Source organism: Schistocerca americana, chromosome X (genome assembly GCF_021461395.2).
Source record: "Schistocerca americana isolate TAMUIC-IGC-003095 chromosome X, iqSchAmer2.1, whole genome shotgun sequence".
Taxonomy (NCBI): Eukaryota; Metazoa; Arthropoda; class Insecta; order Orthoptera; family Acrididae; genus Schistocerca; species Schistocerca americana.
Genome location: NC_060130.1, coordinates 772,623,670 through 772,695,758, shown reverse-complemented (window position 1 = coordinate 772,695,758; position 72,089 = coordinate 772,623,670).

The window sequence follows — 72,089 nt, the reverse complement described above, 5'->3', positions numbered from 1 at the left end:
CATATTCTGCTAATAGTCATTGGATCTCGACCAACGCGAGCAGCAATGTCGCGATATGATAAACCGCAATCGCTACAATCCGACCTTTATCGAAGTCGGAAACGTGATGGTACGCATTTCTCCTCCTTACACGAGGCATCACAACAACGTTTCACCGGGCAACGCTGGTCAACTGCTGTTTGTGTATGAGAAATCGTTTGGAAACTTTCCTCATGTCAGCACGTTGTAGGTGTCGCCACCGGCGCCAACCTTGTGTGAATGCTGTGAAAAGCTAATCATTTGCATATCACAGCATCTTCTTCCTGTCGGCTAATTTTCGCGTCTGTAGCGCATCATCTTCGTGGTGTAGCAACTTTAATGGCCGGTAGTGTATACCTTCCACTGCTAGTGCTGCCACCTGCCCTCTGTGAGTAGTTATTCCACGTCGACGTCGAAGACAGGCGGTGGTGCCGTTAACGTGACTGGACTGTGTAGCTTAGTTGTCAACAGACGATGTGATACAGTGTCAAATCTAGAATGACAGGGGCTCCGTTCTCACACCCGTCTACAGTTTACGAGATACCGTGTGTGCAAAAGGTGAAATGGTTTTCGCACGTGGTGTTCTTGCTGAATTTGTGCTCCTTCCACGAATGTGATAACGGCTGAGCTTGGAATATGCTGTAGGATACTACAACAGACGGTTTTAATGATATTGGCCTGTAATTCTGTGCATCCAGTTCTTTCTATGTCTGATCTTTTCCTGTCATAAACGCTGCGAGAGAGATTTTCGATAAATATGACCTGGGGAAGGAGTTATTCCGAGCGTACTCAAAAGCTAGTAGAAATTCCATCAGTGCTTAGCTACGTAAGTGCTTTGAGTAGTTTAGTCGTTTTGCAGTCCCGAAATCACTCATTTCAGTATCATGCATTTATGAAGTTCCGTGCCCGTGAAACCTTGCCACGATAATAGGCCCACACACAATAGGACAGTGTAAGTATTTTACTGTGTCTGTATAGTTCGATGCTATGTGTCTTCGGACACGCGTGCAATCGCAGATTTTCCAACGATGAAGACATTCACTCAGTGGTTCTCAACTGGCTCCGTGACCAAGGAGCGGATTTCTGTGGTTGAAGAACTGTGCGATTGGTAGAACGTTCGGGCTGTTGTTTAGAGACTTCGTGACTGCGTTGAAAAATAGTGTCACGTATTTTGTAATTTTGAAGTGTAGTTCAGCTTCAAAAGAAGTTACTTGGCCTGCCATTATGGTGTGTAACTTACTGTCTCAAGTCCTCTCGTATTAGCTGTAACGTGAGAACGAGTTTGCTGCAATGCTTTCGTAGCTTCAAATAAACTGATAATCTTACTCTTTATATTTTATGTCTGGTCCGCCTTAACAACCAATTTCAGGGACGGCAAATTGTCGTCTGGAAATCTCTGAATACTGTATTAAAAAGTAATAATAATAAAAAATTAAACTACAAAAATAGGAACAACATGGACAGATGAATGATAAATTTAATACGGAAAGAAGCGAGAGATGTGCTAGAAAGAAAGGAAACAATAAGGACAGTACAGGATATTCCGGGAATAAGTCAGATTTTTTTATGACTGAGGACACTGTACTGAACAACATTACTACAGTATTTACTTCATTTGCAGACTAATAATTGTAGCTGTTAGTACTAGTATATTTTTAGATTGGTTAGTACCTTGCAAGAGCAAGCCATTAATGATTATTTCCCCCAGTGGCAGCAGGCCAGGTGTTGAAGTGTGGATGCGTGGACACAAAACGGCTAAAGAAACAATTAAAACACTGAAGTAGGTACATATTAAGGTGCCAATAATCACAACATTTGCACTTGTACCCCTAACACCCTGTGTATATAATAAATAAGTAAAAATACATTAGCGACCTGGTTGGATTTGATATCAAAGGACACCGATCAGTCTTCGGAATGAAGCTGCAAATCGACTGCTGTGCTGAGGCTCTAAAGCGATAAACTTCTTCACCACTTCCGCCTTTCTCCGGAAGTAAATGAGATTAGTCCTAGATTTCAAGTGACATACGTTATTAGAGCCGACGTTTAACATGATCTGCAGTTGACAGTATTTTCGACTGCCCATGGGATGGCCTCCTCTCCCATGAATCATACTTCCTACGGTACAGTCTGTTTCTTCCTCCTGCCGAAGCACTATTTTCGTAATAGAGTAAACCACACGCTTCACGTTCAAGAGAAGGAAGGAAGATTAGGGTATGACGCCCAAGTCATCAGAGGTGGGAGACAAGCTTGATTTTGGGAGGGATAGCAAAATAATTCGGTGATGTTCTTTTCAAAGGAACCATCCCGACATTTGCCTTAAGTGATTTAGGGATACCGTACCAAATTTGAATATCAGTCACCGGAATGAGAAAGAGTCTAACCAGTGTCTCACCACTGCTCCACATCTTTTGGTCTCACGTTCCAGCTCCATTCAGTTAGCAACTTCTATTTGTTTTAATTTAATTATGCATGTGGCAGAGAGAGCTTGAATGTGTGGTACTGTGTGTGTGTGTATGTGTTAAATAAAGTGTTCTCCTTGTTTTCATAGATCAAACACGGCTGTGTTATTGGGAATATCAGAGTCAAGGAGACTGAAAAAAGTTGCAACCCCTTCTGCACTTTTAGGAACTCTTAGCTTTCCTTGTGTTTCTGCTGCCATATAAGCTCCGCTATTTTCATGACTTGGCAAATTTATTGAATTTTAACTTTGTGGTCGGATGTCCATCCTGTCGCCACAGTCGTTGCCTAACCTAATGATGTATAAACCTTGTTCTGTGTATTGTCGTCCGTTAACTATTTATATATATTATTTTTTGGGCCGAAGATTGGGAACCAGCTTATTATTTGCCTAAAAGGCACACTCAGGCTGCTCGGGTTACTAGGCAGTAAAAATAAAATAAAATAAAATAAAAATGTGCTCTTCATGAGTAGGGAAAAAGAAAAGCGTTAAATTTCGTTTACACGATACATAACGCAAATGTAAAGGCTCTCTATCCAACTAAATACATTGGGATTACAATTACGAAAAACTTAAACTGAAACCATCACGAAGAAAACGCGGGGAAGGTGAAACAAGGACTGCGTTTATTGCCACAAGATGCAAAAAAGTCAACTGTGCGACTGGATTTGTGTTATCTTGTCAGTAACTGACGGAAAATCATCGAGAAAAACAGATGTGATATTTGCTGCTCCCTCTGCTGTTCATGATCTATATAAATGGTTTAGGAGACAATTTGTGCAGCCATCTTAGACTGTTTGCAGATGCTGCTGTCATTTACCGTCTAGTAAAGTCATCAGAGGATCAAAACTATTTTCAAAAAGATTTAGACAAAATATCTGTATGGCGCGAAAAGCTGCAATAAATCCTAAAAAATGGAAAATGAGAGGTACCCACGTGAGTACTTAAAGGAATGTGTTAAATTTCGATTACATGATAAATCACACAAACCCATAGGCCGTCAACTCAACTAAATACATAGGGATAACAATTAAGAACTACTTAAATTGGAAATATCACATAGACAATTTTGTGCGTAAGTCGAAGCTTAGACTGCGTTTTATTGGCAGAGCACTTAGAAGATTCAACAGATCCACGAAAGAGACTGCCTACACTAGCTTGTCCGCCCTCTGGGATCCTTACCAGATAGGATTGACAAAAGACATCTGTATTGGAGCACGTCTCTATTATAGTGAAGTGGGGGCAGAGTGTCACAAATATGATAAGTGTGTTGGGGTTGCAATCATTAGAACAAAGGCGTTATTCGCCCCGGTGCGATGTTTTCATGTAATTTCAATCACCACCTTTCCTCTGCGAATAATAAAACATTTTGTTGACTCTGACGTACGTAGGGAGAAATGATCATCGTAAGAAAATAAGAGAAATCGCTGCTTACACGGAAAGATACAGGTGTTGACTTTCCCCGCATGCCATTTGAGAGTGGAACGCTCGAGAAGTAGTCTGAAAGTGGTTCTATGCATCCTCTGCCAAACATGTAAGTGTGAACTGCAGAGTAGTCATGTTAATGTAGGTCAAAGTTTGGTTAATCCGCCGCATGGCTTCGACCTTGGAATGGTTCACCTCCCAGTCTCACAAGATAGCTCACTGTTTAGCCTGTACGTGCAGGTTCTGCATTCCCACTGTATTCCCTAATTTAAGAAAATTGTACGCAGAAACTAAATCACATTGCTGAACAGTTAGTTGTAAAGCTCATATTCTACTTGGTGGCAAGGATGACATGGATGTCAGTTGTGCAGGAAACCATAAAAAACGATTGTCTCATATCCCGTCTGTCAAAGAAGTTTTCAGGCTGCATTTTTAAAAACAGAGAAAATTTAAGACTGGTTTTGATGCTTCAGCACATCTCAAACAAAATAATCTACTACAAAAGATATGTTGGTGATACAATCTTACTTTTTGATGGTACAAACAATGAAATTGATACATTAGCAGCAGATCTAAGCAAAATGCACAGAAATATTAAATTCACAGTTGAACATGAAACTAACAAAAGCATTAACTTTCTTGACCTGAAGATTTGCAATAGTAACCCTAAAACATCAATTTAGTATTTACAGCTAACCTACCACCACAGATGTAAGTATTGACAACTCATCTTGCCAACCCCACATATTTCAGAGCCATGGTACACCGAATTAAAAAAGCACCAATGAGTGACAGACCAACAAAATGAAATCAATATAATTAAAACAGTTGCTCATAATAATGGATATAAATCCATAATAATAGAACAACTCCACAACAAAATGCAAACAAAAACCACAGATCCACTTAACAACAATCCACACAACATGCACTCCAAACCAAATAGTGTGCCACAGAAGCCAAACCTAAATCTTCAGCTGCTCTCCCATACATAGGCCCACTATCATACCAAATAGCAAACTTATTTACAAAGAAAAATATCACAATCAGCTTTTCCACAAATAATAAACTACAACAAAAAATAATCCATGATGTAAATACCTCCAAGAGTCTCTACAGTTAATCAGGAATATACAAACTAAAATGTGATACATGACAAAATTGTACATTGGACAGACAGGCAGAAGTTTTGAAGTTAGATACAAAGAACACACTGATGCTTTAAGGCTTGACAACGTGAACAAATCTGAATTTGCAGTCCCTATTAATGAAGAAAACCATTCAGTGAGAAACATTGAGAACAACTTTAAAATTTTACATCTAGCAGGAAAAGGAGCCACTATGAATATATTAGAAGAAATAGAAACACACACACACACACACACACACACACACACACACAAACAGCACCCCAGACTATATCCTTAATGAACAAACCGAGTTAGCTAACACCCCTTTCCTGAAAAATTTCCGAAAATTATTTTCTACCATCCAAAGCAAATAATATTCCTACACCCACCTGCAGATCAAGCAGCAAGTTTATATGTTACTACAATTCTCATAATGCTAAATGTAAATAAGTAATGTACTGTCTTACCTATGCGGCACTTACAAAAAAAATATATCTTTGACATGTAACATCTTTATTATCAATGTAACAGTATTTGCTCTAAAACTTGCAAAATCAATGTCTCTCTGTACTAGTGTAAAAGGCGTTTCAGTTGCATAAGTGAATATTTGATCTTTTTCCAAACATGGGACATCTTGATAATGTTACGATATATCATAGCATCTTTGACACTCGTATGTTTGTAAACACTTTGTATCTATCAAAACATGTGGTGCATGTTAGAAATCTATTCTGTGACAAATCTAAAGTGTTCAGTGAGAAAAATTTACATGTGCAACGATAAGAATGTAGTGGGAATGTATTCACATCTCTTGGACGAAAACTATGAAAACAAACACTCCAAATCGACATTTCACGTAAGTCACATCCAACGCAAATCTGACACACAACCATCTGCGTGGCGTGCTTATAATTATGTGTTATTCATATTTTAGGACAATTAATCCGTAAAAAACGCACCACATGTTCTAATGAAAGCATGAAAACCGTCTGAAGATGAATCGTAATGATTCGAAACCGGTAGCGGTACCTTTTGAATAAAGGAACTGAAAATAAATTTTTGGCTGGTTGCTGTCTCAACACCATCAACATTTGTCTTCAAATAACAGCCACGGTCTCCAACCATGTTATTATATGACAAAATTGCATTCTACATAGTATCCCTCCATTTGAGTACAATGCACGTCGTATTCAAACAAACATATACAACTGTCAGAAGAGTCCTTTGGGATGTTGCTCAACTTGTGTGTCACATTCGCACCTTCTTCGGTGATGGAGAAACATTAGAGACCCAATCCGCACGTTGTCTTTATATTGTAGCTTTGTATTGATAACACCACGTCCCGTCACCTGTGATGATTTTTTCCGGGAAAAAATTGTCCGCAGTTTTCATTTGCCGGCCTGGGTGGCCGAGGGGTTCTAGGCGCTACAATCTCGAACCGCGCGACCGCTACGGTCGCAGGTTCAAATCCTGCCTCGGGCATGGGTGTGTGTGATGTCCTTAGGTTAGTTAAGTTTAAGTAGTTCTAAATTCTAGGGGACTGATGACCTCAGAAGTTAAGTCCCATAGTACTCAGATCAATTTGAACCATTTTTTTTTTATCATTTCAGTCAAGACATGGCAGGCGTCCACGTGCCATAGTTTTTGTTTAGGAGTCCAGGAGTGTGGGACAATCAGTGCACATACTTTTCTCTTCTTCAAAATAGTTTATAGAATCTCTTGAACACTTGATTTAGGCATATTGCTCCATTACACTTTGTGACACAACAACGCCGACACAGTATGGTCGAACGACCACTTTGTAACACTGTCTGATCGCAGCTAACTGGCTGAATGCACATCTGTTGTTTACAGTTGGTAGTTCAAGCTGCCACCGCAGTTAATGCGCTGTCGTCACTTATATGTTAGGAACGAAACCTGTCTCGGAGTTTTTGGACGGACAGCGTATATAGCACTAAGGACGGGAAATTGCTCAAGAATGATAGCTTGTATCGAGTTCTGTTCAAAATTTGTTTGTTCACTACGGGGTCAAGAGCGAGCTATTCAGGTGCATTTTGCGTTTTGCCAGGAGGGAGCGGCGGCAAAACGCACATCTCAGCAGTGGCAGCAGTGCGAGGCTCACACGTAATGACGGCCCCTTTGTTCGCTAGGTTTTTGCTCGCGTGGCCGCCTGCGGGCGCCAAATTGTGCGCGTCATTAACGCCGAGAGGAAACAAAGCGCGCACCGATACCGGTGCTAATTCCTAGGTAACGCGCCGGCGCTGCGGAAATGTCGTTCGAGTTGATCAACGTGCGCGTCGCAATTATTAACGGAACGCAGACTTAAGTTTCCGACGTATTTGCAATCACAAAATGTTAACAGCGAGGATCTGGGATTAACGAGCGCGCAGCTAATGGACGTTATTAAATTCGGGCCGGCGGGCCGCTGGCGGCCAGATCAATAGCGAGTAATGCAGCCTCAAAAAGCGGGACCGATTTATCGCCACCTAGCTGCGCAAACACGACGGCGCGCCAGCCTGCCCTTCGCGCCAGCGGCAACGCCGCCAAATTTTACAACAAACTCTCCGCGCTGCCCAAACACTGTGGCGATTCTCTTTGTGCGGGTAGTGTCACGGTATGCTTTTAATTCAGTCTAGAAAGACGTACATTACATGTAGTTTGGTGCAACTTTTCAAACCTCGCTTCTACTGTGCTAATGTTAAGACCAGAAATAACGTAATAAGAGTGTTCAAACAATTTACTGGAAACCATCCGAGTGACATCTTTGACAACAGCCGATATTTCGACAGGAGAACACGCCGTCATTTTCAAGGTACAAATGCAAAAAGAAAGCGCTTTGCAAGGAAATGTAAACCACGAGTACACGGTTCTACGCCGACCACGGACCGTAACACGTCAGATACAAAAAGACAACACACCCACCGTAAGTAAATAGTGCCACTACAAAAAGACGACCAACGCCAAAAGTTATTGACAGTTCATACTAATAACCAACAATTGAAAAGTAGCATTAACTCTGTCCTTCTGTTGTTCGACCAGAGAGAGAGCAGGATTCGAAGAAGAATGGTTCAAATGGCTCTGAGCACTATGGGACTTAACTTCTGAGGTCATCAGTCCCCTAGAACTTAGAACTACTTAAACCTAACTTGCCCGAGGCAAGATTCGAACCTGCGACCTTAGGCGTCACGCGGTTCCAGACTGCAGCGCCTAGAACAGCTCGGCCACTCCGGCCGGCTTCCAAGAAGAATTTAAGCAAAAGACTCTGTCTCCGTTTATAAGGTCCTCGCTGCTTTAATCTAAACTGCTTCTTTATAAGACCATCCCAATAGCTGGAAGAGTGCGCCAGAATCCCTGTGTTGTTACATTCAACAGGATGACTAGTAGCAAGGCAATGATCAGCGACAGTAGATCTGCTCAGCAGTTTTAAGCGTATGTTGCGCTTATGCTGCAACCACTGATCCCCCACGGACCTGACGGTCTGACCAATGCATGGCACGCCACAACTACATGGTATACGGTAGATACCTGCCTTACACTAACCAAGTTCAGCCTTTACAGATCCTAAAAAGGCCCTAATGTTAGATAGAGGTGTGTGTATGGTCTTTCTGCATATGCAAAATCACGAGTCTTGGCTGGGGTAGGACCTCCTATAGACGGTTTAAACTTCCTCGAAAAGTGCTCTCTCGTTGCATTTGTGCTATCAAAATGGTGGTGTTACCATTATTTAATTATTTAATTGACCGTGAATAGAACCCATACAAATATCACCCCTGTACCTCTAGGAAGCTAAAAAAATTAATTATATATACTCTCTCTGCTCCTATCGCAGCTCTCTTCTACATTAATTTTCAGATAGACTGTTGTGTGTTCTTTTATCAACATGTGAGAGAAAAGGTGGTAGGAGAAAAGCAGGGACGACAACAATGACGAAAATTTTTCAACTTGGTCTGCCGTCAGTTAACTCAAATATCTGTTTCAGACTGACAAAGAATATTTATAAGTACAAACTTTCGGATTTCGGACTAATGAAATCCTTTTCTTTCTCCAAAATATGATCAGACTGTTCACAAAAATCAGTCTTCGATTTCTGTTTGCAATGCTCTGTACAGACTTCCTCTTTGCAGCTAGTAAAAATAAAATAAATCACCACCGGAACTAAACACCGTAATATAAAATATCTGATATAACATTTAGATGTGATATTCTTTAACTTATCAGAAATTAGATTTGTCAATTTTTGGTCAACATATACCTTCATTTGCATTGACGTAGATGTGATCATAATTGAAGAAAATCACAGTAACCACTTACATCCAGCAGAGAACGCTACAATAATCTATTGTCATTACTAGAAAAAAACAGATCCCCATTTCTAGAGTTACAGCTACACCGGGACAATACAGCCGCGCTTCACGGTGGGGCGATGGCCTGGAGCTTAATTGAGGCTTGTGCCAGGTACTCAACACAACTCGGTCTTTGGAGTGATACATATTCTCCTGCTGATCACTTTACATGAAAAAAAAAAAGAACAGAACTCAGTTATGTGTAGTTACAAGAGGGTAGTATGGCTATAAGGCTTCTGGCTGGTGGGAAATTTAAAAGCCCAAGATGGCGATGTTTGGAAATTTAAAAATAAAAGACAGCGGATGGTAGGAAACTTAAGATATATGCAAGATGACATTGAAGGGTAAATTTTAAAATAAATCCAAGTGGACAGTGGTGGAAAATTTAAAAATATGCAATATAGCTGTGGAGTCACAGTTTTCAGCTTTCATTGAAATGAAACTGCAAATGACAGCACAATATATATTTTGCCAGAACCTGTCACACACACACACGCACACACACACACACACACACACACACATACACACACACACACACACACAGAGAGATACACAGACACTATAAAATCAGCTATATTTGCATTTTCAAAAGCACACAATGAGATCGACCAACTCCATAGCTCAAAGGTTAGTGTCACTACCATTGTTGCAGAATGACCCAGTTTCAGTTTCTGGTATCTCCTCATCTCTTCGGATTATTGTGAGGCAAGGAGGTCTGGAATGTGGTTTTCATTAAGCCTTGTGAGGCCAAATGAGTGGAAGGAAGTAACAACACCCTAGCAAAGGTAGTCACCCTACCTGGAAGTGTAAAATGCTACCATCCTTTGCTCATAAACTTAGTTTGTGTTGTTTAACAGTAGAAGCTGCATGCTGCATTGATTGAATTACATATTGCACAGTTGCTAAGCTTCCAAATCCAACACATACACTCCTGGAAATTGAAATAAGAACACCGTGAATTCATTGTCCCAGGAAGGGGAAACTTTCCTGGAGTCAGATACATCACATGATTACACTGACATAACCACAGGCACATAGACACAGGCAACAGAGCATGCACAATGTCGGCACTAGTACAGTGTATATCCACCTTTCGCAGCAATGCAGGCTGCTATTCTCCCATGGAGACGATCGTAGAGATGCTGGATGTAGTCCTGTGGAACGGCTTGCCATGCCATTTCCACCTGGCGCCTCAGTTGGACCAGCGTTCGTGCTGGACGTGCAGACCGCGTGAGACGACGCTTCATCCAGTCCCAAACATGCTCAATGGGGGACAGATCCGGAGATCTTGCTGGCCAGGGTAGTTGACTTACACCTTCTAGAGCACGTTGGGTGGCACGGGATACATGCGGACGTGCATTGTCCTGTTGGAACAGCAAGTTCCCTTGCCGGTCTAGGAATGGTAGAACGATGGGTTCGATGACGGTTTGGATGTACCGTGCACTATTCAGTGTCCCCTCGACGATCACCAGTGGTGTACGGCCAGTGTAGGAGATCGCTCCCCACACCATGATGCCGGGTGTTGGCCCTGTGTGCCTCGGTCGTATGCAGTCCTGATTGTGGCGCTCACCTGCACGGCCACACGCATACGACCATCATTGGCACCAAGGCAGAAGCTACTCTCATCGCTGAAGACGACACGTCTCCATTCGTCCCTCCATTCACGCCTGTCGCGACACCACTGGAGGCGGGCTGCACGATGTTGGGGCGTGAGCGGAAGACGGCCTAACGGTGTGCGGGACCGTAGCCCAGCTTCATGGAGACGGTTGCGAATGGTCCTCGCCGATACCCCAGGAGCAACAGTGTCCCTAATTTGCTGGGAAGTGGCGGTGCGGTCCCCTACGGCACTGCGTAGGATCCTACGGTCTTGGCGTGCATCCGTGCGTCGCTGCGGTCCGGTCCCAGGTCGACGGGCACGTGCACCTTCCGCCGACCACTGGCGACAACATCGATGTACTGTGGAGACCTCACGCCCCACGTGTTGAGCAATTCGGCGGTACGTCCACCCGGCCTCCCGCATGCCCACTATACGCCCTCGCTCAAAGTCCGTCAACTGCACATACGGTTCGCGTCCACGCTGTCGCGCCATGCTACCAGTGTTAAAGACTTGCGATGGAGCTCCGTATGCCACGGCAAACTGGCTGACACTGACGGCCGCGGTGCACAAATGCTGCGCAGCTAGCGCCATTCGACGGCCAACACCGCGGTTCCTGGTGTGTCCGCTGTGCCGTGCGTGTGATCATTGCTTGTACAGCCCTCTCGCAGTGTCCGGAGCAAGTATGGTGGGTCTGACACACCGGTGTCAATGTGTTCTTTTTTCCATTTCCGGGAGTGTATTTACTCTAATCGTTGATGATTAACCTATTAACAGAAGACTGTTTTACACCATTGTGTCTGTGTATTATGAGTACAGATTCAGTCTCCAGTGCATATATTTTTGATCTCAGTCCTATGAATAAACAAAAATGCTTAGGCAACAAGCAAACATGGAAACATCCTACAGATTTGGGTCGGATATTAAATCTTCATTCTTACATTTCAGTAATACTCGCACTGGAAAGTGCAACATTTTGTTAAGGTATTAACTTTATCTTTCAATACAAAACGTTCACATAATGAAATGATTGGTGTCGACAGGGGGTCTCAGATTGATTCCATACTTCTAGATTTATAGAAGACTTTTGACACTGTTGCTCACAAGCGACTTCTAATAAAATTGCGTACATGTGGAGTATTGTCTCAGCTATGTGACTGCATTCATGATTTCCAGTCAGCAAGGCCACATTTTATAGTAATCGACTCAAAGTCATAGACTAAAACAGATGCGATATCTGTTGTTCCTCAAGGAAGTGTTACAAGCCCTCTGCTGGTTCTAATCTATAGAAAAGAGTTACGAGATAATCTGAGGAGCCTCCTCAGGTTGTCTGCGGATGCTGCCGTCACTTACCATCTGGTATAGTCACCAGAAGAACAAAAACAATTGAAAAATGGCGATAGAGGTAAGATACCAGTATGGTGCAAAAAGTGGCAAATGACCAAGTTTGATGTCATCCACCGAGTACTAAATGGAATCCTTTAAATTTTGATCACACGATAAATAGCATAAATATGGAGGTTGTATATTCCACTAAATGCTAGCGGACATGCCACTGTGGTAACACCGGTTCTCGTCAGATCTCCAAAGCTAAGTGCTGTCAGACTTGGCTAACACTTGGATGGTCACTGTCCGGGTCTACCAAGTGCTGTTGGCAAGCGAGGTGCACTCAGACCTTGCGAGGCCAATTCAGGAGCTACTTAACTGAGACGTAGCGACACCGTTCACGAAAACTGACAAAGGCCTGGAGATCAGTGTGCTGGCAACATGCCCCACCGTATCTGCATCCGGTGACGGCTAAGGGCTCAGGATGACATGGTGGCCGGTCAGTACTGTTAGGCCTTCAAGGTCCGTTCGGACAGTGTTTGTTTTTCTATATCCCACTAAATACCTAGGGATTACAGTTACGAACATTTTAAACTAGAACGATTATACAGCAAGTGTTGCGAGGAAGGCAAACCAAAGACTACATTTCATTAGCATTAGAAGTAGCAACAGGTGTACTAAAGAGGCTACCTACACTACACTTTTACATCATCTTCTGGAATATTGCGCATGGTTTGGAATATGTACCAGATAAGATTGACAGAAGACATCGAAAAAGTTCAATGAAGGACAGCTCGTTTTGTATTATCACGAAATATGAGACAGAGTGTCACACATATACCATAGTATGTGAGTTGAGATGGCAGTCATTAAAATAAAGGCATTTGTGGTTGCAATGAGATCTTTTCATGAAATTGATCAACTTACTCCTATGAATGTGAAAATGTTTTGTTGATGCCACCATACATAGGCACAAATGATCATCGTAATAAAATAAAAGAAATTAGAGCTGAAATGAAAAGATTTGAGGGTTTGTTTATCCTGTGTGCTATTTTAGGATGGAGCATTAGAGAAATAGCAAGAAAGGATTCGACGAATCGTTTGCCAGGGACTGAAGCGTGAATTACAGAGTAGACATGTAGTTTAGACATCTGTCATCTTCTGCTGATGATGTTAACTTGCTGTCACGCAGTGGTGACTACTTTACGTTAATATATCGTCCTGTTACAGAAAAACTGTAAAAATTGCTCCATACATCACTATTTTATAGCAAAACTGTATCAAAATGCTCTGTTATACCAAAAAATTGTAATAAATTGACCTATGTTACAGCAAAATTGTAACATATTGTCCACATGTTACAGTGTAACTGTAACAAATTGCCATCCATGTTACAGTGAGACTATAACAAATTGTCCTGTATGTTATAGTTAAACTGCAACAAACTGATCCATGTTACAGCAAAACTGACCATCATTGTGCCCCTGACCTTGTAAACTGATCATCATTGGCCCCAATTTGTGTAAATTGATCTGACATTAAAAATAACTGAACGATCTGAGTTTTTAGTAAATTAGCTTCACAGTCTAAAGCATCTTGAAAAATCTGAATTTGCGTTAACTGGCACCATGTTCAAACGTATCCAGAGGATTTTTTTGTGTAAATTAGTGTCTGAATTTTGCATCATGATGAAAAGTATCCAAACGATCTGAATTTTGAGTAAATTAGTGTCATGTAGAAAAGTATGTGAATGATCTGTTGGATGTCTTAATAATGCTCCATTATTTATCATAATATTTATGATATAGATGTACATTAACGGTATAACTGAAGATGGATGAGACAATACATCATTTTCCAAAGTACTGGAAAATTACGTAACACAATTCCCGATTCATGCGAATGCATTTGACCCTACTTGGTGGAATACGACACACATGCGAATTCCTTTAGACAAGCTGGAAAGTTTGAACTTGCTTATTGAGGGTTTTGCTGACTGACATCTAATGCATCTGAATCTTGTGTCAGCGTAATATGACACGTATGCTGATTCCTTGACATGCAGGCCTCCGCAAGTCTGAACTCACTGACAAAGCGTTTTTGTATACTGGAACAAGACTCATCTTGTGCTGATTTATCGAATCAGTGAAATAAGATATGCTCGAAGACTGTAGCAACGTGCACGCACAGACGTCAGCAATTCTTAGACACATGTACAGCTCTCCAAAAATGTAAGTATAACACAGAGGGTGTAACGAAAAGGTATGGCCAAATTTTCGGGAAACATTCCTCAAATGTAGAGGAAGAAAATATATAAAGGAGTTGGGTCCGGAAACACTTTATTGCCATGTTAAAGTTCAGTTTTTAAAACTCATCAACATGTTCATCATCTACTTTGAAACGAAGCCTCCTCTATGAACAGCATAGTTGCACTAAACTGAGGGTTGATACACTGTTGAATGAACCATTCACAGATGTGTACCTGTGCAGAGAAAACAGCTCCCGATGTGCTTGTACAAGGCACGCATTATACAGTTACAGCGGTTTCTCATGTAGCACTCTCCAGACAGTCATGTTGCAGCGGCACATTATTTTAATGTCTTGCCTACAGAAACGTCCACCGAGCTTTTGGAGGTCTTCTTCTGCAGCCATGCTTTTCCTGTTAGAAGATGGAATGTTTCTCGACTGGACATGCATAAGCAGAACCAGTCACACAAACTTATATAAAGGGTACATCAAAAACTTTTTCTAGTAAAACATTTTTCAATAGCTAGCATATAAAATGAGAGAAAGGCTTCGAATGAACATTGCTAAACATTGTCACTTCATGTTACAAGTTAACCGGCAAGTCTGTACTAGTTTGAAGTTTTAGTTTAGAAATTCATGCACAATTAGTCACTCTTAATCACCAGCTTATGGTATTGAAACGAACCGTTACTGGAAAGTCTACAAATAGTTAGTCAGTGAAATAGTATGCTCGTTCTGTATTATATAAATCGGTCACTTTGAACACACTTATCAGTCATGACTCGTATAACGTGTCACTTGAATTTTAGTTGTTTCAAATGGCTCTGAGCACTATGGGACTTAACATCTGAGGTCATCATTCCCCTAGAACTTAGAACTACTTAAACCTCACTAGCCTAAGGACATCACACATCCATCCCTGAGGCTGGATTCGAACCTGCGACCGTAGCGGTCGCGCGGTTCCAGACTGAAGCGCCAAGAACCGCTCGGCCACAGTGGCCGGCGAATTTTAGATATTAAGTAAGTTACAGTTCATGCAGAAATCTGGATTTTGCACTTTCCTCCTTATCGTTCACACTTCAACACTCTCAATCACTCCAAGGCAGATTTTAGACTATAATTCGCTAAAACTGTAGTCAAATCGTGATGATAGCCGAGCCCTGATTGAGACTTCACGGAGCAATTCTCCTAGCACACAAAATACTCGTGAACGTACTCTCTTCTGACTGGCTGAGAAATATCACAGCCAATCCGCTATCAGAATTATATCTCGCTATCCCACGTCTTGTACGAACCATTCACAACACGGTATGTTTTCCGAGCAATTTGTTAAACGAACAAATTTAGGAAACCCGTAACTATCAAAATAATCCGCTCTTTACGTAACTGGGTAGTCTAAGTATCTTTCTTGTTTCCTCAGCACCATAAACTCGAGAATTATACATTATAAATTTCCGCTGAATATAGAACTCATTCATGGTGTCTGTGTACAGTTCAGACACTAACATATGCTCCGTTAATAGACATGACTATATTCATTTATTTTATTCCTTTGCATGCTCGCCTACATTGAAACTAGTAATCAAATATATTAAATCAGCAATAATTAATAGAAGACTTAACAATAGTAGGAAACGACAACTATTTAAAAAAGTGCATTGAATTGACTGTTTATGCCTTTTATTGTCTGGGTGATAGCGATATTGTTTGGCCGCAGGTGTAACCATTGGAACTCGTAAGTTAGCAAGGAACCCATCTGTCACAATAGAACCATGACTTATCTCTTCATGAAGATGGTTGCTATCGTCAAACTGCTATAGGCGCAATGTCAAGGTTCTACCCATAAATGTGGTCAATATTACTTGTTGCAGAGAATTGGCTTACCCTGACACTAGGGTGGTCATCAACTGTTTGAATAACTTCCTCCTCCATTTGAAGTGTCCTCGTCCTTCTAGCCTTCCCCCAGTTGTGAGTAGTAGGCTGAAACCTCCCATGCTCCGTAAGACAATAATAAATTCATTCAAACGTCCTCCTGACGTGGCACTGTCGGTATCGGCATTTCCTACGAAACAAACGTTGAGCACCGTAGCCATGACCATCCGTACAGCAAATGGGCATCTGTCAACTCAGCATTTGAGTACACTTCCGTTGCAATGTACTGGAAATCAAGTCTGTGATGAACATTAAACTGCTGATTCTAGTAGAACAATGAAGTTTGTCGCGTGTCAACACAAGCAATGAAGTGAATCAGGTGTCAACATTACCATCGTTAAGGTAGACCAGCGAACACTGGTGATGAACCTATGAAGTACAACTTGCTGTACATTCTAACAATTGGATTTTGCCCACTTGTCACTTATATGGTGCCTAAAGGATGCTGCATTCTCGGAATGCTATACAACAATTCAAACAAATAACATATTTGGTTTTATTTCTGTAAAGCAAATCGACAATACTTAACTTGTGTTTACAAAGGTGTCGCAAGAAACATGCAAACAGTAATAATCATCGTTATAGACAAAGTTCCTGCAAGTTGGCACAAATCACAGATAAGTAACGTCCGCAATATGGTGCCGATCTGAGTGGCGGGAGCTGGCAGGAGTGGCGCTTATATTCACTTCCTGCAGATGTCGCTCCTGGCGCGGAGCGGTCCAATTCCGCGCACCATTGGCCATTTCCTCACCGCCTTCTCCGGTCCTGCGTTCCGCATCTTCGCTCTGGCGCTTGTGGTTACGCCAGAACATTCCTCCCCCCGCCCCCCCAAAGCGACGCACCATTGTCTTGTATATGAAGTGCTACCACGGCAGGGGATGCAGGGGTGTGGGTGCAACATCAGGCCGGAAGCTGTGGCTGCAGGGGACATCAAGCTTCCGGCCTTACCTCGTCATCCACCTTACAGTGTGGCGGAAACGACCCCCGGAAAATGACCAGGAGGGTATGCGTCCGTCCACCTCCCCCTGCAATGAACTAGAGGATGAAGGCAGTGGCGACTGCTATGGTGTGGGCGGGTCCAGGTCCATCGGTAGGACGAGAGGAGGTGGAGGAGGCAAAGGCTCCATCTCCATGAGGTCGTCCCGCGTGTTTGTGAAGACATCCTCTGGCAACTGCTGCAGATGCACTGTCCTCTGGACCCATGAATCTGGGGGAAGAGAGACTGAAAGGTCATCGTGGATGTGACACAGGCAAAGTTGATTTTGATGGCGGCTCTGCAAGCCATCGGGACCTGAAATAAGATACATGCAAACGCCAAGTCGACAGCCGATCTCACCCCATGCCCACCATCTGCTGCCGCTAAAAATCCTGTATAAGACAATGTAATGTGGGGCGAAGCGATACTTGCGGCCTTCCTTCGGCGTCGCATGCTGAGGAGGGTGGAGCAGGTGGAGCAGTGTGCCGTGGCGGCGGCCGTGATGCCATTCCACTGGCGATGGTCCATCTCGTGGGTGCGAACAGTATGAGGCGAGAAACACTTGCAATGCTTGATCCCTGGTGTGTGCAGAGTGAAGTTTGGCCATATGCTGCGTGAAGGTTCTAGCAAAGCTTTCCACTTCACCGTTTGACTCTGGACGGAACGGTGCACTAATTAGATGTGTATGCCATTGCATTCACAGAATGTTTCAGATTCATTTGACGTGAACCGTTGTCTGACACTATTACTTCAGGTAAGCCTTCTAGACAAAAAGTAGATGACAACACCTGAATTGTGCTACGTGACATTGTGGAGTTCACTGGCGCAGCAAAAGGAAACTTGCTATACAGTTCAGCCTCAATCAACCAACGAGTGCTTCGAAAGGTCCTACAAAGTCTAAGTGTACACTTTGCCATGGTGATTGTGTCTTAAGTGATGCAGAAAATGTTTGTGGCAGAGCGGACAGATTTTTCGCACATGTGTGACACAGTGACGTCACCTCTTCTATTTGGGCATCCATTCCCTACCAAGTACAGTGTCAATGCACCAACTGTTTCATACGAACAGTCCCCCAGTGTCCTCAGCAAAGTAACTGCTGCACTTCTTTTTGCAAAACTTTAGGGATTAACACACATGACTGTCCACTGTCATTTTGAACAAGAATCAAGGTGTAGCACAGGATCCAGATCGAATTACTTCATAAGTGGGGTGTGCTTTAGATAAACACAGCTGTTACCCAATTTCATACATAGTGCCCAGTCATCATATACTGTTGTAATAGCTAGTGTCACACCAGTAAGGCGAATGTCTGGGGGAGAACGAGTTGGATAATACTCTGTAGTTATCTGCTGATTGGTGTAAAGCTCTGCATGACATATTTCGTCCCAGTTGAACTCGGAATTGGCACTTTAACACCCTTCAATGTATTTTCAATTTCTATTCTCGCATGCAAGCCCCAGACATGATGTGCTTCTATACCAATGTTTACATGTTTCATCCCAGTAGGAGTTAAATTGAATGTAGAACTGAAAAGCATGGGTACTTTCGATGCCTTCTTATCCACAGCATCTGCACTTGGTAGCTGTACTAGCACAGGCTTGTTCTGCTGGGATGGGTTGTATGTTGGTGACCAGTAATTTCCTCCATCTTGCTGTTGTTTGTGACCACCAGCAGTGATTGATGTGTTGGGAGCAGATTCCCTGTCTTCATCACTCAAATCGATGAGTGGGACAGACAACAACAGCTCCTTGTCCTGCTCCAGCAAGTGGGCTATGTGTACTACAGGATCCAATGTGGTCGCTACAGGTTCAAACATGCTGGAGGTTGTTGCTGCCACTGGTCCATACGTCAGTGCAGGTCTCTACAATATGGCAGCCAAGGTTGAAAGGAAGACGCGAAAACAACCAATAATAATAATAATAATGCTAACTGTTGTGGATTGGCAGGAGCCAACCCACGGAGTTTGGAGGAAGCCGAAAGGTACGCGTTCAAGCTCACGCAGGCTGGCGTGAGGTCTGGAACAGTACAAGGAATTTAGACTTCAGAAAAAAGGTGGTACTTGGTGGAATACTTAACTTTAATCCATTAATGTTGAACGTAGCTCTTGTCTGTACATTATTTACAATATCAATAGTAACTGAATAATGGCGCCTTGCTAGGTCATAGCAAATGACGTAGCTGAAGGCTATGCTAACTATCGTCTCGGCAAATGAGAGCGTATTTTGTCAGTGAACCATCGCTAGCAAAGTCGGTTGTACAACTGGGCGAGTGCTAGGAAGTCTCTCTAGACCTGCAGTGTGGCGGCGCTCGGTCTGGAATCACTGATAGTGGCGACACGCGGGTCCGACGTATACTAACGGACCGCGGCCGATTTAAAGGCTACCACCTAGCAAGTGTGGCGTCTGGTGGTGACACCACACTAACCGCAGAAAAAGATGTGATATGGGATACTTACTTTTCTGCTTCTTCCGGTTCTGCAGGGCTGTGCTGGTTTGCGACTGCTGTCGATGCTTCATGGTTCTTCTTCTTCTGCTGTTGCTGACTGACTGAGCAAGACTCAGGTCCCAGAGCTACTGAGCCTGGCCTATATCCCCTCCAATGACGTTACTAGAGACTATCCCACTGCATGAAGTCTAACACCTGACTGGATTAAGGGTTCCTATTGGTTCCGCCATTTTGCCTCACCCTGGACCGCCATCTTGGATTACATCATGGGAGGGATGACAGCAGCCTCTGGTGGCAGTACTGTGTACTTGGTCAGTTGGAGTCCGGACCCTATGGTGAACACACCGGACGGAGGCACTACCTCAAATTGTTTAAATAAAGACTGTTTAAATAAAGACATATGTCCACCCTATCCAACACACACTGAGTCCTTTTGGCACCGATTCTTAGGAAGAGGTGGCAGTCAGATGAGTTAGGTTAATGGAGGTAGCCCAATTGCCCCCTTTTCACCACCAAAACTTGAACTTCCCGCCATTTTCTGGGGGAGGTGAGGGGAGGGATGAGGGGAGGGGGTTAGGTTAGTGGAGGTAGCCTAGTTGACCGCCAAAATTTGAACTCCCAACCATGACGTCCCTGTGATGTTGCCACATCTATTGCCGCCATATTGGATCCGCCATCTTGAATATATTTGGCGACGATGTAGAGTGGGGTCAGAACATAGTTTGTTCCACTACTCACCAGGGATAGAAAACTTATCAGATGTCGCTGAGGATGAAGATTCAACTCTTTCAGGTATATTAAAGTCTAGAAGTGGTCTGGCATGGCATTTTACACACTTCCATCAACAAGGAAGGGCAGTTAAAAATATTCCTCGACAAAATACTGGACTAGTAAATAGCAGTAAAACCATAGATGTCACTGTAAGTATGTTTGCTCTCTTTTTTCCTGAAAACATGCTTGATATTATATGTAGGCATACTAATGAAAAAAGGTAAGTAATTTTTGGTAAATATAATAAAATTCACCCTGAACAACCCAAAGACTGGGGCAACATAACAAGTCAGGAGTTATTGGTATTTATTTCCATACTACTGGCTGCAAGAAAGACTCATGGGAATCGTACTATCGTTTCCCAGTTGTGGACTAGCCATCTAGCTTTTCGAAATATATTTTTCATGGCTTTTATAAGTACCTGATTTCAAAAATTATCAGCTGTTTTGACGTTTGATGACACAAGACATCGCAGCATCAGAACTGCAGGTAAAATGAGAAGCTTCAGGCAATAAGAGAGGTTCTGATGCCTTTGCGAATGCATATATAAATAAATACACAATTAATGAGTACTTAAACATGGATGAGGACTGTCAACTTTCCGTGACAACTGCCCATTTCGAATAAACATTAAATCGAAACCAGTGACACACGGAATAAATATATAGAAATGTGCAGTTGCTAAAAATTGATATGTACGTAATCTACGAATATATACCGGTATGAAGGACAACCAGAGAGAGGTAAATCACGTGCAAATCAAGGGCAACATACTGTGGTGGACATAGTCGAATCATTTTCAGTCTGGCTGGGGATTCACTACAGACGACTTTGTTTTACGAATATTCATTTGTCCAGCAACATTCTGTGAGAAGAATGCTGTTTGTTCTCCTTGCGATGTACATGTAAGTTCGTTAGTGTATCGTACAGAACTCCACCAACAAAATTTGAGAGCAAGTTCGCGGATACTTTCCGTTTCGGTATTAGGAAATCGTGGCCACCGGTGGCATGTTACAGAGTAATTGCGTTTTGTTTAATTTCTTAGTCCCATTTCTCTTTGTATCTGTATTGCACTGAAAATATGTCGGTGGTATGCGCTTTGTGCCCCATTTGGAAACAAACTCGTTCCTTTTACTCACTTGATGTTGACAACGGTAATGCCTACTTTAATTTTTGTACGTTAATAGTGATACACAGCAGTACGAATGAGTTTCCTGATGAAGAGTTGACAGATAGGCACCTCGTGTATAGATTTGCTGAAAACAAGTGAAGAGCGTTACAACGGCGCTATTCTGCGCTGTACCCACAGAGACGGCAACCCCATCGCGGTACTTTTGCATCCGTTCATTGCATTAGCCTTTGTTAAGTGTTGCACGTTTGGTGACTGTGATGGTATTTGCACAGAAACATAGTTAAACAAACCGAATAAATGAATTACATAATTACTATGTAACGAGAAAGACTTGCCCAGTAAGCCCCAGGATCCCGCCCAGGGAAACGCCCCCCCCCCTCCCCCCCCAGTAGAATCCGTGAGATAATTAAAGACGAGGGCTGGAGTGCTGGCCAGCCTGGATGTGGTTTTTAGGCGGTTCCCCACATCCGACTAAGCAAATATTGGACTGTTACCCATGTTCTCCTTCAGATACACGGTTCACAGACATTTGGAAAAAGTTCGCAAACTTTTACGTTGGATTACACTAGATACAGACAGATTAGGTACACAATTTCCGTCCTGGGATGGGCGGGAGGGGGACACCATCTACTGTTAATACCGCAAAATCCGAAAAAATAACGGGCCGATCCCGTGGAGATATGCGATAACGACCAGGGAAAGGAAGAAGATTCTGTGACGAGACACCAAAGAGCACGGTCAGTGAAGCAACATATTCAGATTTATCCCTGAACAACCTCCGAAAGTATGTCGGAGTTCGGGTTAATCCTGTGAACTGAACCTATAGATTGCAACCCTAGCAGCATACGTAAAAGTCCTTCCCACTTCTTCCTTAAATCCGACTTGAGAAATTTCACGGTCAGAGACACAAGTGTTGTTTTAAGGCAATGTACGTCATTTATGGATTTCCAGCGAACTGGGTTAATTGCAGAACAGAAAATTGAGTTAACCAGTTCGATATAAATTGCCAAATTGCAAGATCCCCTTTTTTTATTTAATTGATGACTAGATTCGGGTTACCTAAATCTATTTTCGAATCATGGAGACAGATAAAACAGTATTTTCCAAAATAGCACATAAAACACGCCAAGATTACAAATACATGTATAACAAAGTCAAGTTGAACCATGAAAACCGACAGAGTAAACACATATATTTCGTCTGTCTGGGTGATTTGAAAATGGGTTAGGTAACCAGAAACTACGCATCAATTAAATAAGAAAGTGTATCTTGCAACTTTGGCCTTTTCTGTATCGAAATGAAAATACGTCACGTCAAAATTTTATCACTTATATTCGTATGAAACACTGTGACCCTCAAAATACAAGTGAAAGGAAACAGGCAAGACGCCACCACATTTTTTAGGTTATTTTGTACATTGTCACCTTATCGATTGAATTAACTGTTGCCGTATTCTCAGTGGTAATGCATATATAATTTAACGCTAGTATTTCCATTCATTTCTCATGGCAGAAGACATCGATGATTACACTTGCAATTTCATCCATTTGTTATGGATAGAGAAGTCGGTAAGTGGGATTGCAGATTAGGTAAACGTTAGAACAGAAACAAAAGGATCGAAATATTTTTGGATAAAAGTATGTATCACCTGCGGGAATGAGCCGAAAGGGCATGAAACAGATCTGATGTGAATTTACAACTAACTAAATGATAAAACGCACGCCCGGTTGGCCGTGCGGTCTAAGGCACGGCTTTCCGGGCGGGAAGGAGCGCCTGGTCCCCGGCACGAATCCGCCCGGCGGATTTGTGTCGAGGTCCGGTGAACCGGCCAGTCTGTGGATGGTTTTTAGTCGGTTTTCCATCTGCCTCGGCGAATGCGGGCTGGTCCCCTTATTCCGCCTCAGTTACACTATGTCGGCGATTGCCGCGCAAACAAGTTCTCCATGTACGCGTATACCACCATTACTCTACCACGCAAACATTGGGGTTACACTCGTCTGGTGTGAGACGTTCCCTGGGGGGGTCCACCAGGGGCCGAACCGCACAATAACCCTGGGTTCGGTGTGGGGCGGCGGAGGGGTGAAGTGGACTGCGGTAGTCGTCGTGGGGTTGTGGACCACTGCGGCTGCGTCGGGGACGGAGCCTCTCCGTCGTTTCTAGGTCCCCGGTTAACATACAATACAATACAATACAATACAAATGATAAAACAGCAACAGGTTGCCGTCTACATCTAGACATTCAACACAAGCCACTATATACTGCATAACGGGAGCTACAGCATACCAATTATATCAGTTACTCTCTGTCTCCTTTCATTTGTATATGAACTGCGGAAAAAATGAATGACTTTGTGTCTCCGCACGTGCGTAATTCTCACGGGCCACGTGCGAGATATACGACAGTTGCAGTAGATTTGTTGCACAGTCTAGCTGGATTATAGTTTCTCTAAATTTTTCCGACAGGGCTTCACGAAAACAATTTAGCGTTTCTCCTGCGGTTCCCATTCAAGTTCCATAAGTATCTCTATTATACTTTAGCGTGAACTACACTAAATTGTTGTGGTATCCCCTAGTTACTTCGACGTCTTCCACCAGGTCTAATTGATGATGTAACGAAACGAAATTTTTTATTTGACTTTGGTGGGAAGGAGACTGGAGTTGCGGCAAAAATATAACACTAAAAGATTATATAATTAAACAGAGAATTGGAAAAGTTTCTTGTAATACTTGTTTTCCAAAGACATCAAGAACGTGTGATCACTGGGGTGTTTCTTACTGATCAGTGTGGCCTCCACCACTCAAAGATGACTTTGAGACAAATACATATGTTTACTGCTAGAACAGTTTCCAAACATTACACTTCAGTAATTAGTTATGCAGTGACATATAAAGTTTAGTTCATTGGTTATACATATCTTAGTTCGGTGTAACTCGGAGTAGTCTGCTTCCTGCCGCTGCTGCTGAAGTCATTGTCCCGGTCCATTTCATCTGCTAACTGGATCAAGTTACGTGAATTCCATGAAGTAATCCAGGTACCAAGTCGTTTTATAGTGGTTTATTAATGACAAATTGCGCCACGTCTTCTTGGTGGGAGCCCACTCCACATAGCCTGCTACATAGTCACAAAACTGTAGTACAACAATTACATTATTACAATGACGTGTGACGCAGTGGTCGCGTCTGTAAACAGTCTTCAACTGAACTTTTCTGAGCCTTCTGCTCGTCCTATTTATATGTTCTTAACAATGAAGTTAACAAAACTATAGTGCAAATTTATAAAATTATCAAACTTCCTGGCAGATTAAAACTGTGTGCCCGACCGAGACTCGAACTCGAACCGAGTTCGAGTCTCGGTCGGGCACACAGTTTTAATCTGCCAGGAAGTTTCATATCAGCGCACACTCCGCTGCAGAGTGAAAATCTCATTCTGGAAACATCCCCCAGGCTGTGGCTAAGCCATGTCTCCGCTATATCCTTTCTTTCAGGAGTGCTAGTTCTGCAAGGTTCGCAGGAGAGCTTCTGTAAAGTTTGGAAGGTAGGAGACGAGAAACTGGCAGAAGGAAAGCTGTGAGTACCGGGCGTGAGTCGTGCTTCGGTAGCTCAGATGGTAGAGCACTTGCCCGCGGAAGGCAAAGGTCCCGAGTTCGAGTCGCGGTCGGGCACACAGTTTTAATCTGCCAGGAAGTTTCATATCAGCGCACACTCCGCTGCAGAGTGAAAATCTCATTCTGGTATAAAATTATCAATTAAAAATTCAAAGTTATTATGAATAACTATACACAAAACCTTTCGTATTTTATGCACAAACTGCTGTATACAATATAACAGATTTTTACATAATATATACATCACATTACACAAAATAGTGAAAAACGACAATGCCAACCTAATGTTTCTTAATTATGGCTTAATTAGTGAATGCAAAATAATACTAGGATATATTGCACGAACATGACCTACAAGTAAAGAAATGAAACAATAAATTTTATGAAATTTAATGTATTACACGAATTCACTTATTAGATACAACTGGAATTACGAAATTTTCAATGAATTGCTTCTTTGGAGAGTATTTCATTAGGGTATAGATAAAGGAATACAAAACAAGGGGTTGTTTTATTTCAATTACCCCCCCCCCCCCAAAGAGGTTTGGGTACCTGCCAGAGCCAAAGCTCTTCTTTAGAAATAAAAAGATATGCTTTCAAATGGAGAATAATCGTAAGTGCTACAAAAAGAATAAACCTTACAACTAATGTACATAAAAGTCTCTAAAGACAGTGAATGCGGTGACATGTTTTTAATTCTTGTGTACAGCTTTCATAGAACTGGTTTCCAAGTGTTCTTTCACATTACCCATTTTATGGTTCTTGCATTTCACTTTCCTTGTCTCTTTGTTTCAAACAAGAGTCCTTCAGTCACTTTTCAAGCATTTCTTTACAATTGACCTGAAAGTTCCAATGTGCATCAGCTCACAAAATATTGATAAATAAATACGCATACATAAGAAACGACAGATGCATAAGAAGAGATCAAATGTCGTAAAAAATATGAGTACTTACATAATTGGATTAACATTTCAAGAAATTATTTTACAATATTCATAAGAATAGTTTCTTTATCATGTATTGCTCATCTTCTGATTCTTAGTCTTATTCATTGGGATGTAGAATAATATCTGTCTTGGACAAAATGATGACAAAATATTTGTTTACAAATTCAAGTAGGTTTCATTAGTATCTCACTTCGTACAGTCTCAGTTAATTTTCAAGCCACAGTTTGTCAATGGAATGACTTTCACTGTAAGTTGTGTGCCAGACCCTCTTTTTAGTTTAACACAGTATAATCAACACCCTTCCTCTTTGAAAACACTAAGATAAAATCTGACAGCATTAGGGCGAATTCGGTAACCCAATGACAAACTGGACAGCTTTCTTTAAAAACTGACACCACATAGTCAAATTGAGTCCAATTTTAGATAAATTTTCCATTATTCTTCGCATAGCAAAACTATATTTTTGATTCTATTTCATCTCATAGAAAACACTTGAAGCGAATGCAGGTAATTTCATGTTAGTGAAACAAAATTATGCTAGTCTATTCAAATATTTCTTAACTTATTTCCTTTCTCTTCAATACAGAATTCTTTCTGAGCTGTGTATTACTGTTTTCACTCCCTCACATGTGCCTACATTTAAGCAGCTTCTAATCCTCAAATGTCGATCTTATGTATCTCATGGAAAAATGTATGTAAAAGTCATATAGTTGTAAAACAGTAATATGCAAATAGAACCATTCTAAAATGTTAATTTGTGTTTGATTCATTTTCTTCCAAATCAATTTCACCTCAATATTTCAATCCACAAAGTAACATACTAACCTTCGTGTGAAAGTTTATAAACAAATATGTACATAGCTCATTCATAAATGCAATCTATGAGTGTTGTCTCTAACTTTTCTGTTTTACCTTGAATTGTGTGTGACAAAGATGTACCCTTAGAAATTCTTATTCTGAGTATATCAAAATCATTAAGTGTTTGGTCATAACATTAAATATAAGACTACATAGCAGGATCACAATTGTTTGTTCTTGGTTCTAGAACACAGCATCTTGACAGAAATCTTCAACTTTCATGTGAAATATTTTTAATGTGAAAATTGTGTTTTGCCTATCCTTTAAAATTTTCAAACTTAATTTCCACTTTGCTCTTGTTTGACACAGGTAGAATGTATCTTTCTTACTACTAATTTACTGAAATTGTCATTGTCATGGTATAGTGAAATGTATTCAAAAAGCGTATTCTGTGAAATTCATCACCTCACAATAAGTGTTATCCTCTCCTTGTTTGAAAATTAAACAACAAAATGCTCATTCATCAGATAAATGCCTGAGTTTGTAAAACTGAAGTTCAGTACACAAAATTCAATGTAGTATTCAATAACCTAACAAAATTTTAAAATAAGCTTGAGTGCTCTAATAATTACTTAGGTATGTCTTAAAATAACAGAAAAGCTTTTCAAATCTGCTCTCATTTGTATAATATAACATAAAATTCAGAATCTGATAGTCATGTTTAAAAAAACTGATAGTTATCTTCAGCTATTGATAGATGCGTAATTAAGCTGTGTATATGGAATGTAACACTGGTGTGTTCCTGTTAAGCAAATGTCACATTAGCTGGGGAACCTTGCGAATGCCCCATGCATGGTACACAAAGTATGTGTGTATCCCCCTGAGGGTTCACAGTTATTGAAAATATAGTTTCAGCTGAGTAATATTACTTAATCCAAACAACTTCTTTGACTTAGTATAGATCAAATGGTAAGCATTAGGATGAGGTATCTCTAGAATTTCAAATGGTCCAATGTAAATATCAAAAAATTTCTTTGTCTCCTTTTTGATAACTTTCGATTTTTTGTAACTTTTGGTTAATACCAGATCCCCTACCTTATACTGAATGACTTTAAGTTTATTATCATGTTTTTGTTTCCTTTTCGTGTGGCATAATTCCATATTTTCCCTAACAATTTTGTTTCTTTCATTTGCAGTGATTTCAGTATAAGCAGGATAATCTTTGAATTCATTAAAATGTTTTCTGGCTTTTTATCATACTGTATTTCAAATGTTGTGAAACCTGTGGTTGTGTGTTGTGAACTATTCAGTACATCTTCAAATTGATAGAGGTACTGAGACCAGGTTGTGGGATCTGTTGCACAGTATGTCCTTCAAACCTACCTATTTCAGTCATGCACCTCTGTGTTGGATTGCACGATGGTGAATAAATGGCTATTAAAATATTTTTATCTTTTCATAGCTAATAATTTTTTTCCATATGGCTGAAGTGAAGTGACTACCATTATCTGATAAGACTGCTTCTGGCTTACTCATATTCTAGAAATAAACCTTAGTAAAACAATGAATCATTTACCTACTGTTTGCTTTCTTCAATGGATACAGTTTTATAAATTTTGAAAACAGATCTACTGCAACTAAAATACAACAATAACTATCTTTGGAGCAAGGCAGTTTTCCAAATAAATCAATGCCAATTAATTCAGACTTAACTACCTTTTGGTCATATACTTTGCATGAAAACCTTTTGCTTCTGTTTAGAGACTTTAAGTCTCTGACATTGGTCACAAGTTAACAGACAGTTTCCTTCAGTTTTCTTAAACATTTAATTATGCCACAGTGTCCATAGCTTTGGTGTATGTATTAAATTAATGTATTTATATGTTGTTTAGGCCAACATACTTTCCAACTGTCTGAGGTGGGACTACATCTTCGAAATAGAATCCCTTTAGAAACCTGATAATATAATTTCACTTTTTCATACCCCTTTTTCCCCATATAACTCTTTACAAAGTTCTACTCTTCATCTTGATTTTGGTTACATCTTAATTGGTTACAGATATTAGCAATTTCCTTTTCCCCTTTTATTCCATGATTTCACATGACCGAAAATTTTTATTGTTCTGTAAGTTTTCATTTCCTTGTTCACCCCCCACTGGTAATCTAGACAGAGCATCACATTTTAGTCTCCTTTTATGTAATGTATTGTGTAGCCAAATTGTTGTAGGAAAATAGCCTTTCTGGTAATTCTGTCATGAAAAAGTTTACATTCCTGTATGTAGCTCAAAGCCTTGCGGTCAGAGAAAACTATTGTTTTATGACCAACTAGGTAGGTCTTAAACTTTTTACATCCCCAGGCAATAGCTAAGAGTTCATTTTCTGTTACTGTATAATTTCTCTTGTGGTTCTGTAATCCTCTACCTGCAAAATGGATTGAAAAATGTTCTACAGCACCATGGATTTCTTTCTGCTGAAAAAGGTGTACCTCAAGCCCATAATCACTTCCATCAGTCATAAGACAGAATGGTACTGCCCAATCAGGCCTATGAAGGATATTACTGTTGCAAAGTTACTTCTTAATTTAATTGAATGCCTCTTGACATTTAGTTGTCCATTCCCAAATTGAATTTTTCTTAAGAAGTTCTCGGTGACATGGGGCACTAATTTCCAGGGTACATACATAGTTTCAGTAAACGTTTGCCAAACCATAAAATGACCTAAGTTGCTTTTTATTTTTAGGTATCGAAAATTCCTCTATGACCATGAGTTTGTCTTTGTCAGGCAGAATCCCCTTTTCACTAATAGAGTGGCCTAAAAATTTGAATTCTGTCACTCCAAATTTACATTTCTCTAATTTCAGAGTAATACCCCCCCCCCCCCCCCCTTTCTAAGCTTTTTCCAATTTGCCTTAAAGTGTCAGTATGTTCTTCCTATATGTTACTGGTTACTAAAATATCATCCACATAAATTACCAATTTGGACAATAATTCCATACCTAAGATATAATCTAAAGCATGGATAAATTCAGCAATTGAAATGTTAAGTCCAAATGGCACCACACAATATTGATAGCTTTTTCCATAATATAAAAATGCAGTATACTGTCTTGAATTTGGCTCCAAAACAATTTGGTGAAACCCTGATGTCAAATATTTTGTGTCACTTAATTTATTCAATAATTTCTCCATGGATTCAGGATACTCAGTTTCCCATTCAAGGAATTTGTTCAAATGGCGAGAATCCAAAACAAGCCTAACACCTCCATCTTTCTTAGAAACAATACACAGTGGATTATTGTACTGCTGCTGATCCTTCCACTATCCTCCATTTTTGCATCTTCTGCAAATCTCTCTCCACTAATTTTCTTTTGCAAATTGGGACCCCATATGGTTTGATAAAAAATGGATCATGCTGTTTCATTTTTAATTTGCAGACATAATTTTTGACTCTTCCTGGCTTATTAGAAAAATGTCACAATATGCTCCCAGAAACTGATCTAAATCTTCTCTCTCAGAATTGGATAAGCTGTCTGCAGTATTTACTTTATCACTGACTAACTGCAAAAAACTAGTACTATCAAAATTGTCCTCCTGTTCCTCCTCTGTACCTTCAATGCACTTGTCATCAGAAAATTCAGTTTCTCTTATCTGATTATTGCAGTTTTCTGTACACTTTAAATATAATTTGGCCTCACCAGAACTACCAGATTTTGGTTGTGTGAAACAAATTTTAAAGTTTTCCCAATCAAAAATTGTATTTGCTGTTATTATCCAATTCATGCGCGACAGAATATCCTCATTTAGGTCTACCAACACAAAACATCCTTGTTCAAGCAATAAATCCCCAATTAAAAATGAAATCAAAGCCTGTTTGGAAATTGGTTTGCTGCACTTACCTGTAGATTTCATTCTAGTTGGGAGTCTCCAGAATAGTCAGCATATGGTGGACTTTGATGCGGTGGCAGCTCTTTCTGCGTCGGGAACATTCTGACCCTGAACACCAGATCCCCATAATTTGTTTGACGTTCATATGGAACTGCGGCGTCAGTGAATTTGGAATCGAGAACTCGGCGATCATGCGTATTATGTCTTTGATGTTCATGTTGTTTCTTATTTCCCATCTCCCTGTCGACTGTCTATTACATATCGTATTAGATGCCGTTATGTCAGAGATCAGAGTTGATGTTATGTTGTGGTTTGCCTGGTATACGCAGTAATGCTACATACTGCCTCTTTACAATTTGTGTCAACTTATGCCTAAATGAATCACCACAAACAAAAACAAACCTGTTAAGTCTCTTGTGCGCCTCACATTTTACCATTTAACTTTTTCAGAGGAATGTTTCTGACAGTTATCTTGCTTTCATGTTCACATACAGTTTCCTAACTGTGAGAAAAATATGCAAAGAAGTATCAAAATTTTAGAATGCAAGGAATATTTTACATAGTGATCACGCCGTGAAATATTTCAGTATGCTGTTTACCTTACGGTTAGACAGTTGAAACGCATCCACTAGTGTCTTCCGTGGATAAAACTTCAGGAAGTTAAATACAGAGATCGCCCTTCTCATATAGTGCCGTCGTCAAGTTTTGTCCAACTCGTTCTCCTCCCTTGTGCCCCATTACTGTTGTTGTCTGCACAATAAACTACGTCCTTGTGCTCTTGATAGACTGGCCTTTTCTGAAGATTTTATGCAAGAATAGCATAATAGCGCTGCTTACAAAAGCCAGTTTCTCCACAGTTATTACGGTTTTTACATCCAAGAGGTTGCTTAAGAATCTTTGATTTTAAAAAAAGATTCGAAAAACAGACGAATGAATGAAATGATTTGTGAGTAGGCGTAGTTTCTTCAGTGTCTTGCTGTTATTCACCATACCAAACGTGACAGACGGTCAACTTCTGTTTCTTAAATTAACCTTCAGTACGCTCGACCAAGTTGAAAATCTGCAGTAGCAGGTATTTTAAAAATAAATTGTTGTACGATGAGGTTTAGACATCAGTCAAAACTCCATACAGAATCATAGATTCCACGAGTTGAAATGTGTGTTTGAGGAGAGAAAATATATCGAAATCTTTAGTTGATTATCCTGTTTTCCTGTCTTCGGCAATGCGACGTCTTAATATAATATTTCTCCAGCATTGTCACACAGCACTGTACAGAGTAACCACTGCACTACCGTATGACTGAAATGAAGCTTATTCCACATGCGAACTACCCTAAAATATACAAATGATAAGGATTTCAAAATTACGTATTTGCTTTAATAATCGTAGCTTTTAACTCTCATCGCCTGGAGCTGAGAATGGATATTTCTGGAGAATCCCAACTTATATACGAATCTACATCTACATCAACATACACAGCGTGATTGTTTTAACTATAGATAACTAAGTACACTCCTGGAAATGGAAAAAAGAACACATTGACACCGGTGTGTCAGACCCACCATACTTGCTCCGGACACTGCGAGAGGGCTGTACAAGCAATGATCACACGCACGGCACAGCGGACACACCAGGAACCGCGGTGTTGGCCGTCGAATGGCGCTAGCTGCGCAGCATTTGTGCACCGCCGCCGTCAGTGTCAGCCAGTTTGCCGTGGCATACGGAGCTCCATCGCAGTCTTTAACACTGGTAGCATGCCGCGACAGCGTGGACGTGAACCGTATGTGCAGTTGACGGACTTTGAGCGAGGGCGTATAGTGGGCATGCGGGAGGCCGGGTGGACGTACCGCCGAATTGCTCAACACGTGGGGCGTGAGGTCTCCACAGTACATCGATGTTGTCGCCAGTGGTCGGCGGAAGGTGCACGTGCCCGTCGACCTGGGACCGGACCGCAGCGACGCACGGATGCACGCCAAGACCGTAGGATCCTACGCAGTGCCGTAGGGGACCGCACCGCCACTTCCCAGCAAATTAGGGACACTGTTGCTCCTGGGGTATCGGCGAGGACCATTCGCAACCGTCTCCATGACGCTGGGCTACGGTCCCGCACACCGTTAGGCCGTCTTCCGCTCACGCCCCAACATCGTGCAGCCCGCCTCCAGTGGTGTCGCGACAGGCGTGAATGGAGGGACGAATGGAGACGTGTCGTCTTCAGCGATGAGAGTCGTTTCTGCCTTGGTGCCAATGATGGTCGTATGCGTGTTTGGCGACGTGCAGGTGAGCGCCACAATCAGGACTGCATACGACCGAGGCACACAGGGCCAACACCCGGCATCATGGTGTGGGGAGCGATCTCCTGCACTGGCCGTACACCACTGGTGATCGTCGAGGGGACACTGAATAGTGCACGGTACATCCAAACCGTCATCGAACCCATCGTTCAACCATTCCTAGACCGGCAAGGGAACTTGCTGTTCCAACAGGACAATGCACGTCCGCATGTATCCCGTGCCACCCAACGTGCTCTAGAAGGTGTAAGTCAACTACCCTGGCCAGCAAGATCTCCGGATCTGTCCCCCATTGAGCATGTTTGGGACTGGATGAAGCGTCGTCTCACGCGGTCTGCACGTCCAGCACGAACGCTGGTCCAACTGAGGCGCCAGGTGGAAATGGCATGGCAAGCCGTTCCACAGGACTACATCCAGCATCTCTACGATCGTCTCCATGGGAGAATAGCAGCCTGCATTGCTGCGAAAGGTGGATATACACTGTACTAGTGCCGACATTGTGCATGCTATGTTGCCTGTGTCTATGTGCCTGTGGTTCTGTCAGTGTGATCATGTGATGTATCTGACCCCAGGAATGTGTCAATAAAGTTTCCCCTTCCTGGAACAATGAATTCAAGGTGTTCTTATTTCAATTTCCAGGAGTGTATCTCGAAAAACGATGCATCGCACAAAAAAAAGTTGTAGGTGAAAAGTTGATACTAGTAAAGCGGACATTTGTTTGTGCTACAACGGCCCGCCTTCTAACCACCCTTCCTTCGTGGTTGTGATCGACTTCGTAGTTTTAAATGCGAACTCCAACAGTTTTTTGCGTATTCGAAGTCTACGCTAAAAACATATAAGGTTTACTCAAACCACTGTTTTCCATTCGTGGTAAATTGCACTGTACTCGGCAAATATCAAATATTGATGTTCAACGTTACACGAGTGTTGCAGATGAGCTTGTACAGTGCAAACAGTATGTGACTTGACATTGACATTTCTGGCAAACAAGCTACTTATATGGTAACATAGTTTTCTATGCCCTGCGGGATTGATTGTGGTGAGTCCTCAAACCATCGGTGGTCACTCTCGAACTCCGCCATCAGGGTGAATGATTTCGGTGTGTGTTTCCATCCAACCGCCGTAACTCGCGCTGGTCGCTACGTGGCTGTCGGTGGAATACAAACCACAACCACTGTAATTAGGTAAAATGTCTATGAAGTTACAGTTAGAAGTACACCTTCCATGGACACGCAATCAGTGACGAACACTATATTCTAGACATATTCGAAGGGAGAAATCTTACAATCAAATGAAATTCAGGCCAGGAAAGCAGAGATATCTATTGTTTTTCGAAGAAAATTTGCGCGTGCTTCGTCACATGTGTCATATGATCGTACTCGTGAAGTATAGCACATGTTGTTGGTTGACAGAGGACAGTACATTGGCTCTAAAATCTCCCTCACGAGATGGTTGTTGTTCAGGCTGCCCTCAATGTGTAAGAATCGAGGTCGCAAGTTAAATCCGACATCGTGGCAAACTATCGCTCTTGGTTCAAATGTTTCAAATGGCTCTGAGCACTATGGGACTCAACTTCTGAGGTCATTAGTCCCCTAGAACTTAGAACTAGTTAAACCTAACTAACCTAAGGACATCACACACATCCATGCCCGAGGCAGGATTCGAACCTGCGACCGTAGCAGTCCCGCGGTTCCAGACTGCAGCGCCTAGAACCACACGGCCACTTCGGCCGGCTATCGCTCTTGGTATTTGCCCGCAATGGCGCTAAACTTCGTGGACCCCACACTATAGTTAACACGGTGAACGTCTAACACGCATGTGACCCAAACTGTACACAGTACTCTGCCCTTCTTAAAGTTCCTGACGCATAAGCGATGTCAGCGCAGTAACGAACGACTGTAAACAACAGATGTGCACTCGACCAGTCATTTGTGGGCAGGCAGTGTTAAGCAGTGGACGTGCGGCCGTAGTGTGTTAACAGAGTGCAGACATTTACATGAAGTGCGATGTGGTGCGAGAGTTGAATAACATCCCAAAGAAGAACTTTTCTGACATTTTCACATGGTTGTATAAACATTCTGTGTGTTGGACTCAAGTGGTGGGTGAAGTGGAGGTGGGGGGGGGGGGGGGGCGAGGGAAGGGGAGACACTACATACAATATCTAAAACATTAAAACCATCATCCTTAATTTTTTTTCTATTTTTTCGTCAATCCAGACTCGAAATTTTTTGGACAGACGAGGTACGTTGAAGGGAAACTCGGAAGAAAATTCGTCACTCCAGTATTGACTTCCACGCGCTCGTCTGTATCCAAGGTGTGTATGTTTTCTTGGCGATTGAAACAGTTGCAATAGGACGTGCGTTGTCCCTTCATTCGCAGCAGACGGGGCCGAGCCGTCGACGCTATCAGTTTCAGGCCCGATGCTTTGGTCCACCTTCTAGTCATAAATGTGAACGAAGCCGTATGAACGTTTCCACTTCTTGGACAAGACGGTGGACATCCAATGTTGTTCTTGCACTGTGCAATCGAATGAGTATTTAATACTACTAGCCGAAATGTCGCGGAATCACAAACCCATTTATCGTACAAACTCACTGACATGGTGTTATTACTACTTTTGACGTCGATGAGGCATACTAGCATGTTGCCACGTTGTCGACAGCTCTATAATTATGGACTTGGAGTAACACCGACCTTCCCCGTCACCCAAGACAGAGCCCTGCTGGGACCACTGGTATGCAATCCGTCACAATTATATTCACTTACTGAAACTTCCTGCCAGATTAAAACTGTGTGCCCGACCGAGACTCGAACTCGGGACCTTTGCCTTTCGCGGGCAAGTGCTCTACCATCTGAGCTACCGAAGCACGACTCACGCCCGCTACTCACAGCTTTACTTCTGCCAGTATCTCGTCTCCTACCTTCCAAACTTTACAGAAGCTCTCCTGCGAGTTCGAGTCTCGGTCGGGCACACTGTTTTAATCTGCCAGGAAGTTTCATATCAGCGCACACTCCGCTGCAGAGTGAAAATCTCGTTCTGGAAACATCCCCCAGGCTGTGGCTAAGCCATGTCTCCGCAGTATCCTTTCTTTCAGGAGTGCTAGTTCTGCAAGGTTCGCAGGAGAGCTTCTGTAAACTTTGGAAGGTAGGAGACGAGATACTGGCAGAAGTGAAGCTGTGAGTACCGGGCCTGAGTCGTGCTTCGGTAGCTCAAATGGCAGAGCACTTGCCCGCGAAAGGCAAAGGCCAGAGTTCGAGTCTCGGTCGGGCACACAGTTTTAATCTGCCAGGAAGTTTCATATCAGCGCACACTCCGCTGCAGAGTGAAAATCTCATTCTGGATATTCACTTACTGCTGGTACAATACTCTACACATCCTTCGATTTAGATTGATTTGGGCCATTCGTTCTGCGATTTGCAATGTTCTCAAATATTATAGTATATACTAGGTTGTTATAATTAAAGTGCAGCAACTCACGGTGGTCCTTTGTGGGTTGTAATTACCGTGTCGCAGCGAAACACGCTAGTTACGCTCATGAGTTAATGGGGAACTGATTTACGCCGGAGAAAAATTATTTCGAATTTTGACCATCAGATACACACCCGAAGCTATACAGCATCTCCTCGATATCTCTGGCGCTGATACTGAACAAGCTGCATGAGCGGCTGTTAATAATAAATTCAACATTATGCCTTTCTCACTTGCTTGACCTTTTGTGCCCAGGGCTCGTTCCTAATCCATTACGTATGGCAACATTTCTAAACGTCTTTCTTGCATACACGGCGCCATATTTGCACCTGGTGGCCAAACGTTTTTCAGCATAAATTGGTTTCGCATTAACGTGTTACAATGTTTGCCAACTTTTTCTGCCATACGACAATATTACAGAGCGCACTAAACCTCTGTGAATAACTGCACTTGAAGTACAACCATCAGCTACAGAAAGGGAGCAAATACGAGGAGCGACATTTCCGTGGAATTAGCGACACTAACTACTAGCCTTATAGCCATTTATAAGAGGAGTATCTGGAGTCTTAAAATAGCTATCGTGAGAGAATTGAAGTGATAATTACACATTCTTTGTTTGCAAGTTATTTAATATTTTTCTATAGGTGTTTAAAAATACTGACTCTTTTCTGGAAAGAGGAAGATTTAACATCGGATGCAGATTTAAGTTTTAGGAAGTTTTTCTGAAAGATTTGTCAGAAGTATAGCGTTATATGGAAGTGAAACATCTACATCTACATCTGCATCTACATGATTACTCTGCTAGTCACAATAAAGTGCCTGGCAGAGGGTTCAATGAACCACCTTCATGCTGTCTCTCTACCGATCCTCTCTCGAACGGCACGTTGGAAATAACGAGCACTTAAATTTTTCTGTGCGAGTCCTGATATCTCTTATTTTATCGTGATGATCATTTCTCCCTATGTACGTGGGTGCCAACAGAATGTTTTCGCAATCGGAGGAGAAAACTGGTGACTGAAATTTCATGAGAAACAGGGAACATAAGCAGGAAATAGAAGATCTGTTGCAGAAAAATGCAGAAGGATTAGGTGAGTTACTAATGAAGGGGTACCGTACCAAACTGGAAAGAAAAGAGATTTATTGTACAACTTGAATAGAAGAAGAAATAAACAAATAGAATACACCCTGAGGAATCAAAGAAGAGTTAAAATGATAATAGAGATAAGTATAGGGTAAAAACTGTATAGAGAGACGAAGGTTTGTATACCGTATGTAGGTGAAAATGGATGTAGACTGCATTAGTTGTGTACAGAAATGAAGAGACTTGCACAGGATAGACTAGCAGGCATGCCTACAACACATCAATGTTCGGACTGAAGACTGCAATAACAACAACAAAAAATATGTTTAAGCCAGAAAAGTTCTTACTGAAGGAAGGAAAGAAGATTATTTTTTAACGTCTATTCGATAACGAGATCACTAGACGAATTACAAGCTCAGATTAGGGAAGGATGGGAAAGTTTAATTTAGTTTAGTTTAGTTTAATTTTAGTCATGTCATGTTCCGTAGATCATTTTCCCGATTATTTTATCGATATGACGTGGAACAAGTCAGATTACAAGATATATATATATATATATATATATATATATATATATACATGAATAGTGCTAATATTAATATTACTGAATTTTTAGTTCTACACATGCAACTACATTTAGAGTTACTTTTTTTTGCCATTTCTGAAACAGAGCCGCGCGGGATTAGCCGAGCGGTCTGGGGCGCTGCAGTCATGGTCTGTGCGGCTGGTCCCTGCCCTCCCTCGGGCATGGGTGTGTGTGTTTCTCCGTAGGATAATTTAGGTTAAGTAGTGTGTAAGCTTAGGGACTGATGACCCTAGCAGTTAGGTCCCATAAGATTTCACATGTCCTTAGGATAATTTAGGTTATGTAGTGTGTAAGCTTTGGGACTGATGACCTTAGCAGTTAAGTCCCATAAGATTACACACATTTGAACATTTTTCTGAAACAGAAACTTGTCCATCGCGTAGAAGGAGTTGTCCAAAAGAAATAATTTTAAGCTAGATTTAAAACTTGATTGGCTACCTGCCAGACACTTTATGTTGTTGGGCAAATGATCAAAGATTTTTGTTGCTGAATAATGTACTCCTTTCTGAGCAACTAACAGCTTCAATAACGGATAGGAAAGGTCATTTTTCGCTCTAGTGTTATACGTATGAACATCTTTGTTCTTCGCGATTTGAGATGGGTTATTTATAACGAATTTCATTATCGAATATATGTACTCTAATGGTGCAGTGAAAATACCTAACTCCTTGAAAAGGCGCCTACATGACGTCCTTGGGTGAACAGCACTAATTATTCCCACTGCTCTCTTTTGTGCAATCAATACTTTAGCCAGCCGGGGTGGCCGAGCGGTTCTAGGCGCTACAGTCTGGAACCGCACGACCGCTACGGTCGCAGGTTCGAATCCTGCCTCGGGCATGGGTGTGTGTGATGTCCTTAGGTTAGTTAGGTTTAAGTAGTTCTAAGTTCTAGGGGACTGATGACCTCAGAAGTTAAGTCCCATAGTGCTCAGAGCCATTTGAACCATTTGAATCAATACTTTACGTCTAAGTGGTGAGTCACCCCAGAAAACTATTCCATAAGACATTATTGAGTGGAAATACGCAAAGTACGTTAGGAGGCTGATCTGCTTATTACCAAGACTAGTGATAATAAGAAGAGCGAAAGAAGCTGAACTTCGATTTTTGAGAAGCTCAATAGTATGCTTCTTCCAGTTCAAGTTGTCATCAATGTGAACAGCCAGAAATTTGGAGAAATCTACCCTGTGAACTGAGCCCTGTTCATATGCTACACCAATTGTCAGTATGACTCTATTCGGTGTACAGAACTGGATGTAGTGAGTTTTTTCAAAACTAAGCGAGAGCCCATTTTCTGAGAACCACTTAATAATTCTTTGAAAGACATCCTTAACAATATCTTCAGCTACTTTTTCTGTAGTGCGATTTATTATAACGCTCGTGTTATCTGCAAAAAGTACTAGTTCCGCTTGCTGAACGTTTAGAGGGAGGTCATTCACATGAATAAGTAAATTGGCCGTATCCTTTTGAAGTAGCCTTTCCGGAATTTACCTTAAGCAATTTAGAGAAATCACGGAACATCTAAATTAAGACGGCCGGAAAGTGCCTGAGCCATCGTCTTGCCGAATACGAGTCCAGCGTACTAACCACTGCGCCACTTCGCTTGGTAAAATCGTTAATGACACAACTTGTACAGGGAACAGCATACTTCTCATAGCCTCATTAACATGCTATGGACGTGTCTGAGGACAGAATGGTTGCACTGGCAGTATTAGAACTGAACAACCTTTGTTAGTATTTTAGTGGACAGTATGTGTGGTATCACATGTTGATACCACCCGATAGGCGTCTAAGTTGGCAACGGATTTGCAGATTTCTGTCAGACGCCGCTAGCAGTCGTGCAAGATCTGGTAGATTCGTATTTTGTTCACTGTGTTAACTTGTTCACTTATAATTTGTGCTCCCGGCCAGCTTTCCTACGATGGCAGTTGCTGCCCCGCTCTGTAATCCACCTCTCCTTTCTGTTGCGTATGAAGTTGAAATCATACACAACATACCTGCTGATGAGTCGTCGTCCCTATGTGTGGCCATCTTCAAGTTCAAATGGTTCAAGTAGCTCTGAGGTCATCAGTGCCCTAGACTTAGAACTACTTATACCTAACTAAACTAAGGACATCACACAAATCCATGTTCGAAGCAGGATTCGAACCTGCGACCGTAGCAGCAGCGTGATTCCGGACTGAAGCACCTAGAACCGCTCGGCCACATCGGCCGGTCATATTAAAGTCTTCAAGGTTACTTCTTCCTGATGTGTCATCGTTTTGGTTGGTTATTTCCGGTTGCTTGTCTTTTGTGTTCCCAGTCTTTGCTCGATTGTGCTCTTTGTGTTCTAGGTTCCGCGGTTGCTGCTCTTGCATCCCTTTTTTGCTTTCTCTGTTCTTATTTGTCCTGTTATTTTGTCGTTGCTTAGTTAATATGCCTACTCAGCTGCAAACGCCTGCTGCGCCTCCTGCACTTCATCTAACTGAGTTTATTCATCATACAATGTAGGCTTTCACGGCCGGTGTTGTCTTCAGTTGAAAGTTCCGGGCTGAGAGGCCTTGGTTGATGTATAAAATTTCCACCTGACGTTTCGTCTCCATCTGCGGAAGGAATCTTCTCAGGTCGTCCGCCCTCAGAAGATTCCTCCCACAGATGGAGACGAAACGTTAGGTGGAAATTTTATACATCAACCAAGGCCTCTCAGCCCGGAACTTTCAACTGAAGATGAGTTTATTCAGTTTCTGAGTCAACAAAAGGCACAACTGGCTGAAGAGATGAATCGCTTCATGACGGCGCAGATGACTTCATACAAGACGCAGGACCAAACGGCAGCGCCACCGCCCGCACCGCCCTCGTATGTGCCGCCGTTTCGCGAGTTTGACCATACGCAGCAAGACTGGGCAGAGTTAACTCACAAAGATCAATGCGCACGTCGCAGCGCATCACATACCAGATACTGAATAACATTCTTGACCACGGCAAGTGTGACTATTTATAAGTTTTGTGCTTCACGTCCCGCCCTGATCTAGTACATCATCATCATCATCATCATTTTCTTGAGGCCTTATTCCCGCATCAATGTGGGGTTGGTTCAAATGGCTCTGAGCACTATGGGATTTCTAAGGTCATCAGTCCCCTAGAACTTAGAACTACTTAAACCTAACTAACCTAAGGACATCATACACATCCATGCCCGAGGCAGGATTCGCACCTGCGACCGTAGCGGTTGCGTGGTTCCAGACTGAAGCGCCTAGAACCGCTCGGCCACTCCGGCCGGCGCGGGGTCGGCCTGGTTACTGTTGACTTAGCAGCGCCGGCCGGTGTGGCCGAGCGGTTCTAAACGCTTCAGTCAGGAACCGTGCGACCGGTACGGTCGCCGGTTCGAATCCTGCCTCGGGCATGGATGTGTGTGATGTCCTTAGGTTAGTTAGGTTTAAGTAGTTCTAAGTTCTAGGGGACCGTTGACCTCAGATATTAAGTTTCATAGTGTCAGAGCCATATGAACCATTATTTTGACTTAGCAGCGTTAATTGCAGACGGTGGCCGGATGCTCTTCCTGCCGCCACTCCGAACCCACCAGGATGAAATAAGTGTACCCTAGCTGTCTGCGTCTAGTGTGAACCTTGGAATAGTGCGAACGTGTTTTAAATGTCTGCGAGCAGTGTAACTGAGGCGGAACGTGGGGACCAGTTTGGTATGCTCCTAGCGGGATGTGGAAAACCACCTAAAAACCACATCCAGGCTGGCCAGCTTACGGGCCTTCGTCGTCAATCCGCCAGGCGGATTCGATCCGGGGCCGGCGCGTCCACTCAACTCCAGAAAGCAGCGCATTAGCGCTCTCTCTCTCTTTTTTTTCTCGTTGTTGATCGTTGTGTTTGGTCGTTGCGAATGTCACATGACATCCGGTCAAGTTCGTTTGTTGATCCTCCCACTCAGTTTTTCTATTACAGAGGCCAACCAGCTCTCTGACCGAACACGCTGAGCTACCCCGGTGGGTCCCGCTCTGATCTAGTACGAGGATAAATTGCAGGCGCTTACTGAGCATTGTGAGGACAGAGTACACGTGGTGGCTGCCCGTTACAAATTCTTTAGGTTACACAAGTAATGCAATGATTTGTGATGCGATCATGCACAATGTAGTTGACTCTCGAATTCGCGAAAAGATTCTTAAGTACCTGGACCCTTCCTTGCAACAGGCTCTGCAGTTTCTAGACCATCTAGATTCCTGCGAAAGCGCAGCCGACAGTTTTGAGGCAGCACCTGTTTGTTCGGTAGATAGCCGCCACAAACAGGCTTCGCAGCTGGCTCGCAGAGAGCGGCCCAGCCGGCCACAGCCACAGCGCTACCTAAGCACGCGTCACGGCCTGCACAAGGTGTGAAGTCGAGGCCTTCACTGTAATACTGCACGGGGTCAGCGACATTTGTGGGGCCTGCAATTAACTTGTAGCCTCACACTAGTAGTCTTGTGCGCCACACTTCGTGAACGCTCGGCCCACGGGAAATCAGTGTTTACACTACTGGCCATTAAAATTGCTACACCACGAAGATGATGTGCTAAAGACGCGAAATTTAGCCGCCAGGAAGAAGATGCTGTGATATGCAAATGATGAGCTTTTCAGAGCATTCACAAGGTTGGCGCCGGTGGCGACAACTACAACGTGCTGACATGAGGAAAGTTTCCAGCCGATTTCTCATACACAAACAGCAGTTGACCAGCGTTGCCTGGCGAAACGTTGTTGTGATGCCTCGTGTAAGGAGGAGAAATGCTTACCATCACGTTTCCGACTTTGATAAAGGTCGGATTGTAGCCTATCGCGATTGCGGTTTATCGTATCGCGACATTGCTACTCACGTTGGTCGAGACCCGATGACTGTTAGCAGAATATGGAATCGGTGGGTTCAGGAGGGTAATACGGAACACCGTGCTGGATCCCACGGCCTCGTATCACTAGCAGTCGAGATGACAGGCATCTTATCCGCGTGGCTGTAACGGATCGTGTAGCCACGTCTCGATGCCTGAGTCAACAGATGGGGACGTTTACAAGACAACAACCATCTGCACGAACAGTTCGACGACGTTTGCAGCAGCATGGACTATCAGCTCGGAGACCATGGTTGCGGTTACCCTTGGCGCTCCATCATAGACAGGAGCGCCTGCGATGGTGTACTCAACGACGAACCTGGGTGCACGAATGGCAAAACGTCATTTTTTCGGATGAATCCAGGTTCTGTTTACAGCATTATGATGGTCGCATCCGTGTTTGGCGACATCGCGGTGAACGCACATTGGAAGCATGTATTCGTCACCGCCATACTGGCGTATCACCCGGCGTGATGGTATGGGGTGCCATTGGTTACACGTCTCGGTCACCTCTTGTTCGCATTGACGGCACTTTGAATAGTGGGCGTTACATTTCAGATGTGTTACGACCCGTGGCTCTACCCTTCATTCGATCCCTGCGAAACCCTGCATTTCAGCAGGATAATGCACGACCGCATGTTGCAGGTTCTGTACGGGCCTTTCTGTATACAGAAAATGTTCGACTGCTGTCCTGGTCAGCACATTCTCCAGATCTCTCACCAACTGAAAAAGTCTGGTCAATGGTGGCCGAGCAACTGGCTCGTCACAATACGCCAGTCACTACTCTTGATGAACTGTGGTATTGTGTTGAAGCTGCATGGGCAGCTTTACCTGTACATGCCATCCAAGCTCTGTTTGACTCAATGCCTATGCGTATCAAGGCTGTTGTTACGGCCAGAGGTGGTTTTTCTGGGTACTGATCTCTGAGGATCTATGCACCCAAATTGCGTGAAAATGTGATCACATGTCAGTTCTAGTAAAATATATTTGTCCAGTGAATACCCGTTCATCATCTGCATTTCTTCTTGGTGTAGAAATTTTAATGGCCAGTAGTGTAATTGAAAAGATACATACTAAAGGACTTAATTTTGTCGTGTGCTATTCCGAATTTGCATGTTTTGAAACGAACAGTCAACAATTATTAAACTGGTCTGAAGTACTTACTCGCTTCAAGCCGGAAACTGCTACTGGAACTCGTAAGACTTGTAGTCTAGCGTGCTGTGACGTACGGGCCACGGCCTGTCTTTCTCGTGGGTCTCGAATACTGCACATGCTCGCTGATCTCGCACATCGCCTGAAGCGATTTGCTTCTTTTGCGGCAAACGGGGACATTTACTGTCTGTGTGTTTACAGAAACGTCCGGCATGACCTTTTGCTACTCCTTCACACAGTAAGTTACAAACAGTGTGTAGCGTATTTTAAATACCCCACAGTGTCATTGGTGCAAAAATGGTTCAAATGGCTCTGAGCACTATGGGACTTAACAGCTGTGGTCATCAGTCCCCTAACTAACCTAAGGACATCACACACATCCATGCCCGAGGCAGGATTCGAACCTGCGACCGTAGCAGTCGCACGGTTCCGGACTGCGCGCCTAGAACCGCGAGACCACCGCGGCCGGCCATTGGTGCAAATCAACAGTGTTATACTCGTTAGGAAAGGCTCCCAACTCATATGCAGTGCCATGTGAAGACAAAAAACTTTTTGTGACTGTTACTATTCCTGGCCAGTCAGCCGTTTGCAACGTGACACTGGAACTTCAGTAACTTAGATCACCCTGTGATGTAACGGGCGAGTTGTGGCGCCCTGAAAATACTGTAAGTTGGCGTGGCCGCACGGGCTGCTCGGCCAGCCGGGGCCCGGCAGCAAACACGTGGTTGCGAACGTTAGCCGGACGAGATGGGCAGCCCCAGCGCGTGGTCCAGCCACGTGGCTGGGAACTCCGCTGTGACGAGGACGGCGCTTTGTGTCGATGAAGGAGACACGCCGGGAGTGCCAAAGATGGCGGACTTCGTGAAACCTTAATGGCAGACATTTCACAGTTCGTATAGAAATTAATAGTAGCCAGATGAATCACGATACCTCTAAAAGAAACATGTACATTACTATTATTTGCACGACGGTTCTGATGGTGTCATCAGATTTTCAATATCTTTGTTAGTTTAAAGTTAATATCTGACGGTAAATTATACAAGTAACACCCAGCAACGAATTTGCAAAATATAAACGCTTCATCCGATTTTGTCGATCGCCGTGTCTTTAGAAAGCTATTAGTGTAAACCTAAATTGGTATAAATTACAGGCATGTAACTTGAATAGTACATGAGCAATTGGAGGTCAACGTGGCCGATTACTATCGATCGCATCTGGCCGTAAGTACTCCACAGTTACACGAAAAAACGGTAGCAGCATGCTCATAAATATATTTATTCAGCTATGTTTTTGTTTATATCCTATATATGCTATTCATGAAGAGATTGGTTAAATATGTACTGTGTTTTAGAAAGCACAGAGATATTATGCTACAGCTTCTTTTCTTTTGATATACGTTTATTTAATTGTTTATGTATTTAATAATGTGTGGTAGAGGGTGTTTACGGTCCAGCCGTAGGAATATTTATTTGTTTTCAAGTATTTAAATGTCAATCCATTATTTCGTGTGTGCTCAAATATGTGTGTGGGTGCGTTGGCTGCAAGACAAAGCGCGAGCGTTCTAGCCAATCACAACGCTCGTGAATGGGGAGACTGGATGGAAGCGAGTTTCGGGGGAGTACGGCACTGGACACGGGAGGTGCTGGACGCGACGGCGCGTCGGACGCACGGAAAGACTGGGAGTGTGGAGCGGTTTGCGCGTGGTTGCGAGAGAGAGATATACTTCGGAGTGCCGACTTGTGAACTTGTGAGATTTCCGTGGCTTCTACAGTGAAGACGTAGTGTGCGTTTAGAAGTGAATATCTCGCGAGCTGTGTTGTTGTTCATAACTAATTACGTGCTGTAGGAATCTATTGTTTCCCTGTTATTCAACTTATATTTTATTTAATTGCTGGACCATCGACACCAATAAGTGTTTTGCAGAAATATACCGCATTCTCAAAAGTACTTCTACTATGGTACTCATCATTTAAAGTCGTTAAGATAGTACCTGCAGATTTTATTTAATTGAAATCTTTATTTTATAAATTTATATGTTACATTCATAATTCGTAATTGCCGAGTGATAGAAACCTCCGACCATTCGATTCAAATGGCCCTGAGCACTATGGGACTTAACTTCTGAGGTCATCAGTCCCCCTAGAACTAAGAACTAATTAAACCTAACTAATCTAAGGACATCACACACATCCATGCCCGAGGCAGGATTTGAACCAGCGACCGTAGCGGTCGCGCGGTTCCAGACTGTAGCGCCTAGAACCGCTCTGCCACCCCGGCCGGCCATTCGATTCATGTGTGTATTCTTATCGTATACTGTAGACTCAGCAGTATTTGGCCTGTAATGCGGCAACTACATATCCCAGCCCCTAGACAACGAAACCAGCCAAAACTTTTAATATTGCAACGTACAGTAAGAGGGTGCGTAGTTATTTTGAAAGCCCGCAACCCGCAGCACTTACGAAATGCTTGCCAAACGGAAGTTATGCACATCGCGCCATACGCTGATGGTGTATAGTGGCCAACACATTTCTGTCTTAGACACTTGTAACCTTTCATGTAACTTTGAGAAATCTGACGAAGACAGTGACATTTATAGTGCTATTTTCCCGAAACAGTGCTAATATTTTTGTTCTAGACTCTTGATTTGTCCCAGTTAAGCAATAAGGACAATATTCTTTCTGATACTTCCTTTGATCCTCGGGACAGTGTTGCTAAGTTATGTGCAATTCGTTGTCTGAGGATTTAAGCAAAGTCAATAATTTTTTTGCCGTGTCACAATGAAGGACAATGCACAGCCAGGTTTTGTTAGAGACCGTCCTGTCCCTCAGGCTCTTTGAGAACAGGCGACTCACGAACTTACTGCTTTGCAATACAGTGGTGTCGTAGCACCCATTACAGCCCGTCCACGGGCGTCCGCGCTTTTATTCTAAAGAAACCACCCGACAGATTCCAATGGTGTACGGATTTTAAGAAAACTGGGAATCCTGAAAGAGTCCCCCCTTGCTGCGCCTGGGAACACTGATGGATAAACTGACTGCCGGTCGTTACTTCTCTAAAATTCATTTGCACGACACTTACTTGCAAATATCTCTGCATCAGCAATTGCTACGAGGGTCACTACAAAAGAAATGCACACTTTTTTTAAAAAATCCATCTTTTATTGTATATGTTTGAAAGATTTACAGTGTGTAGATACATCCTTTAGGAACAATATTTTCATTTCTCCACATAATTTACATCCCTCTTAACTGCCTTACGCTATCTTGGAACCAGCGCCTGTGTACCAGCACGGTAAAATTCTGGACCAACCTATTGGAGCCACTGTTTGGCAGCGTGCACAAGGGAGTCATCGTCTTCAAACCTTGTTCAACGAAGAGAGTCTTTCAGTTTCCCAAAGAAATGATAGTCACATGGAGCCAGGACAAGACTGTAAGGTGGGCGTTTCAAACTTGCCCATCCGAGTTTTGTAATCGCTTCCATGGTTTTTTTTACTGACATCTGGCCGTGTATTGTCGTGCAACAGCAAAACCTCCTGCTTTTGCCGATGTGATCGAACACGACTCAGTCGAGCTTGAAGTTTCTTCATTGTCGTCACATATGTATCAGAATTTATGGTGGTTCCACTTGGAATGATGTCCACAAGCAAGAGTCCTTTGGAATCGAAAAACACTGTAGCCATAACTTTTCCAGCAGAAGGTGTGGTTCGAATTTTTTTTTTCTTGGGTGAATTTGCATGTTGCCACTCCATTGATTGCCTCTTCGCCTCTGGTGAAAAATGGTGGAGCCATGTTTCATCACCTGTCGCAATTCTTCCAAGAAATTCATCGCCACCATTCTCGTACTGTTCTAAAGGTTCGCTGCATGCCGTTTTTCTTGTTTCTTTGTGAGCCACTGTCAACATCCTGGGAACCCACCTGGCACAAACCTTTTTTAACGCCAACATTTTCAGTATTCTGCAAACACTTCCTTCCCCTATCCCAACGTAGCGTGACAATTCGTTCACTGTGATGCGTCTGTCAGCAGTCACCAATTCGTTAACTCTCTGCACATTGTCTGGAGTGTGTGCAATACGAGGCCTGCCGCTGTGAGGACAATTCTCAATATTGCCGTGCCAGCTTTCATCACTTAACCTACTTGCCCACCGACTAACTGTACTGCGATCGACAGCAGCATCTCCATACACCTTTTTCAACCTCTTGTGGATGTTTCCCACGGTCTCGTTTTCACAGCACAGGAATTCTATGACAGCACGTTGCTTCTGACGAACGTCAAGTGTAGCAGCCATCTTGAAGACATGCTGTGACGGCGCCACTCACGGGAACGGGTTGAACTAATTTTGAAAACAAGCGGGAAGGATGTATCTACACACTGTAAAACTTTCACACAGGCAGAATGAAAACTGTATTTTTACAAAAATGGTGTGCATTTCTTTTGGAGTGACCCTCGTACAAGTCTTTATCATTAATACTCATCTGCATATCTTCAATTTTTGAGATTGTCTTTTGGCACTGCTTCCACACGCACCATATTTCAGCGCTTCCTGAAGCAGCTGACTGCAAAAGTTACTTTTTGCTCGAATTATTTAGATGTAACAGAGACATACACTTTTTGATCAAAAGTATCCGAACACCTGGGTGAAAGTGACTTACAAGTTCGTGGCGTCCTCCATCGGTAATGCTGGAATTCAGTATGGTGTTGGCTCACCCTTAGCCTTGATGACAGCTCCCACTCTTGCAGGTATACGTTCAGTCAGGTGCGGGTAGGTTTCTTGGGGAATGGCAGCCATTCTTCACGGAGTGCAGCACTGACGAGAGGTATCGATCTCGGTCGGCGAGGTCTGACACGAAGTCGGCGTTCCAAAACATCTCAAAGGTGTTCTATAGGATTCAGGTCTGGACTCTGTGCACGCCAGTCCATTACAGGCACGTTATTGTCATGAAACAACTCTGCCACAGGCCGAGCATTATGAACAGGTGCTCGTTCGTATTGAAAGATGCAATCGCCATCCCCCAATCGCTCTTCAATGGTGGGAAGCAAGAAGGTGCTTGAAACATCAATTTAGGCCTGTGCTGTGATGTTGCCACGCAAAACAACTAGCGGTGCAAGCCCCCTCCATGAAAAAAAACGACCGCATCATAACACCACCGTCTCCGAATTTTACTGTTGCCACAACACACGATGGCAGATGACGTTCACTGGGCATTCGCCATACCCACACTATGCCATCGGATGGCCACATTGTGTCCCGTGATTTGTCACTCCACACAACGTTTTTCCACTCTTCAATCATCCAATGTTTACGCTCCTTACACCAAGCGATGCGTCATTTGGCATCTGCCGGCGTGATGTGTGGCTTATGAACAGCCGCTCGACCATGAAATCCCAGTTATCTCACCTCCTGCCTAACTGTCATAGTACTTGCAGTGGATCCTGATGCAGTTTATAATTTCTGTGTGATGGTCTGGACAGATGTCTGCCTATGACACATCACGACCATCTTCAACGGTCGGCGGTCTCTGTCAGTCAACAGACAAGGTTGGCCTGTACGCTCTTGTATTGTACGTGCCCCTTCATGTTTCTACTTCACTATCACATCGGAAACAGCGGACCTAAGGATGTTTAGGAGTGTGGAAATCTCGCTTACAGACGTATGACACAAGAGACACCCAATCACCTGACCACGTTCGAAATCCAAGAGTTCCGCGCAGCGTCACATCCTACTCTCTCACGATGTCTAATGGATACTGAGGTAGCTGATATGGAGTACCTGGCAGTAGGTGGCAGCACAATCCACCTAATATGAAAAACGTATGTTTTTAGGGGTGTCCGGATACTTTTGATCAGATAGTGTATGTGTGTTTCTTCAAACAGAACTTGAGCACTTAAGACATGTCATTAATAGCCAGAATGTTTACCCATTGCACTCACATTTGTTTACTATCTGTGACCTTCCAACCCCACGCAATGTGCGGGAGTTACAGTCTGTGTTAGGAAAGCTCACGTATTACATCCAGTTTATTCCTGACGCCGCTCAGATCGTGGCTCCCTCGAATCACTTGGGCATGAAGACTGTTTCTTTTGTTTGGTCGCAAGAGTGTAACTTTGCTTTCCACAAGCTGAAAGATGCTTTGCCTTGTTCATTTTGATCTAGCCAAACTCATGGACTTGGCTGTGGATACTCCTCTTACGGCATCGGTGCAGTTTTATCGCATAAATTCAATGCGATTGACAGGCCGATTGCCTTTACTGCGAATTTGTTGAACAAAGCTCAATGTAATTATTCCCAAATTGAAAAGGAGGCTCTCTGCCATTACCTATGGTGCCACTAAGTTTCACAAGTATCTTTTTGGCAGAAAATTTTGCTTGGTGACTGATCATAAACCTCTATAATCTTCTTTTAGCACTTCTCAGTCAGTCCCAGCTCACACAGCGCTAGAGCTGCAATGTCGGCTCTTCTTTTGTCAAATTATCGCTATGAGATTGTGTATCGGCCCACATCTAAGCATACTAGTACAGATGCTCTTTCTCGCCTTCCTGTTGCTCCAGATTCCGCGTTAGACGAGTCCTCTGCTTCTTGTTGCTACATTGGTGCACAAGATATAGCTGCTTTGCATAGCTTTCCACTTAATCACCAGAAAATTGCCCAGGCCACAACGGCGGATTCTGATTTGCAGTTTCTGTTGCTCTACATCCGCACTGGTTTGGCTATGTTGAGCCAGATAGATTCGAAGCTTGTGGTTTGCCGATATTTCTCCCGCCGACACTCACTTGCAATTCACCAAGGTGCCATTTTACTTCGCGCCGGTAATGACCAGTCACGTGGTGTGGTTCTCCAGACTCTTCAGCTGGACGTGCTTCGTTTGCTACACCAAGGTCACTCGGGCGTCGTTCACACCAAGCAGATGGCGCGACATCACTGCACCTGGCACGGTCGATACACAAACTGAACAGTTGAATTCTCAGTGCCAAGCCTGTGCTGAACATCAGTCAGCCCTGACTCAGCAGTTCTTTGTATGGCCCAAACCTCAATGCCCTTGGCAACGTTTACAGTTGGAATTAGCGGATCCTTACTGGAATACACGTTGGCTTATCGTCGTTGACACTGTCAGCAAATTTCCCTTCATGGTTCCTATGAACTCTACTATGGCTCGATCCAAAATCCAGGCCTTGCCATAGATCTTTTGCCTCGACGGATTCCCTGAAATGATTGTGACTGACAATGGACCTCAATTTATTGCTGCCGAGTTTGAACAGTTTTGCACCACCTTTGGCGTCAACCACATCACGATTACACTGCCCACTGTGAAGGCGTTGCTAATTAGGCATGTAAAATTTTTTTTCGTGATTTTCTTTAGATTTCTATTCTTTTTCTTTTGTTCATATGGGCATTTCTAATTGTGATTATGTAACGTTCTACTGTGGTTTTTAAATGTAAAAATGTAATTGTGATTATTTCGTTTGCCAATGGATAAGTATGTTTCTTGCTTTGTACCTGTGGTAAAGTTTCTAAAGTTCTCTTTTAGAATACTATTAATTGTGAAAAATGCAGTCAATAACATTTATAAAGGTTTATGTAATTTACGATAACGATATAACATCTATAGACAGGGGACAGCGATAGTGATATCGAGAGTTGAAAGGTTGTTGCGTAGTAGAGGGGATGGTGGATGGCGTGTCTGTGAAGCGTGCGCGGGAAAAATAGTACTGTGTTTCATGAAAAGCATACGTAATTGTATGGACAGTGATACCGAACTATCAGATTGTTAATTCTCTTTACCACTGCGGTATGTAATGCCATCGCCAGCGAACTTTAAGAGCAAATAAACCAGACTGTGAAAGTGCCGCTAACATTACTTTGTTGTGGCCGACACGAACTGTGCCTTTATTCGAATGAACTTTGCTGGTATTGGTTTTGGGTGGTGGAACTGTTGTATATCACGTTCTATCAAGCCATGAAAGTGAAGACTAATTAACTGTGCAATATAAATGGCTTTCAGTAACGTTGTCGAAGTTTGAAATGCGAGAACAGAGTGGACATTGTTTACGGTGTGCTTCACATACATGAACAATTCTATGAACTGTGTATTTGTGGCTAAGACTATATAAATGTGACGAACCGTGTAATTATGGACGATAGCGTCACGGACAGTGCATAAAGTGTAAAAACGAGCGATGTCTACGACATGTACTTTGAAAGAGAGGACATGTCAACAACATTCGTATACTGGCGTCTTGTGGTTTGTTAATCACCACGGGGTTAATAATACAGCTGTGCCAGAACTATATTTGCGTTTCGCCGGAGAAGATTAACCAGCGGAACTGTCTGTATCCTGCTCTCATCATCGTAACCCGCCGACATCGTGCTGCCTAACGCAACGCTTTGTATCCAACAAAAAGCTAGGGATTTCGCCAAACGCTATCCCCTGACCTAGAAACTTTCTTTCTCTAATAAAAGTATAAGAATTACAGACTCTATTTAATTAAATTCTTTGTTTAGTTTGTTTGCTTTCTGCTAACGAAAATAAAATTACAATCAGTGAATTAAAAGTTGCCTGGTAGTCATTGTTGAAACACCAGTAAATATAAACTTCTTCCTCTCATCAGGACTAATTCTCCTTCCATGTCAAAATTATTGTAGTTATTTTATGTAGTTTTATGTATTGTTATGAGACTAGATATATGACAGTGACTAATAAGAGTATTTTGTCGCGAAATATAGCTTCGCGCGGAAATTACGGCGACCGCCATAATTACTTGCGTTCTGACCAATAACGTAAAAGCTGCTATTCCCATATTGGTGTTTTCCTGACGTGAGCGGGAATTATAAATGTCAGCTGTCAAATCACGTAGTGACTGTTTACCCAGTAATAAAAGTTTTTGATATTGTATTGCTACGAGTCGTAGTATTAAGAGACACTGGTTATACTCAAAAGTGGGTAGATGTATGGTGAAACCCCCCATTGTTCATGCGATTGTTAACAGTATTGTGTGTGATTCACGAAATTTTGTCGCTTTTTCTAATTCCTTTCAGATATTGTCTTAGATGTCTTCAGAGCAGTTTCTCGTGAGTACTAGAGTTTTCAGTTCATAAACAAAGTGGGATCGTGACCAATTGAGAAGTATAACAGAGAGTGTGGTTTTCCAACTAGAATTTTGGATGACTTCACAGTTCAGATTTTGATAATTATTTTTCCTGTGGGTTGAGGTCATCACATATGGCGCCGTGTTGTGACAGGACAGTGTTTTAGTAATACTGTCTTTTCGAACCTGTCAATCTTAGGATCGATGTTTGAATTTGGAAGAGTGAAAATTGAATTGTTTTGTTTTGTGTGGGTTACCTCTTGTAGGCAAAATGACAATCAAAAAAGATGAGTGTGTAGCTAGTTTCAAGGTGTGGGAAAGTGAGCAAGAAAAAAAATAAAGAAGAAGAGTTTGTTATGGAAAAGGTAGATAAAGGATTAGACATTAAAGTGGAACCAGGTGTCAGAAGAGAGGCAGATGACAAGGGAGGAGTGGAAAGTATGTTAGCATTGGTCTTGACGAAACTGGAAGGAATGAAAACAGAAGTGAGTGGAAAGCTAGAAGCTGTCAGCAAATCACAGGAAAAAATGGGTGAAGAAATAAAAAAGCTAGACGAAAAGTTTGAAAAACGTCTGAGGGGATTTAAACAGAAAATGGAAGAAGGGTTGGAAAAGAAAATCTTGGGCTTTAAGTCAGAGGTTGATAAAGATTTTGAGAAGTTTAAAGATGACATTAAAGAGACTTTTAAAGAGACAGAGTTTGAGTTAAATAAGAAGCAAGAGAAGTTGAAAACATAAAGGAAAGTGTAGAATGCTTGGATAAAAATATTAAAACCCAAGCTACTGAATGTATGAAGGGGAAGGATGAAATTAAAGATTATTACAAAGGAATGTTCTGTGAATATAGACAAGAGACTAAGGCAGAAGTGGAAGATATTAGAGAGACCACTGCTAAGATCGGGAATAGGATAGGGAGTTTAGAAAAGACAGTACAGGGTACGCAGTTTACTGCATCACCAGTAATAGTGCAGATAAGGGATGGTAGTAGTTTCAATAATATAGTTTTTGATCCTAGTGGAGATGTACATCCCGTGTCTTTTGTGAATAGTTTGAGAAGTCAGTTTACTACAGATTGGACAGAAAATGACAAACCTAGGAGGGCAAGTGCTTGTTTAAAAAGTGGAAGGTTTAGATTGGGGAGCTGATGCACCAGAAAAAAATGAAACACTTGAGGATTTTGTGTCAGCGTTTTTGAAAGAATACTGGTCGAAAGAAAAACAAAGTGATGTCATAGAAGCTTTTAAGAAGGCCCCATGGTATGATAGGAGTAGTAGGGAGTATATGAGAGAATATTGTGAGAAATGGATAAGGAAACTAAAACATTTGGACAGCCCATGGAGTGACGAGGATACTATAGAAGTATTGATAGGGAAGTTGCCTCCTAATAGAAGATGTGGGTTGATAGGAAATTTTAGTACTATCAAAGACTTTCTGAACAGAGTGAGGGATGTGGATAGGTGGCAAGTGGGCTGTTCATTTAATGAAAATAGACGTGTGGATGGTCATTATGATAATCTGGATAGAGTAGGGAGAATGAACCAAGTAAATGTTAGAGGTAGGGGAAGAGGCCGAGGAGCTTTTAGAGGAAATAGCCAAGGTTATCAGACAGTAGGGGAATCACGAGAGGGAAACGGGACCCCGCTACACTGAAGGCCCGTGCTGGGGCGGGTCAAAGGTTAGGGCCTATTGAATTTTCAAATCACCATGGTAACGTAAGGAATACAGTGATGGGTAATAGTATTAGTAATGATTATGGTGATAGGGTGTGTAGTCATCATGGTCTGTTGATGGAAGAAATTGGACCTGAGGTTAATGGTGAAGGTGGTAAGGAATTAGGGGACTCATGTATGGAGAGATTTTCCCAGATGTATGAGGGAGTCAAAGAATATGAAAGGCAACCAAAGGGAGTGATAAATGAAAAGAAATTATTTCAAACTGCAAGTGGTAATAATTAAAGGGAACGTATGAGTAATGGTTGCAGTATGGGAGGAGAGAAAGAAAGTAGTGAAAGGGGTGCATTCCATGCATGTGATGATTTAAGGAAAGATGCTAAGCCAAGAGAACGGTCAATTTCTGAGGTCAATGGAGGGGTGATGAATACACATGCCTTGAACCATAAAGAGAAATTAAGTAATGAAGAAGATGTCAATGTTCTTATTATTCACAGAGATGTAGGAATAGCAGCTGATGATGAGGAGGAAGTAGGTGTTTGTGCTCTTCAGAAATGTTTAGAAGGAAAGGAAAGTTCAAAGTTGAATTGTGATGACTGGGCTCATAATGAAATTGAGCAGGATTTGTTATGTGAAGAAAGTAGTGATGATGGTGATAGGATTAAGCAACCTTTTGTGAGAATTGGAATGTATGGTAGGGAAGAAAAAGCTCTTTTGGATACAGGTAGTGAAATTAGTGCTATTGCTGAAAGTTTATTTAATTACATAAAGGAGCATAATAAAGTGATGAATGTACCAGTAGTAGGTTTGAAGATAGTGGGTGCTACAGGGAAATTAAGCAAGGTAATTAAACACCAAATAATTTTGGAATTTGAGATTGGGGGCATAGGTTTAGTGCATAATTTTTTTGTAGTACCTGGGTTAACAGTGAATATTATATCGGGCATGGATTGGTTGACAGAGTGCAAGGCAGAGATAAAATGTGGAGAGAGTTTTGTTAATTTTGAGGGTGATGGGTCAAGGATCAGTGTGAAGTTTGATGGATTGGTGATAGATAAGGACCGATTGTTAGGGTATTTAAAAGTGAAAATGATGCCTGTAGTAACTAATTTGGGTGATGATAAGCTGAACTTGGAGTATAGGAGTGAGGAGGATACAAGTGGACTTATGGACGAATTGAAGAACCAAATGTCTAAAGTTGAAGGGTTAAATGAATGCCAGAAAGAAGAACTGAGAGAAGTTTTGTGGATGAATAGGGAAGTTTTTTCTGACAGGCCAGGAAGAGTAAAGAATTATGAATGTAAGCTGGATATCAAACCACATGAACCGTTTTCGAAAAAACCTTATTCCATACCATTTACACAGAGGGAGGCGGTAAATAATGAAATTGAGAGGATGTTGAATTGTGGCGTTATAGGGCGAGGGAAGAGTGAATATAATTCACCTCTGGTCATTGTGGGCAAGAAAGATGGTAGTGTCAGACTAGTTATTGATGCCAGGATGTTAAACGAAGTGGTAAGGAGAGAAACTGATAGGCCAGAGAGTATGGAGGGGATGTTACAGAGATATCACAAAGTAAACTATCTTAGTAGTCTCGATCTGACCTGCGGATACTGGCAGGTGCCACTTGCTAAGGAAGTATACAGCATTTTTGGTAAACAGGAAGTGTTATCAATACACTGTTGTCCCATTCGGGCTGAATATTAGTGTGTCTGTTTTTATACGAGCCCTTGATCAAGTATTAGGACCAGAGCTAAGTTCAAAACTGACAGTATATGTGGATGACCTATTAGTTGCCACTGAGTTATGGGAAGAACATTGTTGTTTATTAAATGAGTTGTTTCAAGCTTTAAGGAAAGGTGGCATGACCCTGAGACTCATAAAGTGTGAATTTGTTCGCAAAGAGATAAAGTTTTTGGGTAGGATTTTGTCAGCTACTGGTATTAAGATGGATCCAGACAAAATGAAAGCAATCAAAGAGTGCCCATCCCCAAGAAATAGAAAAGAGTTGAAATCATTTTTGGGTATGTGTAATTTTTACTGGAATTTTGTGCCAGGGCAAGCTTTTAGTGTCCCATGTCTGAACAAATTATTGAGTCCTAAAGTGAACTATGTTTGGACATAAGAGTGTCAGAAAGCCTTTAATGAACTTAAGGAAGCTTTGAGAGTGGGGAAGATTTTACACCATCCGGATCTTAGTAAACCATTCTGTTTGGGGACTGATTCGAGTTGGTACGGTATTGGAGTGGAATTGTTTCAAAATTTTGGGATGAGGAAAATGGAGATCATAGGACCATAGCCTTTGCCAGTAGGTCATTGACCAGGTATGAGAGAAATTACACTGTGACTGTGTGTGAAGCATTGGCAATAGTTTGGGGATTTCAAAAGTTCAGAGATTACCTATGGGGGAATAAAACTATCATATGTACTGATCACAGAGCCCTTATATTTTTCAAAAAGTTTCGGCTGGTACATAGACAGTTAACAAGATGGACTTTGTTCTTACAACAGTTCCCTTTTGAGATCAAGTATATTAAAGGTACACAGAACAAAGTGGCAGATGCTTTATCCAGGTTACCATTGAGTAAAGGTAATGATACAGGGTATGATGGTGATGAAGAGCATGTAATGTTGTTTTATATAAAAGGCGTTCAAGGAGAGAAGAAAATTGAAGGTATTTGCAAAAACATGAGAAAGTATCAGAATCAGGATGAAGTGTGGAAAATGGTGAAGCATGAACTGGAAAGGAAAGATAGTAACAATAAGTTGCCAAATTATTACAAAATTCATGATGGAGTGTTGTTTAGACGAACTGATGAAAATTCAGAAGATTGGAAAGTATGTTGGCCACGTGGATATATAGATGAGATAATAGACTATATTAATTTGAGTTTTGGACATGTTGGTGCTAAGAAGTTTATACAGAAAATGAGGGAATGTGTATCTTTTGACAACATGGTAAAGAGAGTGAATAAACCACATTAAGACATGTGACAAATGTCAAAGAGCCAAAGTTACTAACCAAACATGTAGGCTCACTATGCAAAATATTAAACCGAATGATGTAATGGAACCGTTATCGGTGGATCTTTATGGTAAGTTACCAAATACCAAGGGAGGTTTTGCATACATTTTTGTAGTTTTGGAGGTGTTTTCTAAATTTATAAAACCTTATCCGCTACATAGAGCTACTGGAAAAGCCGTTTTGAGTAAATTGGAAGGTGATTATTTTGTGAAGTTTGTGAAACCAAAGGCCACATTATCCGACAATGGGTCACAGTTTGCATGTAAGAAGTGGAAAGAAGGCATTACCAATCAAGGAATTACAGTAATTTACGCAACAATGTATCATCCGCAAGGGAATCCAGTAGAACGTTATATGAGGGAGATTGGCAGATTCTGCCATACTTATTGTAGCAATAACCACAGTTCATGGGGAGACATAATAAGAGACATTGAGGATGTAATGAATACTGTTGTTCATGAGGTAATGGGGTTTACTCCTCAGGAGATTATGAAAGGTGAGAGACAAAAAAGTCTGGTGGAGGAAAATTTATCTTTCCCTGCCAAGGAGGAATTGAGTTGGGGTGAAAAGAAGAGAAGGGTAAGAGAACTGTTAGAGAAGAAACTGTTGGAAAAAAAAGACATGATGATAAGGTGAAGGGTATTGATATAAGGATAGGAGATTTGGTTTTGGTCAAGACATATGAGAAGTCAAAAGAGATAATTAGTGAGATTTCAAAATTTTTCGATGTATACAAAGGACCATTTGAGGTGGCTGGTGTACCCCATCCGAATGCATTCTATCTGATTTATCCCAAGTCCAAGAAGAAATTTGCCCTTAAGAATGTGGTTGATTTAAAACCATATAAGGCAAGAACAACACACTAATACATTTGCCCACTTGCAGTTTTTAGAGGAAATAAATTTCAGTGTAAACAGTGTAAAGATTTGATTATGAACTGTAAATAAGAAGTGGTTCAAGGATAATTTCTTGTATACCATTATTTAAATTTCTTTTTGAAACCAGATATTTTTTTTACATGTTTGATGATGTGAAAGAGTCAAGTAGTTATCAGATTCAAGCAATGAAATGTGAGTTGTAATAGTAGACTGTGGCTTTGCTTACAAATTCTTCTAAAGACACTCCAGTGTGTGTGATGATAAGTAGTATATACAACTGTCAAGAATCTAGCAATATTTGTCTGCAGCAGCATTGTATAGGTTTACTGTAATTCTTTGCACACCCTACAATTCTGTTTGTGCTGTAACTAACACCTGTCTTAGTTTTAGTCTTTACCATATGAAATATTCATTTGTTAATTTGATTTGCTTGCTTTATGTCAGCATTCTCAAAGAATTGTGTAAAATGCTGTTTCATTGTTGTTAAGTTTATTTGTACTGTTGTATGATGTATCCAATTATTCATGTCAAATAGTCTGAATAGAAGTTTGAATACTTTAGGGCAATATATATACCCATGACATGACCTAGCTTTATGATGTTGGTTGTCTCACATGAGTCAATGACATTTTATCTTGAGAGGTTCCTGGGAACATCTCATGATAAAATGGGGGGCATATGTGAAGGCATTGCTAATTACGCATATAAAATTTTTTTTCGTGATGTTCTTTAGATTTCTATTCTTTTTCTTTTGTTCATATGGGCATTTCTAATTGTGACTATGTAACATTCTACTGTGGTTTTTAAATGTAAAAATGTAATTGTGATTATTTCGTTTGCGAATGGATAAATATGTTTCTTGCTTTGTACCTGTGGTAAAGTTTCTAAAGTTCTCTTTTGGAATATTATTAATTGTGAAAAATGCAGTCAATAACATTTATAAAGGTTTATGTAATTTACGATAACGATATAACATCTATAGACAGGGGACAGCGATAGTGATATCGAGAGTTGAAAGGTTGTTGCGTAGTAGAGGGGATGGTGGATGGCGTGTCTGTGAAGCGTGCGTGGGAAAAATAGTACTGTGTTTCATGAAAAGCATACGTAATTGCATGGACAGTGATACCGAACTATCAGATTGTTAATTCTCTTTACCACTGCGGTATGTAATGCCATCGCCAGCGAACTTTAAGAGCAAATAAACCGGACTGTGAAAGTGCCGCTAACATTACTTTGTTGTGGCCGACACGAACTGTGCCTTTATTCGAATGAACTTTGCTGGTAATGGTTTTGGGTGGTGGAACTGTTGTATATCACATTCTATCAAGCCATGAAAGTGAAGACTAATTAACTGTGCAATACAAATGGCTTTCAGTGACGTTGTCGAAGTTTGAAATGAGAGAACAGAGTGGACATTGTTTACGGTGTGCTTCACATACATGAACAATTCTATGAACTGTGTATTTGTGGCTAAGACTATATAAATGTGACGAACCGTGTAATTATGGACGATAGCGTCACGGACAGTGCATAAAGTGTAAAAACGAGCGATGTCTATGTCATGTACTTTGAAAGAGAGGACATGTCAACAACATTCGTATACTGGCGTCTTGTGGTTTGTTAATCACCACGGGGTTAATAATTCAGCTGTGCCAGAACTTTATTTGCGTTTCACCGGAGAAGATTAACCAGCGGGACTGTCTGTATCCTGCTCTCATCATCGTAACCCGCTGACATCGTGCTGCCTAACGCAACGCTTTGTATCCAACAAAAAGCTAGGGATTTCGCCAAACGCTATCCCCCGACCTAGAAACTTTCTTTCTCTAATAATAGTATAAGAATTACAGACTCTATTTAATTAAATTCTTTGTTTAGTTTGTTTGCTTTCTGCTAACGAAAATAAAATTACAATCAGTGAATTAAAAGTTGCCTGGTAGTCATTGTTGAAACACCAGTAAATATAAACTTCTTCCTTTCATCAGGACTAATTCTCCTTCCATGTCAAAATTATTGTAGTTATTTTATGTAGTTTTATGTATTGTTATGAGACTAGATATATGACAGTGACTAATAAGAGTATTTTGTCGCGAAATATGGCTTCGCGCGGAAATTACGGCGACCGCCATAATTACTTGCGTTCTGACCAATAACGTAAAAGCTGCTATTCCCTTATTGGTGTTTTCCTGACGTGAGCGGGAATTATAAATGTCAGCTGTCAAATCACGTAGTGACTGTTTACCCAGTAATAAAAGTTTTTGATATTGTATTGCTACGAGTCGTAGTATTAAGAGACACTGGTTATACTCAAAAGTGGGTAGATGTATGGTGAAACCCCCCATTGTTCATGCGATTTTTAACAGTATTGTGTGTGATTCACGAAATTTTGTCGCTTTTTCTAATTCCTTTCAGATATTGTCTTAGATGTCTTTGAAGTTTCAGAGAATATATACACAATTTTGTCGGTTCAGGTTAATTTCAGAGCAGTTTCTCGTGAGTACTAGAGTTTTCAGTTCATAAACAAAGTGGGATCGTGACCAACTGATAAGTATAACAGAGAGTGTGGTTTTCCAACTAGAATTTTGGATGACTTCACAGTTCAGATTTTGATAATTATTTTTCCTGTGGGTTGAGGTCATCACACCACCTACAATCCAACAACGAATCTGAACGCTTTGACCGAACATTTAAGCGATAGATGGACAAACGTCGTGCCTCCTACACAGAGAATCAGTCTCTGTCGCTCTTCTTGTTTTCCTGCCGCTCCCAGGCACAAGATAGACAATGACTGGCAGAGTTGTTATATGGATAGCACCACTGTACCTCGCTTCAGTTGCTGCACACACCAGGGCAGGCGGCGCCCACTCCACTCAGACAGGCAAAGCATCACACTAAAGATTCAGTCATTTACAGAGTGTATGGTGGACGGAGGCGCTGGGAGCGAGGCACTATTGTACTTTTTCTAGGACGTTCTTTGTTTCTACTGCAGGAACCGAATGGATTGCTGAGACGCCACCAGAATCAAATTCGTCTCTGTGAATTATTGATCCTACCACAGGCTTTGTGCTTTCAGATTCCATGCCTGTCTGGACGCAGCAGCCTGCACTGCATCCAGTTCCGATGGGCCCCAAGCCATAGGGCTCGAGCCCAGAGCTGATGGATGTCGACGCCCTTTCACGGTTGTAGCTGTCTCGACAGCCACCATTGTATTCCCAGTTTTTCAGCTGATGTTCTTAGTTGGGCTCAGAGTGTATGCTCAGGCATGTGCGGGAGCTCAGCACTGGCCTTAGATTTGGCTTCAGTCTCCTCATTGCCACCAGCATCTAGCCCCCCATCGCCCATAGTCGTTCGCTCATCTACACTACAGGACGACAGTGAGGAGGTTTGGGGTGGGTGCGAAGGGTGGTGGAAAGAATACATTATCATGTATTGTTACCACCCCATGGAAGTTGAAGTTTGCAATGGAATTCCAAGTTTCGGTCAGATGCCGATAGCGGTCGTACGGAATCTGCTGGACCCAATGAAGCACGCCCCCTGAGCCACGTCTCCAGTGGCTCTGGACTATGAGAGCCACAGCCCACTCACGTTAGGCGCCACTTCGCTATGTGATGCTACTAGTTGCGGATCCAAGAACATAGTTCATGCTGTAGTGCAGGGAGCCTCTTCCTTAATGGACCGTCCGCAGCTCGTGGTCGTGCGGTAGCGTTCTTGCTTCCCACGCCCGGGTTCCCGGGTTCGATTCCCGGCGGGGTCAGAGATTTTCTCTGCCTCGTGATGACTGGGTGTTGTGTGCTGTCCTTAGGTTAGTTAGGTTTAAGTAGTTCTAAGTTCTAAGGGACTGATGACCATAGATGTTAAGTCCCATGGTGCTCAGAGCCATTTGAACCTTAATGGACCCTGTTTCTTGTTGCATTATTTGTAATGAGTCTTCGTACGCTTGGAGAAATACAAGTTAAGTAAATCTTCTGTTAATGTGTTAACTTGCGATCTGAAGTTTTCCTGGCGTATTTAATTTGAACAGTTCTCGGGTATCCGACCGGGTAGCGTCGTAATTTCTCCACAATATTTCGGCAGACGTGCATGCTGCCATCTTCAGGTGGTTCCTGACGAATGCTGTGCTGTTCCTCTCGGCGCCCTATGTATACTAGCCGTTACCCCCTCCACCGTTCCTCTCCTGGTGTCTTCGGTGGCGCCGAGAGGAACAGCACAGCATTCGTCAGGAACCACCTGAAGAGGGCAGCGTGTACGTCTGCCGAAATATTGTGGAGAAATTACGACGCCACCCGGTCGGATACCCGAGAACTGTTCAAAATGTGTTAACTTGTTTGCTAATCATTTCTCCTGCTGTCTAGCTTTCCTACGAGAACCGTTGCCACACAACACTGTAGTCCACCTCTCCTTACCATTGCGCATGAAGTCGTACACAACGGTATGCGTCATAATACCAGACTGTAAACGTTGATCAGTTGTTTGTATGGAAACATAAATGCAGCGAAGTTTGTATTGCGTTTGGCTCGACATTTCTAACGCTGCTTCTTTATGTATTACGGGGTGAGGCACCTAAAACAGGCTCCCAGGCTCCATGAATACATCTAGACTGAATGAATATGTCGAGGTACAGTTTCTGCAAAGCTATAGTGGACAATGTGGCGAATTTCCTGATGTTCACAAGTAATTTTTATCGTTTGTACTCGCCGAATTACGACTAAGAGAACTATTTCCGACTAATATAACTATATACTTTTCTCTGCGGAATATGAAAGACACTGACTTGTTTTTGTAACAAAACTATATACTTTTTCTGTGGCGTATGAAAGAAGCTTCTAAGAGAATTTCAACGGCATAACATGTATGAGACCTGATCAAACAGTATCAAGATAACAGCACCGCAAACCACTGTCCGCTGTCAGGAGAAGAGGTTCCATAAACTTCTGTCATGTTATACCAAGTGTAAACAAACACGTGGCTCAGGTACGGTTCTTATGTTTATTGTCAAGGTTGTCATTCCATGTGCTCAAAATGTTGACCTTGAGCATTTCTGCACACTATGAAGTGATACTGGAGAAACGTACTGCACATTGAATGTGGAGGTAATGCCAGCACATGCCTGTGTTCTAAGGGATTTCATGCCTTGAGGAGTCGTCGACGTTTCCTAATACACCTCTCGTTTTAGTTTCCATGGCATATAAAACAATAGAAGTGTAAATTTTGGTGAGTGTGCACACTGTTTTGAGTTTCAGTGCTCTGTAAATGTTCTCTTAAGAAGGCCTGTCATTACATGTATGAAATGAGAAGGACATCCGTCATATTAGTGCCACACTCTTTACCTTATGTCCATTGGGCTGTCTTGCAATAACTGCAGCAGTAGTGGAGCAAGCTACATTCTGGTGCATTTGTTAGTGCAGGTTGCCTACATTAGGGGCAGGTATGCACTCAGGGGCAAACCTAATGTTTACCCTTGACTGACAGGTACTTAACCTATTCATCTCCTTTGATTGAGAGGTCATTAACTTATTGTTCTCCTTTGATTGAAATGTACTTAACCTATTGTTCTCCTTTGACAGGTCCTTAACCTATTGCTGTATTAAAAGTATCCCTCCTTTTGATTGACAGGCACTTGATCTATTGTTCTGCCACCCCTTCCCACTCAACTCCACCGACAGGAAACCTCATCTCTCGCTGCTACAGGTACACTTTCAGGTCTGAGTTAATGGATAGCACCTCTCACACTTATCAATTTCATTGAGTACTTAATTAAATTGATCAATTAATTAATCTCTCTCCCCAGAAAACCCCCTTCCCTCCCTCTCTCCCTCCCAGAAATTGGCAGGAAAAAGACTCAGTTGATCGATCATTTGGAGGGAATTTGGTTGCAGTATGGGGAATATTGTTCAAACACTTTAGACAATGTATTATTTATGGCAGTTTCGGCCCTTTGTCGGCACTTAACCTGTTGTTCTGTTAAGTGGCTTTACATGTCACCCCCCTTTCCTTAAACTATTGTACCGCCTTTGATACCAAATTAAGTAATCAGCTACATCCTCCCACCATTTTCTGGTAAACTTTTAGAATTTGGCATGCTTTTGAACGCCATTTCTGGCGCATTCTTCTTTGTCACCCACCCCCTTAAACTACTGTACTGTGTTTTGCGAAAAAATTATGCAAATTAACTTAGTGTTCTGCACTTAACCTGTTGTTCTGCTCCATGTCACCCACTCACACACACCCTCCCCTTAACTATTGTACCACTAACACCATGTAGATACAATAAAAGTATGTAAATTAATTAAATTGATATTCTTCACATGTATGTGGTAGATTTTATTAATTCACATCATCCTATTGGTTGGTGAAATTGATGGGATATAGTTTAAACAAAAGATCACTAATAAAAAAACACATCCCACCACCCAATGCCTCCGCCTCCACACGTGCCCCCAGGAGTCAGGGTGCACCGGCGGTCCTTGTGAAGTAATGACATGGCCGTCAATGGCCGAACCCATGCACACGTGTCTGTTTGGGTACTGGAATTCGTAAAATGTCGCAGAAATAGTTAACAGTCGGTTTTGTAGGAGCTTTGATGATGTCTCAGCTTGCCTGCATGAAAATTCTTGTCCTAACAGCACCTGTTTATGGAAATAGCCCCAATAACACCAAATGCACTCTTCCTAGCTATCATAATGGGACACCCCATTCGTCACTGAATTAACCTGTCAAACTGCTGCTGCCACCAGTGTGGAGCACAATCCGCCATTGCTTTCTGCAGATGAGACTTTCAGCGGAAAAATTATTTTGTGCAGATCGCCATATTGCCCTGACAGTTAAACCCTGCAAAAGTGGCATACAGATCATTAAATATGGAAAGAATCTTACTCAATTTCACTACTCTGGTACTGAGGATGGAAGTTTGAATATTAGAGCGTGATACCGATCACCTATCCAGAAATATGTTACCGTGTACCATGTTGATGTAGTAAACATACAATTCGTAGTGTGCGCCATACAAAATCGCCCCTTTTGCATCATTCATATAGCTATCGACCACCAGGCACTCATACATATACTGCAAAGACAGACAACACCATATATACTCCTCACAGCACTAGACATTTTCCCACAGCTGAGGGTCACAAGTCATCCACTCCCGACGCATGACATGGACCAAAGTCACTCTCAGAACTGTTCTACAAATTCAGGATCGGCTCCTCTCAGCACAAACGCGTTACTGTTTCTGGACCCGATCTGCTTGCTTGCTTGCTTTTCTACACACATCTCCAGACTCTGAGATTAAGAGAACACATGTATTTTCACATAATTTTATACCATTTACCCGATACTTTTTCCTATCATAGCAGTATCCTAAAGATCGCTTGCGCAACATAATTCCGAAGATATAGACTGAAAATTATTTCTCTACAAACCCAAAACTTCACTGAGGTGGCCAGCCGCTTTGGCTGAGCGGTTCTAGGCGCTTCAGTCCAGAACCATGCTACTGCTATGGTCACAGGTTCGAAACCTACCTCGGGCATGGATGTGTGTGATGTCCTTAGGTTAGTTAGGTTTAAGTGGTTCTAAGTCTAGGGGACGGATCACCTCAGATGTTTAGTCCCATAGTGCTTAGAGACATTTGAATTTTTCAGTGAGGTGGAGCATGCTGTAAGCCACAGAGTAACTAGAAACTGATCCCATCTGTGAAGACCTTTATGTGAAGACTCGAGAGAAATAGGTGAAACTGTTATTTCCACTAGTGAATACCGATGTTGGTGATGCTAAAGATTCCAAATCATATCTATAATTTACAAAGTCAACTAAGGTGTTTCTCATGTCTCGAGAACCAGCAAACGTGACTTCCACCTATCTTTCATCTGCTAGATGCACACACCACAATCGATGTTCCCTCAACTAAATAAAGGCGTGAAATGTGCAGAAGCAGTCAACCAAACAATTTGCATGGAAGGGAATAACAGTCCAGTGCAGTCTTACGTCCATATTGAATCTTCTCAAATTTCCACACGATCTCGAAAGCTGCCCAACACATACTAAGTATTAATCCGCTATTGCCGGCTGGAATGGCCGAGCGGTTCTAGGCGCCTCAGTCTGGAACCGCGCGACCGCTGCGGTCGCAGATTCCAATCCTGCCTCGGGCATGGATGTGTGTAATGTCCTTAGGTTAGTTAGGTTTACGTAGTTCTAAGTTCTAGGAGACTGATGACCTCAGATGTTAAGTCCTATAGTGCTCAGAGCCATTTGAAACATTAGTCCGCTATTCGGCCGTCTAGAGGACGACACAGTTAATTCAGCAACATTTCTGCATCCCAACAGGCCTTTCCAGTCGGACAGCTCCTACGACTAGCCGGAAACGTGAATCACTCCCACCGCAGGTCACTGGCGCTGCACGCCGAGCACGCATAGGCAGAATCATCACCCTAGGAAAATAACTGCCCTCATATACATTTTATCCCTGTACTTACAATTAAATATTTTCATTGGGGTCTCAATTGGACGACATTCGAGAGTGAGTGAAGTATCGGAAATACACCCTGCTGACAGCTGTGGCTCTGGAAATAGAAATATCTGTACGATTTTTGTGATTTAACATACTATTCCCTTTGCTAGCACAGTATTCCACGTCAGATAATACCTTCCTTACGACTGGACATAGTCATTTCCTTTGCACAAGTCGGAACACACACATGTACTTGATAAGCCTGATGCTCATGGTGAACCTAAAGTATAATAGTGCGCCAATAACTGATTGCTGGCGATACTAAATAATACTGAACGACAATCGGCGATGGGTGGACATGTCTCATAATTCTTCTTGTTAGTGGTACCACTGTGTCTTAGAAAGAGAGGCGTAATCGTCTTACAAACCACCAGATGTTAAAAAACATAACTATATTACCATCACAAGCGGTGTTGGTTCTACAGGTGCATAGAAGTATCCATGTTAAAAGCTACACTGGCTTTATAAACCTTCGTATGGCATTACCTCTGAATGAAGTGGTTTTTTGCAGACAAACACCGTTACACTGAATATAGACTGGGTTATAGGAGATGGTTGATTGAGAAGGATCACAAACCATAGTAGGTGGTGTGCTGATTCAGGTCGTAAGAAATGTACTCTAGCTCTTCAGATCTCTAGTGCCACGCTTTCGGTAGAAATGCTGTCTGGGATTTGGAATCAAGTCTTTCCATTCAACCACATACCTGCGTTGGATCTTATGGAGAAGTCCTTTAATGATTAAAGCCACTAGTGCACCATATTTCTTTCACTCTCATATCTCGAAACGAGTCATCTTTGTCGAATCTATCTGGAAGAGTAAAATTCTAGCGTGGTTTTAGGTAGTCCCTATGCATCTTCCAACTGACTCTGTGCTACCATCCCTGCAGCTTTGCGCGTGTGATCGTTCCAATGTATGTCGGGCCTGAGCAGATGTCGGTGAAAGCTATATCTACCACCTTCTGCAACCCATGTAGAAACAGGCTAAGCTAAGTTACTGTGACAGGACTGTGTTTTTACCATTGATGGAAAAGGAAACTGGGAGAAGGACGAGGATTTTGCTGCTGCACTGTAGTGCGTCCCCAAACTACATAAAAGTACCACAGATCCACGTCACTAAAGGCCCATTCACGTCTATCACCCCAACATGCTATCTTTGTTATTCTGTACCATCCAACATGAGAAAAATTACGAACTATGAAAGCTCCACTAACTTCATCTGATAGAAAGCTTGATAAGATTTTTACCACATCTCTCTCTCCAATATATCGAAAATAAATACTGTCTCAATGCCGGCATCGGTCACATGTGACGATCCTATTAAACGTACAGCTATCGATCCATTGCATAGACCAGTGTAAAGGTGCATCGTCTGTACTCTTGGAGGATGACAGTATCCCAAAAACTATACTATAAGTCGAAGAGACCCTCCCTGTGACCCTGTGTTGTTTGGAACATTGTTTTTTTCTGCTGTAACACCCTTTGTACACTGCCATACATTATGTTTTTTTCCACCACAACTTCGATGTCAGTGTCAGGTTCTAAATTGACATTAACACGTTCTGATCCATTGCTTCTCACAGAAAACTAGATGTTGCACGGTATAAGTCATGTTGTTACTGCTGCTACCATAACACACCACACACATTGGATGATTTTAAATAAAAGACAGTTACAACATAAGGAAACTGGAGGAGTTTGGCTGCGTTGTGGAGAGTTTCCAAACTGTTATCCAAAGGTGATCGACATTTAAACTCATCTGTCACAGTGATGGAATAGGTGATGTCTCTGCGTTCCGTTTCGAGTGATTCCTCATATTGCAGTAACGTAAGCGATCACTGTTTCTGTGCTAGCCATCCCCAGAAGGTGTTGCCTCTACACCAAAACTCTTTCCCCAGCTCAAACAAGCAATGTCAGTCAATCATTATGTGGCAACCAGCAGCGTCCCAGTGGATGGATTGGATGGAAAAGACACCGTCCATGTACTGTAATAATAAGCATTACAGTTGATAGTGCGAACAATTTTAGTAATTTTACAGTAATTTCAACACTGACCAATGATGTGACAACATGTTTCCCAGTTTCAGTATCATAGCTAAACAGCCCATTGTCTACTTTGCGAGTATCATTGCGAATTTAGATAGATGACTGTGCAGTACATTCATTCATTGTTAATCCTCGAACATACACATCGTCGAAGTATACCAGACAGCCACATATTTCTAACACCTGGAGCATAGTGCATAATTTACGATCTATCTCTATGCTGGTGGGGCTCACAGAACATTCTCACAGTCTTAGGGTAAAATTAGAGACTGAAAGACCCTTCACACTGTCGCTGACCAACTCACTCTGCAGCATCATTACCGCAGCTGACCAGAAGTAGACTGCTACATTCCGTGTCTCGCGAATGAATGGAGCTTGCCGAGTCCTCGCCATCCAAGTGCACAAGATTTCTCCAGACGTGCCCATGTCGAGGAGATTAGCACCCCTTATTGCTATATAGTAGATTTGAACGTGTTGTGATATAATAGCAGACGGTTAAGAAAAACAAGAAACGGGTGATTTTTTGCATGATGGAGCTCTAGATGGGTGGAGTTCGAAGCATTTTACGTAAATCAACTACGCTATCAATTTTAAAATAATGTTCTAGTGAATGGGATCAGTACCAGGAGGGTATTGGTAAGAGGGGACAAAAACACACACACTCTTAAGGTTACACGGTTCTGCACTTAAAACAAGCTATAGTGTTAGATGGCTTCAGTTTCCGACCTATCAGTCATGTGGAATGCAGCGCTGTTAACATTCCAAAGTATGAAATATATTTCCAGTGCATGACATACATCATTCCTGTAGGCTTCTCTACGATTAACTGTGGTAAAAAACTGTACAATGAAAAAACTATGTCCTTAAAATATCGATTCTATGTGATACGTGCACAATGTAGCTATCCAGAGATGAATATTGTCCACTGCTCACATTCGATCACGGTTGAGAAGTTATAATATGCTTGCATCAGTCCTATATAAAATGATCGTTAGTAACGGACAATGCCTTGTACAGGGAAGCAGATAAACGCATAGCAGCAGTGTCTGACATGTGAAAGTACACGTCATGCCGCCACTAACTCTGTAAACAGGACATCTGTCAAGCAGATGTATACATGGGGATTGCAGTGTCCCACAAATACCTATCGCTAACATGGACTCTTCTTAGTTACGAAACGAAAGTCTCAATTTTATACCCAAGTTGCGACTAAGGAATGGAGTACATTGTATAAATCTTCATTGATTTAGAGGAATGTTCGAAACAGGATGGTCACGTTTCATCACGCATGAGATTGAAGTCCTCTGATGACAGAGAAGTTTGCTGTTAACCATCACAAGTAGACAGTGCTCTAAGTCAAAAACAGAACACGTGGTTGTATACGAGTCGATTGCAGGTTATGTCACGTGTCTGATGCATCCTAAAAGAACAGCGGAAGAAAATGATCAAATGACCTGCGACAATATCTCCCTCCCTCTCTAGAATTCATCATCAGACTGACATTAAATCGTCCTTGTTACAGCTTCATCTCAATCGATCACCCCAGCCACTCTCTGTTATCCTTTAAAGCAGATGCATGTAAGTTTAGAGGTGGATGGTTCTCTGTTTTCCTAAAAAGCGTCAAATACAGTTGTCAACTCACGTGTATCACTGTCACCTCAATAGACATACAGTAGAATACTGCCTTGACGAAAAAAAAAGTAACTGTTTCCTTGGTACCCTTTGCTTCCATGTCGACGTTTTCTCGGATTGCTGTCACATAATTCTCTGCATGTGCAACAATTGTTCTGCGCCAACCACAAGACACGTAATTACTTCCTCAATTTCCCCGAATTTCAGCGTATTTTCCCTCAAGTTATATGTATTTTCCATAATTTTTCGCAATTCTATCGATTTTTTTATCTCACTTCTACCCATGCTATTATGACATAATTTCTCGTTCTGTGTTATAGAACTGCTTGTTAGTGTAGTACAGCTGCCAAAACCTAGCGCAAATTCACTGTTTTTCTAATTGGAGGCGTAGTATAGCACTGTACTCGATTGCATCCATTCGCCTCCACTCACATATTCCACATTTTCATTGCGTTTGCTCTGTTTTCTGTATGTCTGTGTATGTGCATGTGTTGCGGCTAGCTTCCAGGACCAGTCATCCCGCAGGTGGACCCAGCTTCGAACATAGAACACATCTTCAGATGTAACACGTGGTTGGTCCGCTTTCGACCTGACATGTGGTGGATCCACCTCCGAACATGAGTCTGAATGTATAGTGCTCGGCAGATTCACACTTGAAAGCTAACTCGGGTCTACTGCTGGTAATGGGAGCCATCTGGGATCACCGTCTATATTCAGTGTCACGGTATTTGTCTGGAAAAAACCACTTCATTCACAGGTAATGCTATACGTAGTTTTATAAAGCTAGTATAGCTTTTAACATGGA